The 72,089-nt window shown below is 39.1% G+C and overlaps 1 protein-coding gene across 1 annotated transcript; it reads left to right on the top strand.

Moving 5' to 3' along the window:
- The first annotated feature begins 38,863 nt into the window (after window positions 1–38,863).
- On the top strand, window positions 38,864–67,540 carry LOC149146312 (putative arabinose 5-phosphate isomerase). The gene is made up of 3 exons (XM_089448863.1): window positions 38,864–40,327; window positions 66,847–67,070; window positions 67,166–67,540. Exons 1-3 carry the CDS (start codon window positions 39,680–39,682, stop codon window positions 67,320–67,322), a joined length of 1,029 nt encoding a protein of 342 aa, XP_089304989.1. The 5' UTR covers window positions 38,864–39,679; the 3' UTR covers window positions 67,323–67,540.
- The last annotated feature ends 4,549 nt before the right edge of the window (window positions 67,541–72,089 follow it).

Genomic DNA, 72,089 nt, shown 5'->3' with positions numbered 1-72,089 from the left:
AAATTTCATACCTTGTCTCATTATATCTTCAGAGATATGATCCAAGGAAGTTAGGGTTTCTACAGTCTCCTAAATTACATCTCAAACAGGTGACCTTGGAAAAAGCATCATAACTTTCTCTCTGAGCATCATATTGAAATTTCGTAAGAAGTTACAAAAATAAGACGGAATTTAGTTTTCTTCATATCAGTTTGAGGTCCTAAGGTCGAAACAGTGACACGTGGAACTTCGTACAAGTTCGTTCTACTGAAATATTATATAATCAAGTCATCTTGGGATATTGGGCATAACTATTTCTTGGGGAATCCAATTTCGATCAGACTGGTGGCATTGGCAAGAAGACGCAAAGGGATACCATAGGTCGAAATTTCAGAATTTAGAGATTTGAAACTATAGAGTTACAATCGTTTCAAGATCGAGCTCCCAAAAGAAAGAAAAAGAGATATGAGGAAGTTTGATGGCAAGGATCTGTAACATGGATACTACAGATGGAGCAATATTTTGATCTACATGATGTGCAACTGTTACAAGATGTATGTATTACATATTTATATTTAGAACCAAATCAGTTTTTATGGTATAGAGGGCTTTGTTCTCGTAAAGCACTTTTCACCTGGTCAATTATCACAAAGGAAATGAGAGCACATTATGAGGAGACAAAGACCAACACCTTCTTTATCGAATTGATAAATCTCAAACCAAAGGGTTCAATGATAGAGCACATTAAGGAATTCCAAAAATTGAATATAAGGGTAAATGATATTCCAGAGAAGCAGAGGATTGATTTCTTCATAGAGACTTTAAAAGATAACATCCAGCATGAGGTTCGCCTTTGGGAACCTAAATCATTAGAGAAGGCATATGTGTTGGCAAGAAAAGTGGAAAGAAAAATTATGGAAACAAGTAACTCTACCACTCATAACTATAAAGATGGAAGTGTTGTTTCTCTTAGCCTTCCACAACCTACAAGGTTGACACCACAACAATTGGAAGAAAAAAGAGCAAAAGGGCTTTGTTACAATTGTGATAGCAAATACATTAAAGGTCATAAATGTACTGAGAAGAAATTATTTTACATAAATTGTGAAGAGGAGGAAGTAAAGGCTCAAGAAATGTCAAAAGAATAGGATATACACTGGGAACCAACCCTAGAGAAAGAAGAAATGAATACGACCATATCTTGTACTGCATTGGCAGGAATTACCACTCCTCAAACTCTCAAGATAGAAGGACATATCAAGAAGAAGAAGGTTCAAGCAATGAAATATCAGGAAGAAAAGGATCAAGAAACGTCAAAAGAAAATGATACTCACTAGGAACTAACCCCAGAGAAAGAAGAAATGAATCTGACCATATCTTGTAATGCATTGGCAGGAATTACCACTCCTCAAACTCTCAAGATAGAAGGACATATCAAGAAGAAAAAGGTTCAAGCAGTGAAATATCACATCAAGCATCAACAACAAGTTCTCCAAATTTTAAAGGATAACCTCACTTTTGCGTAGAATCGAATGAAATGATAGGCAGATCAACATCGCAATAAAAGAAGTTTTGATATAGGCGACTGGGTAATTTTACGAATACAACCATACAAACAAATGTCCCTAAAGAAAGCTAAGAAGGATCACCAAAGTACTATGGTCCTTACAAGGTGCTACAAAAGATTGGTACTATGGCATACAAATTGGAGCTTCCTGCATCTTCCCGAGTTCCCCCAGTTTTCCATGTTTCATGATTAAAGAAGGTTATAGATGACAAGCTCCCAGTTCAAACAATATGGTTGGAACTTGACGAGGAATAATAATAATAAATAAATAAATCATTCTTTTGGGCCTCAAAATTGCCCCAAAAATTCAGGACCCGAAAAAATGTAGAAAAATTGTTAAGATGGAGAATCGTGCTTTCAACTAGTGGAATAAGTGGGTGACCATCGATATCCACCTAGATCGTCAATGGTTGAGAATATGGTATAATTTCGACAAATTATAATGAATTTCGTGAGATTTGAATTGGAAGGAATCCAGTATGAGCTCAAAGGGTTAAAACTTGGACCTTGTTAAGTAATCAACTCTCATAGAATGGTAAAGCTCCTAAAAAAGGGTAGACTATATTCTATGGAATTTAAGTACTCAAAGGATTTTAAATTCACCTAAGAAAGCACTATAGTTTCTTCCAATAAAATCCCAAAGGTCTACCTCCGTCTAGAGATCATGAACATCAAAATGACTTAATACCTTGAATCACTCCCCCTAATTCCATTTTTGTCATCATTAATAGACTCACAAAATATGCACATTTTTGTGGAATTAAAAGTGCATACATAGCAAGCTAAGTAGTAGAAGTGTTTATGAGGGAAAACCATAGACTGCATGGTCTTCCTAAGGTAATGTTAAGTGACCAAGATCAAAATTTCATAGGTATTTTTTGAAAAAATTATGAAATGTATGTAGAACAACACTAGTAATAGGTTCAGCATATCTTCCACAAATAGATGGTCAAACTAAATGAGTAAATAAACATTTAGAGGGTTATCTATAATTTTATTTTTTAGATAAGCAATCTCAATGGATGATGTGGCTTCCTTTAGTATAATGGTGTTATAATACTATGTATCATACATCTAATGAAATGACCCCCATTTAAGGCTCTTTATGGATATCTAGCTCCAAGTATCTCATATTTTTTACCAAATGATTCCTAAGTACAAGCAATAGAGTCACATATGGAGAATAGTAAAGAAACTTTAACAATTCTAAACGAAAACCTTCAAATGGCGAAAACAGGATGAAGCAACAAGCATATCAACATCGAAGTGAAAGAAAATTTAAGGAGAGTGATTAGGTATTTTTGAGACTACAACCTTATAAGAAACTTATACTCAAGAAAAATAAGAGTGAGAAATTAGATCCAAAATTATGGGACGGACAAGTAGTGTATGAATTAGATTTTCATTATTCTCACATTCATAAGGTTTTTCAAATATCTAGCCTAAAAAAGATTATGGGGCAAACTATATTAATGCAAGCATGACTTCCAAAATTATATGAAGAAAGAAAGTTGATTCTTGAACTAAAAAAAAGTCATGGATCAATGTTCACTCTCTCTTCAAAATAAAACCATTATGAAGTACCTAATCAGGTGGAAGAGAATTCCTCTAGAAGAATCTACTTGGGAAAATGAAAAATTCATGAAGAAACACTCTCGACTACAAGATTTGAGGGTAAAGCTCTTTCAAAAGAGGGGGGAATATGTTATGGCCCTTAGGCCCTGATAAGCATTCGTTATTAGTTTGGTTTTTATATTAATTGTTATTTTTCTTAGGGTTATATTGTTCTTTTCTTTGATAATTGCATTTCATCATTTACATATAGAATTCAGCTCATGGCATCATAACATTATTCATGATATTTAAAAGATTTTTAGAAGAAATCACATTGAAGATTTTGGTCGATGCATTTCAAACCAACAAGTGTGGTTCATCTTATCCTGAAGATGAACCACACTTGTTGGTTCCAACCAAAATCTTCAATGTGATTTCTTCTGAAAATACCTTAAATATCAAGATATGGATCAAAAAAGCTTGAATTTGAATAACGTTATTCATATTTACAACATTATTCTGCAGCGGATGCAATTATATATATAGAATGACATCATCATCAATGCAACAGATGCAACTATATATATAGAATGACATCATCATCAATGCAGTAGAACATAAAGGAACAATAGAATAAAAGCATTCACATATAAAGACACTAAGATTGATCGGAGACCAGGGAAAAACCCACTATGGGGAAAAACCTTTCAAATTATCCTTCTTATTATAATGCCATTGAATGATTCAGCAAAAGAGAGTATAATGATCAAGCGAGTATAATGATCGATATCTTCAACCATAATCCTATCCAGAAAAGTCAACTAACTTAGATCATGATATGAACATAACAATTCCAATAATCAAAACCCCACAGCAGTAGGCGAGTTAGTAATCCCAATGCGGTGAAGTTCGTTAGAAAGGCAAGCTCCGTACTGAAGGTCATGAGTTCAAATCCCCCGAACTTACCCTAGAGATGTATAGAGGGGTGGGCGTAGCTCCTAGTGGTTATAGAGGTAGCAGTCAGAATCGACCCAATGTAACACGAGTGGCAAGGCTGCCCCTGTTGCCGATTCCACTGTAATAAAAAAAAAAACAATTCCAATAATCAAAACCTTGATTCAGAAGCATAGGATCAAATTTCATTGTTTGTGGTCAACTCTAGAAACCTGCGGTCAACGAGCTAAATCTATAACCTAGGTCCCAACCACACACAGAGAGTGATATGCATATGGTTGAAACCCTTCAACCGCATGCATGAGCATGCGTGCTTGTGGTTGTGACTGAAAACTACATGTGTCACACCTGGAGTCGGAAACCAAAACCCTGGCACATGTGTAAGCTTTAGACTCTACGATCTCATACCTATTCGAGCAGTGTTCCTTGAACCATCTCAGAATTGTGTGAGCTAAACCAAATAAAGAAGAATAGAAAACTTATTCATGATGATGTCCAAATGAGGGTCGCTTGACTTATGTTTATAGCGATCCATGGGTGTCCAAATTATCTTTTGGGTCGACCTGATCAAATATGCACATGTTGGGCTTAATTTAAAAATACGCTTTCCTTTGTCCAAATTGAGCACTTCAATAGTCAAAATTGGTTCTCTCAAAAAGTGAAATCTTACCCCATGGTTGAAGTTTGTCATTGAGCTGCCAAATTAACACTCCCTCTCAGCTAGGGAGAAATTCCAACCACATCATGTAATCATTGGAATAATATTCTCATCAAATCATATCCTCTCTCAAGTATCTTGTAATCAAATGTTGACACTACTAATCTTTGCTCATCTCTACTTATCCCAACTTATCTCTTGATTGTCTCTGCTTATACGTTTAACATTCTTGAATTTAAAAGAAGAATAATTTGACATCGAAGGGGATCACAAACTACCACCCTCTATCACGTCGGAGAGAACATCTCAATTCGAAACAATATCAGGGAGCACATCTCAACCCGGAATCACTACCAACAGGGAGCCTAATGCTACCATCTGGGAAACATCAAAGAGCTTATCATAAGGGAGCACATCTCTACCCGGAACCACAATGGGGAGCACATCTCAACCTGGAAACCAATGAAAATGAGGAAGGTCCTATGGGACACTCTCACCCCATGTCAAGCAATAGGTGAGATACCGTTTACCAAGAAAGGATCACAACCATCCCATAATGCAATAAATGGGAAAGATACCAATTTATAAATGAGGTAAGGATCACAACCATCCTATTGCATGTTGATCTTCCCAACAATGACACTCAATACTCATGTGGTAAAACACCTGCATCATAATGATCTTGGGTTGTACAGCACCAAGCACTCTCTCAACCTGTTGGCCAGACGGGGAGCGATATTCCCAACAAGCCCAACTTGTGGGTATAATGCCAACTGGGGTATACTTAGCACATACCAAGATAGGGGAGCTAACATCTCCAACCCTATGGACGACAGATAAAGGAGCAACATCTATGACCCTATTATCTAGAGATCCCTCAACCCCAAGATCCCTCTATCTCAATTCCTCACCTTGGGAGATCAAATTGGGGGGAAGAGTTGGCTCAGTTTTCTCGATCACTATTGTTCTCTATAAATAAAAAGCATAGCATCATGCTCATAGCTGATATCGGCTTGAAAAACTCACTAAAGAGTTAAATTTTCATGTCTCAATAGCAACAACCTCATGTTCATACAAGACATCAAATCAAATATTGTATTAGAACAAATTTATATCACAAAAAGGATACCTTATTCATCCTCCCTCTCATGGGTGTGGCAACCACAAGCATAATATTATCTCGTACAGCAACACCGATTGAGTATATCTCAATACTAGATATATATGAGATTCTCTACAAATTGGATCCCACTCATTATTATCGTAATGTATCATTGTCACATCAAGAACCTGTTTAAACAACTCATCAAAGAGCTTCTTCAACTTGCCTCATAGCTAGCCATGCCAGAAAAAATCGTACTCAAACTCAATCGTGCTTAAAACTATGGACTTCTCATCCAAAAATATCATGGAAGATCTCATACTAAGGCAGCACCCATATGTACTCATCTTATCAACAACAATCCCAAACAACCTCAGTACATCCATGCAGTCACATATCAGAAGAATATCTCAAACCAAAAATCAATCGTCCCATGCAAATATCTCAAAGGGTGATGGTGGAAACTCATATGTATGAAGCAGCTCAATCATGAATTAACTTAGATTCTATGCATATATATATATATATATATATAAGGAAAGGTGTTCACACAGATCATCAATGCTTATATCAACTATTGGTTACCAAGTCAGGTTCAACAATATCTCTACATAATTTCTTGAAATTCCATTCCATCGAAGTGTCCAAGGATTTGCATTTCCATTTTCCAAAAACCTCTTCAATATCTTCATGATATAGATTTTCTTTTCAAACTCCAGAAAGTAATTCATCATGCCATGATTCATAATTTCGAACTTCATAGGTCAACTCCCTCTTAGTTTGATCATCAGAAGCTCATTACCTATCAAGAATAGACCATCAATATATAAAACCAAAATCAAAGTCATACCTTGGACTACTTTTAAAGTAGAGGATTATATTGGCACATCTTCTTGGCTTCACCAGGTAACTGTCAATGCGGACATACGAAGCTCTGAAATTTGTCTTCAATCCATACAATGTTATCTGCAAACACTATACTGATCGAACCAATATGCTCGGCCTCACACATATCAACATTGTGCAATCAAATTAACTAAGTAAGCTTATAGATGCCAAATCAAAGCTAATATCAAAGTCATAAAAGTTTTTGTCAATGTCACTTTGACACACTCTTCAGGCCAAGTGTCAGGTAGAGCTCACATCCAAATACTATTTTCATGTCAACAACTATTATGTACCAAGAAATATCAAGCCAAATTTCATCAATCCATCTGCATGATCATAATATAAATCATTTATGTCACTAGATTCAAGTGCATATACCAAGGATAAGTATAAGTTTCATCCATTCATTATGAGATAACTACATACTAAATCACAACTATTTATATTACAACTAATGTGCCCAATCCAATTAAGTCAATACAGAATCAATGCCAACATTAATCACTAGAAGTCACTATGCCCACATAGCACTGTCATCAAGGAAAATCATCAGTTATCAAGTCAAAACCTTAATTTTTTATCACTGTGAATTAAAACGATCCATAAGCCAAAACATATTTATGAACCATTAAGCATCATGTCAAAGTTCTAAAGCATCATCAATCATCCAAGCCAATATGCTCACTAAGTCAAGCCAACAAGCCAAATCTTGTCAAGCCCTTGCAATTGTTATCAAATATTGTCATATACTAGCTTCAATGGTCAAATCTAAAAAATATAGCAATATGCATATTTTCGTCCCCTGCAAACATAAGTTTAGTCAATACGTTTACATTCTCTATAGTAAGTCAAACATTCAAACTACCCTGCTTATAGGACATTCTATTGTATGTTCAATGTCTATAGGACTGTCATATTCCAGGTGCACTTCTAATTTCATGCTTGAGGCTTCATATTTTGTGACCTACAAGCACAACCACACCCATAGACCTTCTTGTGTGTTTGGGGCTTAGACTAATGGAAACCCTCCCTTCTTAGACCAGAACTAGTTGCAAACTAACAACATCAAATATTTGTTTATTTATGTCAGAAAGCTTCAACAATAAGGAATATTCTATACATTTATTTCAAATTATAATATGTGTAGGGATCTTATGAAGATCTTCTCCCTCTGAATGGGAAGTCGCTTCATTCATCATCATTCAAAACATCAACTTGTCTATCATAATACTTTCATGCATCAGCAAAACTGTTAGATCATGAAATCCAACTATATTGGGTTCTAACACATATATTCATCATGGTCATAACATGTCAGCATCAGCTACTTCATCATCACATATGAACATGACATCAAATTTTCATTAATAGTTAGAGTCTATACCAATATATCAAAAATCAATGTTTCTAAGTAGTTTCACCATGACTCATTACCAAATGCACCATCTAATCATAAGTACCATGAATCAAACTTACTTTCATATGCATGCATGAGCCATTTGTGAAGGTGATATTCTCATCATACCTTAGAGCTTACCTTGTCATCCAACATAACATTGAAATAAAGCACCATACATACCTTGTAGTATTCAAATACATGTGCATCTTCTTATTTGACATAGGCAGCTACGACACTTTGTCAAATTTTCATCAGGTGTCTCTTTTCCTTTTCCAGTGCTAGCTCTTCTCTTCCTACAATATCCATGATCCTCAAGAAGGATCCACTTATCACAACTTATTAGGAGGTTAGAAGTATCCAAATACTCAAATATACATGCAAGAAGTATAAGTAATAATCAAAGCAATAAACTCAAATAGGAATAAAATCACAAAGAGGTAACATAAATCTAAAAGGTACTTATCTTAATGAGAGGTGATCTCTCCCTCTTGAACCAACCTTCAAGAGTCATGATTTTCCATTGACCATATAACATTGATGCCTTCAATTTATTCATCAATTTCAACAATAATCAAGCCTAGATAAATCTAAGGTTGCATCAAACCTGTCACAAGTGCTAGAATATCTTCATGTTGATCATGCTAGGGTTTCCAGAATGCATATCTCAAATCCTTATCATAATCCACAGTTTCTTCCAAACCCTATCCTCATAATATCCATCAAACCCTAATAACCAAATTGCCTAGGGTTTCATTCAAACCCTAGTATTATTTTAGGTCTCTACCATCTTCACTTGCTTCCATAAATTATGTCTTCTTAGGGGTGATATTAATTACTTTTCTTCAGCCTAGCTCTAAAACCATGTTAATTTTTCTTAGTTCTATCTTGAACTTTTATTTGATAATCGCATTTCATCATTTGCATATAGAATTCACCCCATAGCATCATAACATGATTCATATTTACAACATTAGTCAGCAGCATATGCAATTATATAGAAAGAACAACAACATCATCAATGCAGCAAAACATAAAGGAACAATAAAAGAAATCGTCCACACATAAAGACACTAGGATTAGTCAGAGACCAAGGTAAAATCCAATACAGGTTCTTCTTCTTATTAGATTGTCGTAGAATGATTCAACAAAAGAGAGTACAATGATCCATATCTTCAACCATAATCCTATCCAACAAAATCAACTAAATAACATCATGAGCTGAACTTAAAAATGCCAATAATCAAAATCTTGATTCAAAAGCATGCGATCAGCTGTCATTGTCTGCAGTCAACTATTGAACCTTGCAATCAACAAGAAAAATTTGCATTCAATTGATAAAACCAAACCTAGGTTCCAACCACACACACAGAGTGATGTGCATGTGGTTGAAACCATTCAACCGCATGCATGAGCCTGCATGCCTGCAGTTGTGACCAAAAACTTCCTCTATCATGCCTATGGATGAAAACCAAAACCCTTGCACACGTGTGAGCTTCAAAATCTCAAACCTATGCGAGCAAACTTCCTCAAACCATCTCAGACCTCTGCGAGCCAAAACCAAAGAAATAATAATAGAATAATTATTCATGATGATGTCCAAATTAGGGTGACTTAACTTGTATTTATATCCATCCATGGGTGTCTAATTTATCTTTTGAGTCGACCTGAGCAAATATGCACATGTGGGGCTTAATTCAAAAATACACTTTCCCTTATCCAAATGGAGCACTTCAATAGTCAAAAATAGTCCTCTCAAAAAGAGGAATCTCGTCCCATGGTGGGCATTTGTCATTAAGCTACCAAATTAACATTAATATGTCATCTAGAACCTTTCATCCCCCATTTCTATCTCTCTCTCTCTCTCTCTCTCTCTCTCTCTCTCTCTCTCTCTCTCTCTCTCTCTCTCTCTCTCTCTCTATATATATATATATATATATATATATATAGATATATATATATATCAAGCAGACTTATCCTTAGGATCATCAAATATTGTCGTGTACATTGTATTCATTGTAAAAGGAGGTTCCCCCCTCGAAGAGGAATGTAATTATTGGTTTCTTATCATTTTAAAGTGCAAGGTTCATAACATGATGTTGTCTAGTTCATTTGTAAGTATTTCACATGTGAAGGGCAATGGAAATTACTTCTTGGTACCACTTAAAGTTTTTGAACCATTTACAACACCAAAGGTTGGCCACCCTACCATTCTTTCTTTGGAAAATATTGCAGTGGAGACTTAGTCTTAGGATCATCAAATATTGTCTTGCACATTATATTCATTGTACAAATAGGTTCCTCCCTCAAAGAGGACTATAATTACTGGTTTTTATCATTTTATAGTGCAAGTTTCATAACACGATGTAGTGCCACCCTACCCTTCTTTCTCTGGAAAATATTCAAGTGGATGGAATTAAGTGTCCAAAAAGACAAACAACTAATGGAATAACTCTCGCACCAGATCCTTATCAAGCTCCTTGTCATGCATGCATTAGACAGGTGGGCCACACTTGGGGTGACCTTGTAGACCTTCCCCTAGCTCCATTAGAGCCAGAAGATAAGGGAGAGGGTGTGATGCAAGAGGAACCAATAGTTGCATCATAAACTAGGGAAGCTACAACTCAAATTCTAGAGGAGATTTTAGCTATAAGAAAAGTTATAGAGTAAATTGCAACTCAAATTATAGAGAAGGTTGTAGATATAACGCAAATTATAGATAAACTTGCAACAATGTGGGCCATAGCACCAGGGAAAAGGATAGAGCAACCTAGGGAGGAAGCATAACAACATTAAGAAGCATCTCATGATAGTGGCATATGGATCACTAGCAATCACCTCCAACCAGAAAAGTCTAGTGCGAAATAAAATAAGGGATTTGAGAGTTGTCTCACATAATGATTCCCAAGAATAAGAGAACAATTTTTTCAACCAAAGGGGAAACTACAACCAATATTGTAGAACCCACCATGTTAATGGAAGAAAGTGCAATCCTTATTTCAACACAAGAAGTGGCAAGGGAACAAGACAAGAAGGGTGAGGAAGAAGAGAGGAATACCTCTATTGTAACACAAGAACTAGCAGGGGAATAAGATAAGAAACTGAAGAAAATGCCCTTATTATAACACAAGAACCAACAAGGGAATAATGTAGAAATTTCTTGTAGATTCAAACTACATATTGTAATATGCTAAAACAATTGACATGAATCTACTCTAATCATTAGTGGAAACAATAAATGATCGATGAAATCACGAAGCATATAAGAGAAAGAGTTCAATCACACATAACATGATGATTTTCTAGGGAAATCCACAGCTAAAAACCCCTACTATCTGTATATTGCATTGATTAGAAAATATTAGAAGATTACAATGCTTTGCTCAAGATTATAGCTCAAAATAAACTCAATTAGTGCTCCTAATTGTAGGAGACACTCTACATGACTCTAGTTAGACCCTCAACTCAAATTAACTGAGCTAACTAAGTCAAATTAACTTAGTTAACTCTTATAAGTTATCATGAGATGTGGAGTTACAAATTTATTCCCAATTTAATTCTAGGAAAAAATTAAATTAAAATTTTTCTTGATGTTATTTTTAACATTTCTTGATGTTATTTTCAACACTCCCTCTCAAAAACAAAGGAATTCAACTCTATCCTGATCCGTTACCTTTGGAATGTTATGCACGCAACACATGTCACTATTTTTCTTACTACTACAACATCTGCAACCCAAAAAAAACATCCAAAAAAAAAACTGAATCAATTGTGTCTGCGACTGTCTACTGGGAAAATTGTGTTGTTGATGACTCTGCTACTGAGCCTCCTTCTCCGTTGTCAACACTGCTCTGCACTCCTCAGTATCTGACTAACACTGATCCTCCTACTACTAAATAATGTGGGTCCCTGTAGCAAGGTAATGATCCATGAGGCAAAAAAAACACCTCAATGGATCCTGCCCAAATTTCTATGCTCTTGTGACTATTGCTTCACATCACCCCACATCTCACCTAGAGGTATGGTTGCATGTGCTCCATCTTCCCACTTGTATCAAAATTTCCCCCTATTGGAGGCCTCTACTTGAGTGGATATATCCACTTAGTCTCTTCTCTGCCTCTCCAATTGTGGTTGCTCCATAACTTGCTGAGTCTACTTCTAAGGTTGCATCTGAGGCTGCATGTTTAGAGGTAATTCATGCTCCCTCTCAACTACCAAGTCTCCAACCTTTGCCTTTCTCCTCAAGGCTTTGCATTCATCTTGTACCTCAAGTACCTACAAGTTCTTGACTTGCACACTGATCTGTTTCACTTGTCTAGTTGCGATGTGTCTAAGGAAACCTTGTCCTTTGCTAAAAATCACATCGTAGCCATGGTCTTCTAATATGGCAACGAAAACAAGATTATTATCTAGTCCTAGAACATACATCACATCTGTGAATCTGAGAGGGGATCCAGACTCCCTCTGAAAAGTAACATTACTGATGACGATCATGCTATACCTCCCATTATCTCCAAACTCTATATTGTGCTTGAGGTCTTTCTCCTCCAAGTCACTGAAGAGATATCTATTCCCTGTCATATGGAATGAGGCACCGCTGTCGAGATACCACATGCTTCCTATTACAGTGCTTTCCATGCATGCAATGAGAGTGAAATCAAGTTCGAATTGTGAAGCTAGAGCTTCGCTTATTGCTGCTACTGCAAGCTCCTTCTTGCTTGCTTTCTTCTGTGGGTATTTCGCGGCATAATTCCCGAACTCGTGACTGTGAAAACACTTGATGTTCGAAAAATCCTTCTTCTTTCCGCCCTCCTTACCTTAGGACTTATTTCCCTTGGCTTTCTTTTCTTTACTGACTAATGAAAATTCCTCTTCCACTTCTTTGTATAAGGTCCCATCTTTGGTGTTCTGCTAAATATCTTCTTGTACCAAGTTGGACCACAACCACTACCACTCTGGTAGCTTCTCCCCCCCATTAACTGAGTTTGGGTAGTTGTTCCAGCTCTTTGGAAGGCCTAGAAGTGCTAGGCTCACCATATTGTCTTCAACAACTATAACACTGACACTTCTAAGCTCATCCTGATATTGGGTGAACTTGGTCAAGTACTTCGGTATTGATTCACCCTTCTCCATCTTGATATTTCTGAGCTTGTTCTTCAGTGCCAGCTTCCTGTGGTCACTATTGTTTTGAAACATGTCTATCAAGGCCTTCTACATTAAAAATGGAGTCTCCTTACCGTGGAGGTTCGAGACAATATTATCTCAAACTCATTCTAGGATAATCCTTCTCACCTTTGCCACACACTTTCTCCACCCTGCCAGATCCTGAGAATTAGCTGGCATAGGAATATATTTGTCTATGAATTCCTTAATCCGATTATCTTCCAACACTGCCTCCATCCTATCGTTACAAGCGATATAGCTCGAACTACCCTCAAGGGCATATTCAAGTCTCAATCTGTAGAATGACATCCTGTTGGCTCTGAAGTATGATACTACAAATTTGATTTCTCCTGCAAAAGACAAACTTGTATTCTCCTCTTCTATAGTGATTTCAGCTCTGATACCATGTAAAATTTTCTCTTATATTCAAACTGCATATTGTAGTATGCTAAAACAATTGACTTGAATCTACTCTACTCATCAGCGGAAACAATAAACAATCAATGAAATCACAAAGCATATAAGGAAAAGAATTCAATCACACATAACACAATGATTTTCTAGGGAAAGCCACAGCTAAAACCCGTGCTATCTGTATATGGAATTAATAAGAAAATATGAGAAGATTACAATGCTTTGCTCAAGCCCGAGCAACCTCTACACTATCTTTATCTATCTCACTGCTTCCCAGACAAGCTCAAGCCAATACTTAGCCAATTATGTTGTCTGCCAAGATCTTATTTCCTTGCATTGCTCCCTTGGGACTTAGCCCATATTTAATTGGGAGATCCCACAATTATGAATTGTGCAATCGTCATATTCCTTACTCTGATTGCATGCACCATCGGTTTAATTTAGATGATTTGACAACTGATAGTGCACTATCCTTGAACTCTAATCTCAACTGGGTCTTTCTCTAATCTGACATGCATGTGTTAATTATGAGTGAATCTTTAATTTACTAATCACTGCAGGTTACACCCCACTACTGCATGTTACACCCCACTACAGTAAGTTACACCCCACTACAGTAAGTTACACCCCACTACAATAAGTCACACCCCACTATAGTAAGTCACATCCCACTACAGTAAGTGACACCCCACTACAGTATGTTACACCCCACTACAGTAAGTTACACCCTGCTGTTGTTGGTTACACCACATTGTTGCTAGTTACACCCCACGGTTTCAGATATCCCACTAATTCCTCCATAAGTTGGAACTATTTTAACTCACTTTAACTCAGTTGGATTGAATTAAATAATTACAACTCAAAATAAACTCAACTAGTGCTCCTAATTGTAGGAGACACTCTACATGACTCTAGTTAGACCCTCAACTCGAATTAACTGAGCTAACTAAGTAAAATTAACTTAATTAACCCATACAAGTTGTCATGAGATGTGGAGTTACAATTTTATTCCTAATTTAATTCAAGGACAAAATTAAATTAGGATTTTTCTTGATGTTATTTTTAACATTTCTTGTTGCTATTTTCAACAAATAAGATATATAATGGAAAGAGTATGCCCTTTCTAAGACATAAGAACCAATAGGGGGTGCCCTTACTACAATGCCAAAATTAGTAGGAGAATAGGAAAATGTAGCAGAAGAACTGAGTACAACACATACCATGGAGACTGACATTGGTAAGCTTGTCAAGAGAAGATTCCTCAAGCACAAAAAGTAGCCACCCACATATAACCCTTATCTAAGGCCATTATATTTAGTCTTCATTCAGTGGACTAATGCATTAAGTAAAATTAACCATAGTTTGCATAGAATTTAGATACCTAGAGGCCAAGCTACAAGTTGGCTAGACATGGGAGGGCTTGGACTGCCTTACCCAAACAATTGGTCTCACTATTGGAAAATCTAAAAATATGGGATAAAAACAAAAATTGATAAATCAATCCCTAAAATAGAGGATATAAAGAAATGTGATAGAGGAACACAAATGGAGGATCATAAGAATAAGGAGAAGCTTTAACTATACATTGTGTCTATCATGCATAAGGGATAATGACTAAGGATAAGGTTGTTCAAAAAGATGAAATTTAACCTACAATCCAAGAGGAGGCCACATGGCTAGAATATAAAGGTGACACTTGGGAGGAAGCCCAAGTTGCAAATGTAAAGGTGTGGTTGCATCTTATGGGGAAGGGATAGTGTCCCTAGAGAAAAATCCTCAAGAGAGAGATAAGAATATCATTTGGAGATCCATAGGTTTAAATGGGACCAATGGAAATATTGGTTAAAGAAAGAGGCGGATAAGAACTCTGAATTACAAAACCAAGTGGAAATGCATGAAGAAGAAAAGAAACAAATCAGTCTATTTATGGAATTTATCCTCAATTGTAGAACAACCTCCCCTTTATAGGAAACGAATTTATTTGAGAGGCATAGATCATTTTAATTTAGTGCTATTGTTGAGAGGAGACCCCACAAGGTGAACTCTCCAACAACCTTTCTGGAATCCTACTATGAGTGAAACGATCGGGATAAAAACTTGTTATGAGAATTGTACGAACACAATATGCTATGGCACCATGATCCTGAGTGGAACCCCAACCATTTTCTGGGTGATGTTCAAATCAAATTTGTTACTTATTTCCTGAATAATCATGTCCAATGGAAAATTTCCATGTTAGCCACTCAGAAGAGTCAAGGTTTTAACCTATGGATTAGAGGTGAATTTTATCATCCAATAACTATCATATAATGGCATTACCAAATAGATAATTATCCCCCACATGCAAAATTCATAGGCTTTACAAGAAGAGAACCATTGACCAATGCATCGAGAAAATAAGAGATAAAGGCCTTAAAAGGATTTCATAACAGATGGGAGTAGGATATAAAACATATGAGGAGAAAGGGATGCACTTAATTTTATGAACCTACAAGTAGCCCTCCACAAGGTCAACAAGTATGTTCACTATGTAAGGATATGTATGAATATGTGGATTAGACATTGATTCTTTCTTCCTTTGATCTAGATCCCTTCATTATGGTACCAAAGTGATTACATCATAGAAACCAAAAGGGACGCTATTTGTTGACAAGGGTGAGTCCATATGAGGCTTCTACATAGTGTATGACTTTGGTCAAGCTCATGATAACATAAATAGCTTCCATTGATCCATATTTGTGAAGGGAATGAAATAAAATATAGATTTATAACCAAAACTAGAGATACTGTGAAACTTGACTTCTATTAATAAATCCAAAATGCTAAAATTGTAAAATTGCATAATGAAAACAAACTAGGTTGAATGGTTGTAGCTTATCTCTAAGAAGACATGTGACTATTATGCGCCTTCTTCAGAGTGAGTTACAATGAGGTTGATATGCCATTTTTAACATAAAAAGCAATGAAGAAACCATAAACATCCAAAAACCTAACCCTAGGAGGTGAAACACCAAAAATTTTACTAGCCCCACTCAGGTTCATTGATACATCAACTTATTGGTATCATAACTTTTGCATATAATATATGTTTGGCACACAAGGTAGCTCGTCGGAAAGGTATAGCTGATAATTAAAAATTGTGTACCAACTTACATTGAGCTTCTGGCAATAGCCTAGGTACCTAACATGTCAAGAAAAAACATCATTTAGAGCCTCAAAATGGCCTCGGAAGTTTAAGACCTAGAAAATTGTAGGAAAACTACCAAGATGGAAAACTATGCTTTGAACTAGTGGAGTAGGTGGATGGCCACTGATATCCACCTATATTAGTCCTCCCCCCTTAAGAAGCAATGGTCTCCATTGTGTTGAGGGCCCCCATCAAATGGGGAAAATTTTACTAAATTTGCCTCCTAATGAGCCACTTGGCTTGGTGAAGAAGTTGCCTGGCTTTCAGAATTAGGTAGAGTTGTATTTGTTATTGGAAAGTATCCTTTATCTTGGTTTTAATAATCTTATCCATTATATCCCATTCAATGCATTCATGCTTGAGCTCTATGGGGGTCAATTACTCTGTTTCCTCTTAGGTTTCCAACCAGAAGGGTCCTATGCTTTTGAATTGAGACAAGGAATGGGGGAATGTTCAATTCAAAAGCATTGTCACCCACTGGTTTTGTGATTTTGTACAACCTATATCATAGTGTTTTAAGCTTCCTATTAGGGCCCGTGAGGCACTCTTTCTATAAGTGTAATGACATCTTATCACTAACCTGAAACTTATGTGGGACCCTATGTTGGCCATGCACATATTGTAATTGCCATTGGATTTATGTAGGATATCATGGACCTATTGTTAGAGGTGTTGGATCCGCACAACAAAATTTTGTTTCCATATCTACCTCAGTCTAAACGTGGGAGGACTCATTTAGTTCATATGCAATGGTCATAGCTACATCAATTGGGGCCAATGGTTGGAATCCCAAGCACACCTGAAAAGGACTATGGCCAATAGAGTTGTGGAGGGCTTTTTTATAGCTATGTTGAAAATATGGAAAGTTTTCATCTCATGTACGTGTGTGCTTGGATTTGTACATGTGCAAGATATACACAATCATCTTGTTGACCACTTCTATTTTTCCATCTAATTGGGGATGAAATGCAGTCGATTTGGGCAACTTGCTATCCATGAGAAACCATAGGCTAGACCAAAATGTGTTGATGAACTGGTTGTCCCTATTTAAAATAATGATCCAAGGTATCTTGAAATGAACCCAAACACATTCACATAAGAGTTTACTTGTGGCTTCAGTTGTGATACTCTTCTTGCACAATGCCAAAATGGCCATCTTAGAGAACCAGTCGACCACCACAAACACATAATCATCACCATGCTTGGTGGATGACGAACTAGACATGTAATCCATGGGGATTGATTCCCAAGGCTTGTCTAGGGTAAGTAGAAGAACGTACAACCCTTGCTCTTTTTATGGTTTATTTAGCAATGGCACAAATGTTGCATGATCTGATATACCACTTGACATCCTATCAAAGCTTTGGCCAATAAAAATACTATTGAAGTATTGCTACTTTCTTCTCCAGACCAAAGTGCCCTACCATCTGACTATAATGTGCCTCCCATATCAGCTTAGCACGCTCACATAAAGGAACACAAAGGCGACCCCAATAGTACAGTAGTGTATCCTAGAGGTGGAAGTCAGGAACTTGCTTTCCTGCCATCAATATATTGTATGTGGCAATGAATTTTGAGCCATTATTGTATTACTATGGCCACCAAGAGGTCTCGTGCCCATAAGAGTTAATAATTGTGGTTAATGCCACAATTGGGGACTGATTGAGGTAGTTTTCAACATGATTGGTGATAACATTCTTGTATTTGAAGTTCAAATGGAATTGTTGCAGGTTTGTGGACCATTTCTTATGGTGGTTATTCTATAACTTCCCTTGTGTCTGCATAAACCGTAGAGGCTTGTGATTAGTGTAGATGATCATCTCCTTCCCTGGAATGTAATGCTTCCATTGTCGTTAGGTCTGCATTATGGAGTACATATCCTTATCATAGGTGGGGTACTTACAAACAATATTAGGGAGTGTTTCACTATGATAGGTCATCAGATGTCCTTGTTGAGAAAGGACTACACCAATAGCATAGTCAGAGGCATTTGTCTTAATCTCAAATGGTTGTTTTTTTAGGATTGGTGAAGAGCAAAGGCGGTGTTTCAAATAATCAAATGTCTTATGTTGTGACCCCCACCAAAATAAATTTGCTTTTGTTCCTCCCTTGGTCACTTGATTTAAGGGCCAAGCAATATAAGAGAACCCCAACACAAATCTTCGATAGAAGTTAGCAAGGCCCAAGAAGCTACAAAGCTCTGTTAGAGTCGTCAGGGCTAGCCAATCCCAAATGACTTGGATTCTTGGTTGGATCCACATGCACACCTTTCTCATCAATAATCTAGCCTAGGCATTGGACCTTGTTCATGTCGAAGGATCGTTTTTCCAAGTTAGCACATAACTTGTGCTGCCACAGAGCACGAAGGACCTATTGAATATGTTGCAAGTGTTCTTCCAAACACTTGTTGAATATGAGACTATCATACAGATATACAACTACAAAATTATTAGCTAAAGGCCACAAGATATCATTCATCATCCTCATGAAAGTTGTTGGGGAAGTCATCAAACTAGAGGGTATCACCAACCATTCAAAAATACCCTCCTTGGACTTGAAAGCAGTCTACCCATTACCATTCTTTGTTTGTGACTTAGATGGGTTTTATTGGGGTGCTCCACCCTGGCTTTGTCCTTTTTTCTATGATTTGGGGGTGCCCTTTCCCTACTTTTGTTGTGATGGATTCATACATCCAAAGTCTAGCTTCTTCTGTTTAGAATTTTTCTTGATTTTGAAGCGTATTGGTATGTTGCTCCAAGTGAGGAGATATCCAGGAACTCCATTTATGTCTAGATGTATCTTTTCAAATAGCCACGGTACTTATGAATCACTTATCGCTCAAAGTCTTTGATACCCATCTTAGTGCATAAGGTATGGAAGATATTTGTGAACTATGTTATTGTTTGGTCCCTCTCCTATCATAGTGTGCTTCATCTCATGTATCGACCTTCATAGCTTCCAACATGGTAATATTACTCCTTAATAGCATCCCTAAAAGAGTCCCAAGTGAGTGCGACTATAAATAATGTGGATTCCTCTCTGGCTCTTTGCTCACTGTAAGTCTCCCACCAATCTTGACATGAGGGTGACCTTAAGGAGTGCAAAGGTAATCTTTTCTCTATCAGAAAATTTGTGGACTGAAAAATACCCTTCTAGAAAATTTAACTATTTATCTAGAGCATCTGCATCTATTTGGACCTCAAATATAGGAATATCAAAATTAACTTGTACCTCGATGGGTGTCAAACCTCCAAAGTCGCAACATGATGAAAATGTGTCACCCATTAGCATCCATCGAAGGATCTGAGACAAATTACCCATCATCCCATTCTTTTGTCACATGAGGGTTTCCTCAAGCAACAATTTAATAGGATCTACTTCTCCCTTGTATTTCTTTTTTTCTACCATGGGAGTTCATCGGGGTCGGCATGGGGTGGTCTTGTAGGGATCGAGCAATTCAAGTCCCAACTCCTTATCCCCCAATCTCATGTTGGGTATATGTTATATCATTTCCATGACTAGCACCATGCAATGTTATGATGCGTCGAGTCAGGGGGGTCGTAAGGGGGGTGGTAGCTCCCTTGCACAGTGTCCAGGCTAGTGCCCCGAGATTTTTTTTTATTATGCAGACCAAGGATGGTGAGAAGACCTACCCATGGTTTTGGGCATGATGGTTTTTTCCATGGTATTTTGTAGATTCGGTCAAGGGAATTGTGGTTATGCTTTAATCCAGGGTTAATGGATTGGGGTTTATGAATGCTTCAACATGTATATAATATATTGTAACACTGAAAGGAATCTAATGAAAAATCAATCTGGTTTTCCTGGTTTTGGGTTCCACGAGAAAATATCTATGTATATTTTTATGTTCTCACTATTGTATATTTTTGTTTTCTTTTAAGAATTCATTTGCAGGTAATTTCTATACAGGGTTAAAACCTACATGTTAAAATTGGAAACTAGGGCCAAACTCCATGTGGCTCAGCTTATTTATGGTAATTGATATTTGTATTGGATCCCTCTCATCGAGAGGTGTAGGATTGATCTAAAGATCATCCGATTCCGATAAGTATTTATGGAGATATGAATTAATTTTGATTATGGAATTATTATCAAGCCGACCAGCAACTTGAGTAGGCTCAAAAGCCCAATAGTCGTGTCTATTCATCATCTACGTTTTAGTATAAATATAGAGGACTTGAAATCATTTGTAACACACATCCTCTTCATGTGTTCTCCTCCTCTCCACGTCTTGGGTTTTTGGAGAAGGAGGGACACCTAAAATATACACTGGATGATGCCCTAAATGCAGTCATTAATGGAGCCCTAAATTATAGTCATGAAGGAGAGGATCCTAGCCGCAGTTGAGTGAGATCTTGCTGCAGTAAAGGAAAGATTCAAGACACAGATTGAATGCCCTAATCCGTTGTCCTAGAAGGCTTCATACGCAGTCCTAAAGGAGAGACCTAACCACCGCATTTAAGGGTGCCCTAGGCCACAACCAACAAAGGTTTTTATGCAGCAAAGGAGGCACGTATACACAGTCCATGGAGACCTTATACGCTGGGATTTATACGTTGTTCATGGAGACCTTATACGCTGGGATTTATACGTTGTTCATGGAGACCTAAATGCAGTCACTTATACGTTGTTCAAGATGATGTCAACAACCCTAAACGCAGTCACTTATACGTTGTTCAAGATGATGTCAACAGCCCTAAACGCAGTCACTTATACACTATTCAAGATGATGTCAACAACCCTAAATGCAGTCATATGGAGGAACATATATGTTGTCCAAGCAGGGCAATGGTTGTTGTAGGTGACATCGTGACATATTCAAGGACTATTTGGGCATGATAGGATTGTGTGCAAGGAAGTTGATGACAACATATTTGTGTAGAGGATTCTGGAACTATAGCCTAGCTGCTTTGCTAGGCTGCAAGCCATAGCAAGCAGCTAAGGCTGATATGTATATGAACTAAAGCATGATGTATGGGCAACATAATGATATCATGACCAACATGATGTATGGGCGGCATTATGAGCAGCATGATGTTATGAGATCATGGGCAGCATAATGATATCATGAGCAGCACAATGAATGGGCAGCATTGTGAGCAGCATGATGATATGAGATCATGGGCAGCATAATGATATCATGAGCAGCATGATGTATGGGAAGCATTATGAGCAGCATGATGATATGAGCATGGGCAGCATAATGATGCATGATGATATGAGCATGGGTATAGGCAGCTTGAATATGAATAATACCATGGAAGATGCAACCTGATGAGCAGCATGAAGATGAGAGCAACTCAATCATCAATGTTCAACACATGTGACAGTACAGCATGGTGTCACATGGTTATGTGTTGCAAATGAACGAGAGGCAGCACTATGATAGGTGAAGGAGTCTCCTTAGAGAATCAGTTGAAGCTATATGTCTTCAACTAATCTCATGCAGATATCAAAAGTCAAAGTGTTGACTTCTATTGTAAATGTACTATCTCTCTCTCTCTCTCTCTCTCTCTCTCTCTCTCTCTCTCTCTCTCTTTCTCTGTTGAGCTTTGAAGAATATAAAAGAAGAATTGATCAAGGGTTTGCCCACATTGTGGGGTTTGTCCCTGGCTAGCGCCACATGTGTCCTCTTGTCTTGGCTTGTCTTCTGCAATTTATATTTATGTTCTATCTGTAGTTTACCTTAATGCTGATGTCATCGCTAATCTAGAAAATATAATGAGCTAACTATGAAAATTGAAATAAATTTATCTAGCATAGAACATACCTTAAATTAACATGGTATCAGAGCTGAGGTGAAGACAATGCCCAAGCAAGAGTGAAAGTGAAATCACCGAAGACAGTTGGGACAAGACAAAAGGATCAATGGGTTCCTTATAATTCACCCAGGGTGAAGTCGAAGCAGAGAATATTATCAGAATGTCACAGCAAAAGGTTCTGATGGCCTACCTAAATATCACTTCATTGGGAAGTTCAGATCTAAGGGTGGAAGGAAAGACAGATGCCTTGGTTACAATAAGTTCGACCATTATGCAAAGGAGTGTCTGAATGGCAGAGACACTTCTCTTGATGAAGACAAACAAATCATTCAAAGGTCAAGGAAATGACAGATAATACAGTTCATCAAGGAGAAATTATTGACTCTTCAAAGCAAGGAACCCCAGGCACCTCATCGAATAGATAATCATGGGATTATACTTGGAGCCGATACCACCTATCCCGAAAAGGGTGTAGGGAATGTTACCCCTAAATTGAATGAGGGTAACTCGATTCATTTACATTAACACTTTTATGTACCTGATCGCACGAAGAACCTGGTGTCCATTTCAGCAATGGAAGTCAAAGGTTCAAGGTGGCACTCATCGATGGAAAGGTACGTGTTTGAAAATATATTTTTCAAAGATTTTTTTTTTTGAGTTCAAGGTTGTATCAAGTTGCAGGAAGTCCACTGGGGACCATGTCCATTAACACAGCACCGAAGGTCTGTGAGTCAGATGGTGACAGGGATGCCTGAATTCAAAAAGAGCATGAAGGTACATGTCTGAGATGTACCGAAGGAAAATCTTATAAGGGGACCATTCCCCTCATGCCACAGGTCCACAAGTTGGAACAACTTGAGGAGTTTAAGATTCATGATCGGGAATCTCACATATGTAGGTGGTAGAAAGCCCTCTATGGCTTGAAGCAAAACACTCCGGGCATAGTATGAGAGGATCAACAGTTGTCTGATGAAGCTGAGATTCACTAGGAGTGAAATCGATCCAAACCATCCGAAGGTTTTGGATGACAGACCTCTCATACCGGCACCTATGTCTGACAGGTGCAGACCCTCTCATTTGTAGAAGATAGAGGGAGTTGGATTCCAAATGTGGAAAGATAAACTGCAAGACTATGACTACCTCGAGGATCTTAGCTTTCAGAAGTTATATGGTAGTGATGTCGGACCAGATTTGGGAAATGCCTCTGAGTTTCGTAAACTCATTCGCATTGATGTTCTTGGTGAACCTTCGTCTGGACATATGTTTTGCAGTTAGTATGGGGAGCTCATATTTGGTTGAGCTTCACTAGATTGGTGCCTAGAATCTTCTGAGATATCTTCAAGGCACAATCTCTCATGGATTGAGATACGTTGCCAAAATATTTCAAATGCTGAGTGGGCAAGCAGTGTGGAGGATCACTAGAGCACTTCTTAGTGCTGGTTCTCCTTGGGATCTGCGTCAATATCCTGGATGAGCAGGAAGCAGAAGTCGGTGGCTTTGAGCACCACCGAGGTAGAGTATATTGCTGCTAGCATGACTACCTGAGAGGCAGTCTAGTTACGAAAGGTCTTCAGTGAGCTGTTTGGATACCACTATGTAGCAGGATGATTAATTCTCCTATGAGGTCTGGATGATGTGTTCTCCATGTTACTTATGTAGCAGGATGATTAGTTCTCCTGTGAGGTCTGGATGATGTGTTCTCCATGACGATTATGTATCAAGATGATTAGCTCTCCTATGAGGCCTGGATGATGTGTTCTCCATGGAGATTGTGTAGCAGGATGATAACTTCTCCTATGAGGACAAGATTGATTAAGTTCTCCTGTCGAGGCATCCTACCTATGCAGTTTGGGACTCATGGGAAGTACCTCTCATCTGATCAATGAGTAGGGAAATGAGGATATGAACCATATTAGTACCGATGGACGCATCGTTGTATCTATCGTACTCCCTATGCTAGGATGACCTTCATTGATCCAGGATCAATGGTACTGGTCTCGGACTAGTGGTAGGAGTTGTACCCATTATGACACTGACTTCAGGTCGGTTGAGGACTGGTTTGGGACCAGTGGTACACACTCTGAGACTAACTTTGAGTCAGTGGAGGATGGTATGATACATCCTCGTGACCTTCATTGATCTGGGATCAATGATACTAGTCTAAGACCAGTTGTAGGAGTTGTACGTACTATGACACTAACTTCGGGTCGGTTGAGACTGGTCTGGGACCAGTGGTACATACTTTGAGACTGACTTTGGGTCAATGGAGGACTGGTCTGGGACCAGTAAGAGTGGTACATACTATGACACTGACTTCGGGTCGGTTGAGACTAGTCTGGGACCAGTGGTACACACTCTGAGACTGATGATACTGGTCTGGGACCAATGGTAGGAGTGGTACCCACTATGACGCTGACTTTGGGTCGATTGAGACTGGTCTAGGATCAGTGGTACACACTCTGAGACTGACTTCGGATCAATGGAGAATGGTATGAGACATTCTCAATCAATTCTTCTTCTTCATGGTTCAACAGAGCTAAGTAGAGCAGAGCTAATAGAGCTGAGCAGAGCAGAGCAGAGCCAGGAGAGCTGCGCAGAGTAGAGCCAGCAGAGCTGAGCAAAGCAGAGCAGAGCCAGTAGAGCTAAGTAGAGCCAGCAGAGCTTAGCAGAGCAGTGCACGGCACTAATGGCAGAGACAGTACAGTAAGACATATGGATCAGCGGATGGAGTTCTCCCTAGTTGAGAGGGAGTGTTAAAATTGGAAACTAGGGCCAAACTCCATGTGGGTCAGCTTATTTATGGCAACTGATATTTTTATTGGATCCCTCTCATTGAGACATGTAGGATTGATCTAAAGATCATCCGATTCCGATAAGTATTTATGGAGATATGAATTAATTTTGATTATGGAATTATTATCAAGCCGACCAACAACTTGAGTAGGCTCAGAAGCCCAATAGTCGTGTCTATTCATCATCTACGTTTTAGTATAAATATAGAGGACTTGAAATCATTTGTAACACACATCCTCTTCATGTGTTCTCCTCCTCTCCACGTCTTGGGTTTTTGGAGAAGGAGGGACACCTTAAATATACGCTAGATGATGCCCTAAACGCAGTCATTAATGGAGCCCTAAATTACAGTCATGAAGGAGGGGATCCTAGCCGTAGATGAGTGAGATCTTGCCGCGGTAAAGGAAAGATTCAAGACATAGATTGAATGCCCTAATCCGCTGTCCTAGAAGGCTTCATATGCAATCCTAAAGGAGAGACCTAACCACCGCATTTAAGGGTTCCCTAGGCCACAACCAACAAAGGTTTTTATGCAACAAAGGAGGCATGTATACACAGTCCATGGAGACCTTATACGCTGGGATTTATATGCTGTCCATGGGGACCTTATATGCTGGGATTTATACGTTTTTCATGGAGACATAAACGCAGTCACTTATATGTTGTTCAAGATGATGTCAATAGCCCTAAACACAGTCACTTATACGTTGTTCAAGATGATGTCAACAGCCCTAAACGCAGTCACTTATATGTTGTTCAAGATGATGTCAACAACCCTAAACGCAGTCATATGGAGGAACATATACGTTGTCCAAGCAGGTCAATGGTTGTTGTGGGTGACATCATGACATATTCAAGGACTATTTGGGCATGATAGGATTGTGTGCAAGGAAGCTGATGACAACATATTTGTGTAGAGGATTTTGGAACTATAGCCTAGCTGCTTTGCTAGGCTGCAAGCCATAGCAAGTAGCTAAGGCTGATATGTATATGAACTAAAGCATGATGTATGGGTAACATAATGATATCATGAGCAGCATGATGTATGGGCAGCATTATGAGCAGCATGATGATATGAGATCATGGGCAACATAATGATATCATGAGCAACATGATGAATGGGCAGAATTATGAGTAGCATGATGTATGGGCAGCATTATGAGCAGCATGATGATATGAGATCATGGGCAACATAATGATATCATGAGCAGCATGATGTATGGGCAATATTATGAGCAGCATGATGATATGAGCATGGGCAGCATAATCATGCATGATGATATGAGCATGGGCATGGGCAGCTTGAAGATGAATAAGACCATGGAAGATGTAGCATGATGAGCAGCATGAAGATGAGAGCAGCTCAGTCATCAATGTTCAACACATGTGACAGTACAGCATGGTGTCACATGGTTATGTGTTGCAAATGAATGGGAGGCAACACTATGATAGGTGAAGGAGTCTCCTTAGAGAATCAGTTGAAGCTATATGTCTTCAACTGATCTCATGTAGATATCAAAAGTCAAAGTGTTGACTTCTATTATAAATGTACTCTCTCTCTCTCTCTCTCTCTCTCTCTCTGTGCTGAACTTTGAAGAATATAAAATAAGAATTGATCAAGGGTTTGCCCACATTATGGGGTTTGTCCCTGGCTGGCACCACATCTTGTGTCCTCTTGTCTTGGCTTGTATTCTGCGATTTATATTTATGTTCTATTTGCAGTTTACCTTAATGCTGATGTGATTGCTAATCTGGAAAAGATAATGAGCTAACTGTGAAAATTGAAATAAATTGCTCTAGCATAGAACATACCTTAAATTAACACTACACCTCATTGGGGACATGAACAAAAAAAATCAGATAAAGAGCAGGTTACTCTAACACCATTGACCCATATTTGTGAATGGAATGAAATAAAATATAGATCTATAACCAAACCACAAATATATAGTGAAACTTGACTTCTATTAATAAATGGGAAATGCTAAAATTATAAAATGCAGAATTAAAACAAACTAGCTTGAATGGCGGTAGTATCTCTGAGAAGAGATGTGACAGATATGCACCTTCACCAAAGGGAGTTACAATGAGGCTGAAAGGCCCTTTTTAATATTAGAAGCAATGAGGAAACCATAAACACCGAAAACTTAACCTTAGGAGGTGAAACACCAAAATGCTTATGGGCCCCACTAGGGTTAGTTGGTACATCAACTTCCTGTGATCATAAATTTTGCATACAATATATGTTTGGCATGCTCGATAGCTTGTTGGAAAGGTCTAACTGATAATTACACATTTCATACCAACCTAGGTTGTCCATGTCAAATGTCATCTTTTCCACACGTATTTACCACCATTTTTACGACTTTTGTTCATCATAGTGTTATCCTAAAGCCTACCTTTACCTGTAATGACACATTTTTCCCACAGTACATTTTCTTGTCAATTATGTCATTTTAAGATATTACACTAATGTGTTCAGGGAAGAACTAGCCTTTTCATGTTTGTCAATGAAAGGACTTGTGAGATTTGCTCTATACATTTTACTAAAAGTACCATTGCATGTGTTGACATTGCTACAAGAGCTATCATGGGAGTTGTCATAGTTATTGTAACACCTCTCAATGTTATGTTGTTGTGACCTCTCGATGTTACATTGTTGTAACACCTAACAGAGAATTATTTTTGACATTGGTTGCAATTGTTGTAGCATTTGAAATGTTCTTGATTTTGAGAGGACTATAGTGAGTGAGGATGACAATAGACAAACAAGCAAGCAAGTTTGTCGAGACTATCCTCTTTTTTTATTTTTAACAAAATAATGATTGTGCAAAATATGTGTCTAGCATAACATAAGTACAAAACAGATGCAGTTTCATGGTCCATGAGAGGATTGTCTAGCCTTAGGAGGCTTATTCTTCATATTTTGATCCTTCTTACATAATAGCATTTTTTCCTACTTATGTAAACTCTAATAAAGGATGCTGCCAAAAAGTCTAATTTTTCCTCCATTAAATCCTAACTATAAATTAGTCATCTATTACAATAACTTTAGTGTCATTAGCTACCTAATTTAGATCAGGTATAGTAGGGGTCATTTAGTTAGAAAAGGATAGTTAAGGTGAGGTACCATGATCATGGTAAGTTGAAAGAAAGGTTGTAATCTCCTCCCCAAGTCAACAGACATCCATACAAAGCCAATTTATTTGGTTTATATTCACATTCAATTTGTTAATTAAAAAATTGAGCTTGTTTGAGAGTTATGTGATCAACTTGATGAGTGTGCAGTTATCCATGGCTACTTTTGTTTCTTTTGCGTCCGGAGCTACTATGATATTTTTCAATTCTTGGTTAAAAGTGATGCTACTATTATAAACAAAGATCCTCCTCAGTGGGCATATTGTACATCACAGTTGATGATTGGGACCAAGCTGCCAAAAATATTGATATGTTGACTCTTTGTCACCTCACCACCACTCGCCATCAAAATGGTAGTATACCCACTAATTACAAACAAGGAATTTCATTATGCTTCCAATCTTACTGACAATACCCCCCAGAAAACAAACCCATATAAATAGAGAGAAACATGGAAATTCCCATGATGAATAAAAATTAGATAGTTCTAGAGTAAGACTATAGGAAGCCTTAACATTCCACTGCGAAAATCACATAGATACCCTAAGAGACACCAACAAAGAGTGCCAAATCTCCTTAAAGAAAATCAAGTGAGAGAATACCAAATAAATCAAAATGAAAGACAAGAGACCTAAGAGCATAATATCTTGGCGAATTGTTTGGGTGAACACAAACTGTGTTACCCTTGCTACCAATTGACCAAAGCCAATTGTCTTGCACTGTGGTCCATTTATGCCACCAGACAAACCACCAATAGTACTCAACAATCCTAAGTAGAACATGAAATAATAGCAAACGACCCAAGATTAGAGGAGAATAAACCTGAGCGAAACATGGACAGAAAACCAGTATGCCCAAAACCATGTGCAAAATCCATGCACAAAACCATAGGTAGGTCTGCCACTTAATATAGGGTCCAAAAAGAAATTCTCGGGGCATTGCCCCAGACCCCGTGTGGGCTACAACCCCCCACCCTCCTACTGCACCCGACGCAACATACAGGGGGGGCTACCGCCCTCCTATGACCTCCCCACACGTGGGGTAGTCGTGGAAAGAATATAACACTCACCCAACATTCTTCCACTTGTTGTTTTCTTTCCACAGGGGGGCACATGAGAGCTTAGTCATTGATACAACCCTGCAACACACATTGTTTCTCTACACCAAGAGAACTTGTCAGTGCTCACAAATTGTCAATGCATCTGCAGTATTCTTGAAAGTGTCTACTATAGGAATTTACAGGGTAAGTTCCTCAGACAGAACACCAAAGGACACCGCTCACAAACAGATCACAGATCAATACACCAGTATTTTGACGTGGTTAAAACCCTCAAAGAGGGAAACAGTCCACGGCTTGAGCCAACGCGACCACTTCAGACAATTTATTAATAAAAGAATGAAAATTTACATAAGCTTCTCTCATGGACGGTTAACCTACAAATGACCCTCCATTCTCTTTAAATAGAGATCATGGACCAATTGGGTGTTAAGCCATGGATCAAGTGTCGGTAATACCGAGGAGAGAATGAACCGTCGGATCACTACATATCGTGACCGTCAGATTGTAAGTTACAAAATGTACATAGTAAAGAAACACACTTTACCTAACTCTATACTAGACCAAGTTATACTTAACTATTTCCTATGTGTCGGAATATCCTAACATCCCCCCTTAAGAACAACTTGGGATAGGATTGAAGGATTTACAAATATGACACAATAGGAGAAGGAAGGAGGCACTATAGCCTATCCCCCCCTAGTGACAACTTCCTGAACTCCAACCATAAATCAAAGTTTAGTAAACTTCGCCTCTATGAGAGCCTTTGTAAAGATGTCTGCAACTTGATCATCTGTTGAACAATATTGCACTTCAAGAACATGGTCGTGAATGAGCTTTCTGATGAAGTGCATGTGCAGTTCAATGTGTTTGCTACGCTGATGTTGGACTGGATCTTTGCATAGTTGAATGACATTTTGATTATCACACCAAGGTGTAGTCGGATGATGCTGCTGAAAGCCAAACTATGACAGGATCTGACGAAGCCACAAGGCTTCCTTACTAGCTTCTACGGCACCATGATACTCTGCTTCTACTGAAGAAAGAGAAATGCAACCTTGTTTCTTGCAAGCCCATGTAATAGGTCCTGAACCAAGAGTGAACACATAACCTGTAGTAGACTTCCGATCATCAGGGTCACCAGCCCAATCGGAATCAGTGAAACCAACCAATAGAGGAGATGCTTCGGCACTGTAATGAATCCCAAACTAAACTGTACCTCCAACATAACGAAGTATTCTTTTAGCTGCTTTCCAATGACTTTCACGTGGGTTTTGCATAAACCGAGCAACAAGGCCAACAGCAAAGGAAAGGTCAGGACGAGTATGGGTTAGATACAAAAGTTTTCCTACAAGTTGACGGTATAAGGTAGCATCAACTTCAGGAGAAGTACAAGTGATTGAAAGTTTGACTCCAGACTGAAAGGGAGAAGGGGCTGGCTTACAGTCTTCCATGTGAAAATGGCGTAGAATATCACAGGCATACTTGGACTAGGAAAGGGAAATACCTTCCTTGGATTGCAAGACTTGAAAACCAAGAAAATAATGTAAGTGTCCTAAGTCTGTCATTTCAAACTTCCTTTTAAGGCTAGACTTCACATGGTTTATAAGGTTGGGATCACTACCAGTCAGGATAAGATCATCAACATAAAGAACAAGAATGATAAGGGACTTTCCCACTTTCTTGGTGTAGACAGTATTGTCATAATGACACCTAGAAAAGCCATTTTCTAAAAGAAAGTTATCCATTTTGGCATACCAAGCTCGAGGACCTTGCTTGAGACCATAAAGGGATTTCTTAAGCCGACATACAAGGCTAGAGTCTGTTTGTATAAAGCCAATAGGTTGTTCCATACAGATTTCTTCATGCAAGTCCCCATGCAAGAAGGCAGATTTAACATCCATCTGATGGACTTCCCATTTGAAAGAGGCAACAAGGGAAAGAACAAGGCGGATAGAGTTCATTTTGGCAACAGGGGAGAAGGTTTCAGTGTAGTCAATGCCTTCAACTTGTGAAAAACCCTTAGCAACAAGACGATCTTTATGTTTATCAACTTTCCCATTAGGTCCATACTTGGTTATGTAAACCCATTTGCATCTAACAAGTTTTCGTCCCTTTGGTAGAGGAACAAGATCCCATGTATCATTTTCCAATAATGAATGATATTCTTCATTCATAGTTGCTTCCCAATCTGGATGGCCTGAAGCTTCTGCAAAGGTGTCTGGATCATAATTCACTGAAGCTTGAGCTAGTAAAGAAGAGGCTCTATCAAACTGAGAACGTGTACGTCGCTGAACTGTAGGATCACCGGCAAGATCACCTGCTGCATCCCGAGTAGCACGGACCCATTTTGGAAGCTTAGGAGCTGAAGGAGGATCCTGAGAAGGTGGGGGAGGATTTTCATCCTCGTTTTCATCATCTGAAGAAGAAATATTTTCAAAAGTAGAAGAGATAGGGTGAGGTGGCACATCCGCCGAACTAGGCTCATAGGCCGATATATTTTCAGCAAACTTTACATCTCTTCTAATGATAACATTTTTGGACTTAAGTGGAATAAGTCTATATCCTTTGACATCTTCAGAATATCCAACAAAAATACATTTTTCACTCTTAGGTTCTAAAGCTTTATGTTTCTCATCTGGAATATGGGCCCATGCTTCACTTCCAAAAACACGAAAGTGACTTACATCTGGTTTAATTGAGCTCCATGCTTCTTCTGGAGTGATATTCTTTAAAACCTTAGCAGGAGTGCGATTTATTATGTAATTTGCACAGTTAATTGCTTCTGCCCAATAATTAAGACTAAGTCCTTTAGATTGAAGCATACAATTAGCCATTTCCTTTAAGGTGCGATTCTTCCTTTCAGCTACACCATTTTGTTGTGGAGTATATGGAACATGTTGCATTTGAATTCCATTCTCAGTGCAAAAATTGATGAATTTGTTGTTAACATATTCTCCGCCATTATCAAATCTTAGCTTAAGAATTTGATGTCCAGATTGTTTTTCAACAAAGGCCTTAAAGGCCAAGAACATGTTAAATACTTCACTCTTGAGTTTTAAGAAGTATACCCAAGTGCGTCTGGAGAAATAATTAATGAAAGTTAAGAAATACTTGTAGCCAGAAAATGAAACAACTGGAAGTGGACCACATAAATCACTATGCACAAGCTGTAAAGGGGCTGAGGCGTGCCAAGAGGCACGTTTTTCAAAACTGTCCCGATGATGTTTTCCGAGTACACATCCGGAACAAACACCATCTCTGCAAGATACCATTGGAAGACCTGTCACCATATTTTCTTTACATAGATTCTGAAGAGAGCGATAGTTTAAGTGACCAAATCGCTCATGCCAAAGTTTGCTCACTTCATCGTTATGAGCAACAAATGCCGAGGGAAGATTTGATGACCCAAAGTTGTGAAACTTATGCAACCTTGTAGAATCATCAGCAATGCCAGTAGCTAAAATCTGTCTAGGATCTCTTAGGTCCTTAATTACAACATCGTGAGGTGAAAATTCAATGATTTTACCTTCACCTGAATGATTTATCTGATATATAGATAGAAGGTTGCAGGATAAGGTTGGAACACATAATACATCATTAAATTGACCATTGTCTATATGAACAGTTCCAGTCCCTACAACACTAAGAGATCTATCATCACCAACATATATATTTTTGGTGTTACAATCATTTAAAGAAGAAAACATGGCTTTGTTTTTGGCCATGTGATAAGAAGCTCCAGAATCAATGAGCCACTCATGAGAATGAGAAGAAGAAGATACATTTAGTGCATAGCCAGACCGAGATGCTTGACAACCACATGCAGAAAGTGCCATTCCTGAAGATGAAGTTGAAGTTGAAGAGTGCTCCAAATGGATATTATGCTTCTTCATTGTTGCTTCCAAGGCTTCCATCTTCTTAAAGCATTTGGATTCTAAGTGGCCATATTGATTACAAAAGTTGCAATGTCTATCAGTCTTCTTCCCTTTGTTTTTATTTGTCTTATCATTTTGTTCAAATGATTTTTCATTTTGAGACTGAAATTGCTTAGGACCCTTGTTTGGTTTAGGACCATTCCTTTTAGGATACAACTTCTTAGGATTCTTTGAATTTGGTTGCTGCTGGGTGGCTAACGCTTTCTTAGAAGAGTTTCCAAGATGAAGAAGACCAAGGTGTAAGAGTTTTTCTTGTTCTCTTATTAAAGAATCACAAAAGGAATCAAAGGAAGGGGAAATGTAGGCTTGTCCTTGAGAAATGAAGGCTTCTCTTGTAGAATGGAAGGTGGAAACAAACACAGAATAGGTTGGTCCCAACTTAGTAAGAATGGAGTAGATAAGGCTACTATCTTCTTTCTTAACCTTAACACCTTCCAAGAGAAGTCTAAGGGTCTTGAACTTGGACAAAAAATCTTCAATGCAAGAAAAATTATTGGGGTCCAATGTAAGCAACTCATTTTCGAGTTGATGGGCTTTAAGTTCATTTTTAATTCCAAAAACTTTAGTGATCTGTTTCATTGCTTCCTCAGGAGTATCAAGTTTTGCAATATGGAATCTAAGATCGGGAGAAATAGACATCCCTATCAACCCACGTGCTTGATCTTCCCTATTTTCCCATTTAGCTACCTTATCTTCATCTTTCGGTTTGGTTTCTTGGACTGAGGCTATTCTGTAGAGACCTTTACTTCTAAGTAAATCCACAATGTAGGACCATCATTGAAAGTAGTTGGTGCTGTCAAGAATAACTTGGCATGGACTTTCCATTTTAACAGAAACTGAAGCAATAGATGCTGAAACTAAGTGTTCCAATGGAAAGATCTCGAAAAATTAGCCTGGTTAAAAAAAAAACGGCTTCCGGATGAAGAAGTTATGGCTTTTTGAAGAAAATTTGATGAAGATGCCGACGAAGTGCGGGAATGTGCGGAAATGAAAAATCCGCCCCCACAAAAAGGAGACTTGAACTCAAGACCTCTACTCTCATAAATTAGCTTTGGACCAAGTGAGCTAAACAAAAATTTTGAGAGAGGGGGGGGGGGTTCTTTTTAGTCACTGAAACTTTGGGTTGCGTGCTTACTTTGAGAAAACTCTTTTTCCCTACAAAACAAAAAACACAAAACCCAACACGGACATACAAAAAATGAACCTTACGGCTCAAAGTTAGCTTTAGTCGGAAACTAAATATTTTCCTCAATGTTTCTGATTTTCCGAGATCACACTAAGGCGCAGCGGAAAAGAGCATACGCATGAGAAAAATCCTTCCTTTCTGTTTCTCATTTGCCCAGATTGCATAGAGTCGCGAGGCAAAGAGCATACGCAGAAATGAAAGGTACAGATCCGGAAATTAAAAAAAAAACAAAAAGCTAAATAAACCGAAACTGAAATAAACATAGAGAAAATAACTGTAAACTGCAAATAAACACTGTATATCTCCAGATCTTAAAAATGACGTAGCTAGGGCTACTGGAAACCTTTTCGCGTGAAACAAAAGGGGTTCCTCACTGGAACAGATGCTCCCAACACAATAGAGCAGTCCTCTTGGTCCGAAAGTAGTAAAAAACAGTAGATCTAGGAAACGACAGTTGGATGCAGTTCTACCGGCTTCAGATTTGGATCACCAACAGACGCGGCCCTCAAATAGCTCTGATACCATGTAGGAATTTACAGGGTAAGTTCCTCAGACCGAACACCAAAGGACACTGCTCACAAATAGATCACAGATCAATACACCAGTATTTTGAAGTGGTTAAAACCCTCAAAGAGGGAAACAGTCCACAGCCTGAGCCAACGCGGCCACTTCAGGCAATTTATTAATAAAAGAATGAAAATTTACATAAGCTTCTCTCATGGACGGTTAACCTACAAATGACCCTCCATGCTCTTTAAATAGAGATCATGGACCAATCGGGTGTTAAGCCACGGATCAAGTGTCAGTAATACTGAGGAGAGAATAAACCGTCGAATCACTACATATCGTGACCGTCGGATTGTAAGTTACAAAATGTACATAGTAAAGAAACACACTTTACCTAACTCTATACTAGACCAAGTTATACTTCACTATTTCCTATGTGTCGGAATATCCTAACATCTACCTTTACCAACAACACTTTTTTTCCTCAACCATATCCCTCACAAAGTGACACTGAACATCAATGTGCTTTGTCTTTGAATGATAAGCAGGTTTCTTTGTCAAGAAAATTGCACTTTGGCTATCACAGCCTATCCTTATAGCTCGTTGTACTAACCCCACACTTGAACACAATCTCTGCAACCAAATTGCTTCCTTGCTTGCATGAGTGGTTTCCATGTATTTTGCCTCTGTAGTTGAAAGGGCCACTACAGATTATCTCTTACTCATCCAACTGACTGCATCTCCAAATAGGTTGAACACATACCCACTTGTAGATCTTCTCTGATCTAGATCTCTAGCCCAGTCTACATCCAAAAATCCATGGATGCCAAAAACTCTTTCCAATCCTGGTTTTCCTTTGTATCACAAACCATAATCACTAGTGCCACATAAATACCTAAAAACCCACTTCACTGTTCTCTAATGCTCCTTCCCTAGTTTTGACATAAATATGCTCAATACTCCCACTACATGTGCAATGTTTGGTCTAGTACAGATCATTGCATACATCAGGCTATCGACTGCACTTGCATATGGAACACGAGACATGTCCTCTTCCTCTTCTTGTGTCTTGGGAAACTATTCAACATATAACTTTACACCTACAGGAATAGGAACCTTCACCGGTTTACTATCCTGCATATTAAACCTCTACAATATTGTCTCGACATAATTCCTCTATTTTAACTAGAGCTTCTTCTTTTCTCGATTTCATTTAATTTCCATGCCCAAAATATAGTTCACAACACTAAGATCTTTCATGTCAAATTTGGAGGACAATTGTGTTTTCATTTCTTGGATAATTTCTTTGTTATTTCCAATCAGCAACATATCAACCACATACAAGACCAAATAAATAACATGGTCACCAATTAATTTAAAATACACACAGTGGTCTGCTTTGCTTCTGGTGAAGCCAAGTCCCCGTATAAATGTTTCAAATTTCTGATACCACATCCTTAATGAATGTTTTAACCCATACAAAGACTTTTTTAACTTGCATACCAATGCTTTCTTGCCCTTCACCACAAAGCCTTTAGGTTGCTTCATGTAGATCTCTTCTTCCAGATCCCCATGAAGAAATGTTGTCTTCACATCCATTTATTCTACCTCAAAATCAAAAGTAGCAGCAACAGATAAAAGTAATCTAATAGAAGCTACCTTGGAAACAGGAGAAAAAATATCACCAAAATCGATTCCTAGCACCTCAGAATAACCTTTTTCTACAAATGAGTTATGATAGATTTTCCCATATATATATATGTGATTTTTAATAAAATTAAAAATATATGTGAAATTTTGGTCTTGTAGTACACTGTAAAATTGCTTTTGCTTGGCTGAGCTAGTCTTCCTCATGTAAGGAAATAGGTTAACAACCCAAGACGTAGAGGTCTCCTCAGGAGTGAAATCCTGCTCCCTTATGGACCACCAACATGTAATTCTAGGTGGCATGGTTTTCCTTGAATAAACAATGATGAGTTAGCCTGCATTATTAACGAGTGATAGCTGTGCAAATTTTTCCACTATTAAAAAAAATAAATATATGAAATTTATATAAATATAAATAATATTATTAAGAATTAATATAAATCTATTTTAATGAGAAGAATAATTTTTTTAGAAATTTAAACTATTACATTAAAAAAATTTACATCTTAAAAAATTTAATTTTTCTATACGTTGAGTTAAAAAAATCTATGCTCATCCTTAAAGCATATTTTTGAAACGAGTGTGACTTTTTGCAAGTTTTTTCGGTCTACTTTCTCTAAAATCCCGCGAAAATTTATTGAAATCATAAACTTGATGGGTAACCCTTGTACAATCGAAATACCTTTAATTTTTTTTCAAAATACTAAATCTATATATACAATAAAAAACCAATATAAATAACACAAATTAATTTTTTCAGCAAATACCAACAAAATTCAAAAAAACATATTAAAAACAACTCTTTTTAATTTTTTATAATTTCCATTACGAAATTAACCAAAACCATACCTAAACAAACTTTAAAGCACGGGATTTTAGTCGTCAAAGAATCTACTCCTGCAACTTACCATTGAAATAGCATTTCGATAATCTTTTCCTGTTTTTATTAGGTAGAACTTGCACATTCTTTGTGTTCCGTTGGCTTTTTGGTTTTAAATGAGTGCGGCTGACCCACCGCAATGCTTTTAATTGCATCTTTCCTGGAAAGACGGGATGAACAGCGCCCATCCCAGTTTCCGTTCATTTGTTTTTAAGAATTGGATGAACAGTTAAAGTTGGTATTGATTTGAGTGTGTGAATATTTTTTTAAGAAATTTTGTAATAGTAATGTTTGAATTTTTTTTGGGTGAAAATAGATTTAGTACTATCAATTTTTTTTTGTTAGTGAAACATTTAAATTTTAAAATTTAATAATTATAATTTGAATTATAAAGATTTTTATTTATTAAAATATTGTTAAAATTTTCATAACTTGAATTTACAAAAATTTTAGCTAATGAGGCTTTAAATTGACCGTGAATGGACGCACGGTTAAGGGATTAGTTGCGATAGGTCACTGGTTCAAATCCCTCGTGGGTGATTACATGGTTAAGGGATTCGTTGCGATAGGTCACTGGTTCAAATCCCCTCGTTGCGATAGGTCACTGGTTCAAATCCCCCGTGGGTGCTTACCTACGGGAAAAAAAGAAAGAAAAAAAGATTTTACAAAAATCCTATTTATCAAAATATTTCCAAAATTTACATAATTTTCAAAATAATAAAACAGCCTAGTGCATCTTTTTATGTTGATTGTTTATTGTTCTCATTGAAAAGTTCTTGTTGAAAATGGAGTCGCTGAGAAATTGACAGTTAAAAGTCGCTGGAATCAGGGAAAAAAATTTCAAAAAATCTTGTAGATGTTGTGTGTGAATCATGTTTTTGATAGTGGAAATAGATTCAGCACCATCAAAAATTTATTAAAACACCTAAAATTACTAAATTTAATAGCTTTTAGTTGAATTTACAAAAATATCTGCCAAATTTTTTCAAAATATGATCCGAATTTAGATAAGTTTCACCACAAGCAAGCAAAGAAGGATACAGCATTGAAAATTCCCATGGGGCGTCCCAGCTTTTTAAGGTCGTTTCAAAATTGACTCATGCTAACACCGATTCACTTTACAGATCACTTTACCGACATCGCGCTGGGCCAGATCTATCTCATATATTTGTTTTGCATTCAATGTCAATAGCCGACCTATTCATGTTGCCTACAACGTTCCATTAAATTCAAATTAACAACCCATTTGACTGTATCTCTGTTCAATCTCCTCATTCCAATTCAATCCTAACAGAAAACCCAGTTGCAGCACACCCAAATTGGTAGATCGTGCAATCCATGTACTCCGACGGTGCCCTTAATAGGCTTCATTGCAGTACAAGGAGACCCTAATTTCCCATCCTATTTCACCATTTTAATGAAAAACACAGAAAACAAGGTTTCACAACAGCAGGCAAATCCTCGTGACTTAATCTGAGAGAGGGCATAACGCTGCTACCTAGTACCCAGGGCATCTGTATTTCACTTTGACGATTCAAACTCTGTTCCCAGTCATTATGAAGACTCGTTAGCTTTGTCATTGATGCTCTAGCGTTTTGACGACCAAGTAGGACAGCGATTTTTGTTATTGACCTCGTCAGAAGGGGTGCAGTCCGGGAAATCATGAATACGAAACAATGTTGAGCTGTCTTCTACCAAGAAAAGCCTCATTTCATGGATGTGAGCAGGAAGACCCTTCCCTTAGTCCTCGATCAAACATTCTCAGGAAATTTCCTCTCCGCAGCAGGTGGGAAGGACGCACAAGCAGGAAGGATGCGGTAGGAGTGGTACTTATAGACATTGCACGCTTAAACTATAGGGCGCTCTGATGTCTTGAAGATCGCTAACAATGGGGACCTTACCTGAGCCAATGGACATCATCCCAAAGGACAATGGAATTACTCCTACAGTTGGCATCCCCCAAATGCAAAAATTATTTGACGAACAAAGGAACCACCTTAATTATTTCTTCTCGAATGTTGAATATGCCCAAGTACAGGCCTTCACCCAAGTTCTCATGGATGCCAATGGAGTCATATTCTTCACAGGAGTGGGCAAAAGTGGGTTTGTTGCACAGAAAATAACACAGACATTTGTCTCAACAGGCACAAAGGCTATTTTCCTGTCACCGACAGATGCCCTCCATGGTGACATTGGCATAGTTGGGCCCAATGATGTGTTTGTTCTGTTCAGTAAGAGTGGTACTACTGAAGAACTTCTGAGGCTTGTTCCATGTGCCAGAGCCAAGGGTGCATACTTGGTAGCTGTCACTTCACTCAGAAATTCTCAGCTGAGTAATCTGTGTGATATGCATGTGCATTTGCCATTGGAGAGAGAGCTCTGCCCATTTGATCTAGCCCCTGTTACTTCCACAACCATACAGATGCTCTTTGGGGACACTGTGGCCATAGCTCTGATGCAGGCTAAGAATTTGACTAGGGAACAGTATGCCCTAAATCATCCTGCTGGTCGGATCGGGAAAAGGCTAATCTTCAGGGTATGCAACTTCTTGTTTTTTCTTTTGTTCTTATGCTAGATAGTGGTTTTCCTTCATATGCCTAATGCAACAACAGACCAATATAAATTGCTGTTTTCCTTCATATCCCAAACGCAACAACACTACAATATAAATAAGTTTGAATTTTCATTTTGAACTGGCAAAACTCAGGGGCAATGTAAATCCATGCTTATTAGTCATTCGTGATAATATGGCACATGAAGGCTCGACTTCCAAGGAATGTGCCTCACCAGAAAACGCACCTCCCATGAAGGCACACCAATGAAGATTTTTTTAATAGTTTACTTATCAAGACTGCACCATTAACCGAGGGCTGCGTGCAAGTTGTTGGGTAGTTAGATTTATGAATTATTTAATTTTGACTCTGTCAACAAAAAGGGATTTTTGTAAAATTATAAAAGGCCTTTGGCCATATGAATAAATCGCCACAATCTAGTCAAGTTCTTTTTGTTCGTGGGGTTTTCTTCATATTCTATTTTGTTTCCAGGTGTGGACCTCTTGAACCTCACCAAGATCTGATGTGTTCTTTCTTCATCACGTGTTTTCATTGTGACTTGGTAGTTTCACCCTGGCCATTACAAATTTCTAATAGTTATGATCTACACATTAACATTTTGCTAATGGCTGTCTTAGTCTTCCAAGGGAGGTACTTAAGAATCTCAAAAAAGACTAATAAAGCAGCCCAAAATGGCTAGGGGAGGTACTTAAACCATAAAAGCTCATCAGTCTTCCTCTGTGTGCCCTTAAGAATCTTTAGAGGTCAGGCACTACCCATACAGGTCTCAATATGAACAGAGACGATGAACAAATTGAGGGAAACCCTTCATGTTGGCAGTTTTAGTACACAACATGAATTTTGGTTCCAATTCTCAATGACTCTTTAGCTATTAACTTTCAATTAACATGCAAGTACCTATCTAGCTAGTTGAGCATATGTAATGCATTTGTTCCAACTTACTCTATTTATTCTTTTATACATAGACATACATATACGGATGCATAAGGTGATAGATTTTACACCTGTGACCTCTCCAAGGTCCATATTTCCTGATTTTAGTTAAAATTGTGTGATATAAATGGTCGGTACAGTTTTTGATATGCTATTTTGGATTTGGTTAGGTCATTTGATCTAAAAGTCATCTTTACCTTTTATTTTTTAACTATTTGTAATACCTATCAATTGTCCTTTAAACCATGCATAATCGGGGGTCTCTTATTGTAAGTATGGTTCAAGTTGGTGTTTTTCTGATATGGTGAAAACAATAAGAGATCTTAATGACTCAAAACAATTGGGCAACTGTAAATGGTTGGGCAAATTTTTCTCCGGCATCTATGGTTATGCACTTGTCAACTGCGGTTATGCACTTGTCAACTGCACCCCTGTGCGTGTATGTTAAGGATCAACATATATTCTTTTGATGGTTGGGCAAATATTTCCAATCTATACAGTACACTACACATGCAAATGATGCATGTTATAACAAATTTTAACAAAAACTTCGGTGATTGCAAATTATTTAAAAAAAGCTTAAAACTTGTCCAATTGGTGATTGATAGCAGACGTAATATTCTTTGTATTTTCATGTCACTTGAATGCTCTCTCTTTTGAGAGGGATTCCACAGGATGAGAGACAAGTGTAGGGCCCTATTGCACCAAATCATAATCAAAGTCTATCCCAGTGAATAATTTTGATCTGCATTTTTATATCATCTTCATGAGAGTCACAACTATGTAACTCTTTTTAATTTGGGAGCAAGCTTACTAAATTTTACATTTCTTATTTATTCACTCCCTGCAATGCGCTTTACTCAGATTAATGATGAGACCCATCTGAAATATATATTTAGACTGTTAGTCCATTTACCTATAAAATGAAAATTATACATATGGAAGGTGATTGCTCAATTGAAACAGAAACTTGCCTAATTTGATTCCTTTTAGATTTAGTAATAACTTTTTGACTTGATCTTGACTTGCTGTTCAAGATTAAGTCAGTTGGTTTTGAAGTAGAGCTATCAAAATCTGAATATTTTTAGTCGATGCATTTCTGCAGTTGTTCCCAGCTTTACTTCCAAATTCAAATATTTCTGTTTGATATATTCTTCCGCATCTAGTTAAAGGTGAACATGTTTATACAGTTGATTGGAGCCCAGTCATACTATGCACTCTGGGATAATAAATCAGGCTTGGTCTCCTTTGGAAATTGGAATGAACCTTATGGTGTCAAGTTCTGCAAGGTTATTCCAGCAGAATACATCATAGACCCTAATGTCCTAGTGGATTATCCCTACTAAGGAGAGCCTGGGCCTCTTTCAGCTTAAAGAGATCAGTCTTGATACTATTTCGTTTTTTACATTTACCATTCATTTAAACCTAAATTAGTATTGGAACTTGGCAAGGAATGGGCTATGGCTGCACCCTGTTACCCACAATTTTGTGGGTGATATCCCTAGGAGATTTTTTTTTCTCTAAGATGGTCCTCACCCTGCAGACAACAGCCCCTTGCAGCCATCAACTAGCTCGTTGTGCCATTTCTCTGTCACCTGAGCCAGCCATGCGGTCCTTCACCCATCTGCCATGATTTGAAGGTGGGCCTCCCGAACCTAAATGTATGCCTGTCATTTGGTAATTGAGTATTGTAGTTTGCATATCATGGACACTTCTAGGCATGGGTTAATGGGGGGCTTTGGTAGAAAGAATGGGCTAGGTCTGTGCTCTTGTTCCCTAGACCCCTTTTGGATATTAACCTTGGATTCCAGTCCTATGGGATCTCTTTTATTGACCATTTGGCTTTAGGGATGGTATTTCACAGAAACCCTGATTTTGGCTGCATGGTCCTACTCCCTTATCCACATATATTAACCCCCTTTCCACTCATTATCACCCCATTCATCATTTCTCCTACCTGGGTCCACTTTCCTCCACTGGGCCCACATAGGGTTAGCTTTCCCCTTCCCCTTGCCTACACCTTGGGTTAGGCCTGGAATGATTCCCCAGCGGTTGATGCAACTAAAAAGAAAGATAAAAGCATAGTTGGCCACATTCAACAGGAAAATGTACCATAAAATGGAAAAAATGGCCGGGACAAACACATTTAACACATGGGCAAAACCCAATACTTGAGCACTACCCCATCATCATGGCCATCACCCTGGTTCTTACAGGTTCTATGAGCCACCATCATATAGGAACCCATGATTGTCCCAAGCCTTGGTGGGCAATGAACCACCCTACCTTAGAAAGGAGTATTCACTGCTATATCTCACACATCATGCTCTTACCCCTTGAGCCTTGAGTAGTTAATCAAAGAAAAATCATAAAAAGGCAAAGGGCATATAAGGAATGGTGGAAAAATTAGGGCCGGGGCACCTCATATTCCACTATTGCTCCCTCCTATACATTATAGACCCAAGTGTAGGCTTCCCTTTTATTAGCTACCCTTGTACCCCAACTCGTGGCATAGAGTTGCCTGTTCTCATCCCTTACTTCATTCACCTCCCTATCACATACCACCACCTTTTAAAGGATGTCCCTTGAACATATTATTCCTTTTAGAAGTAGAAACCACCTAATAGGATACTTGGTTAACCCCATTTGGAGTTTGGGAGACATTGGCACATTTCGAAGCCCATTATGGAAGGGCATGACATTGTGAAGTCCCCACCTGTGGTCCATGGTTGTTAAGCTCATTTACTCGATTTCTCTAATGACTTGTTGTACTGGAAGACTAGGGGACGAATCGGATCTTATGCAGGATTGTAGATGGTCTCCATCTTGGGTTTGGTCTCCCTATACAAGGTCCTAACCGTCCAGAGGGCTACATTGGCATGTGTAGGGTGTGTGTTGAGAGCCATGGGCCTCCATAACAATAGACAACACTCCATGGATCCCCGAGGATGTTCAGAGATTGCTCGAGAATCACCTATTGGATGAGGAAGATGCCCCTGGTTCACCTTTGCCTAACCGTCCCACAGATTTACCATTCACTTGGTAGTTGACCCAGGATTTGTAGGATGATGTGGCATCACCTACACCATCATCAGAGCCCTTATAGATGATTTGCAAGCATCTTCCACTCATTTGGAGACCCATGAGGTTATTATTGTGCTCCCACACCCACTGGGAGCACCATAGGTTTATTGTTTGGAGAACAAGGGGCCAACCCCTTGTCCATCACTTTTGAGGGTCCTATTCTTCATTATGGCACCTAAGGAATTTCACACTTTTTCTTGGAGGATGAATTGGAGCTTTATGGATGAATTTTGATGTTTGGATTTGGTTTATCTTATCTTGGAGCTTCTCTATTATCAAATTGTGGATGGTTGGATATGTTCTATTACATGTAAGTACATGCTTTTAATGCTATTCTTATTTTAATTTGTCATTTACATTAGATTGAGAATTTCACTATTTTTAGGGCTAATTGCTGCATCTCTCAATGTATGGGCCATGTAATTTTTAATGAAATTTCCTAGGGATAATTCTATCAATGAATTCATCTTGATAAGCCATCACCTTTTGCAAGTCGAAGTATAAAGCTGTAAGGTTGCTTCCCTTTGCCCTAGAAGGCAAGCGAGGTAGTCTTAAGGCCTCCTTGACTAAGAAACAAGGTCCTCATTCATATTTATCCTAGACTCCATTCTCCCAAGACTAAGGCACTGATCTACCAAGAGGTGGTCACTCAAAAAATCAACTCTTTTTCACCTTGTTCTAGGTCTAGCCATGTTGGATCACCTAGGGCATCATTTTCTCGAGAAAGTAGCCCTCCAAAAAGTTCGATCTCCCAGCCTCTCGTGCGCTGGTGTGTCCTCAAGGCTTCCTCCAATTTTGAAGCCATTTCGACAGTGGAGTTGTGAGATAACCCAAGCCCTATCTTCGAGATCAAACTTTGCCATGGTATCCCAAAGGCCAGTTCCTCGTAGGATCAATTTGACACCTTTAAGTAAAAATTCTTGCTTTGATCCTTCCCCCCTCCTTGTTTGGGTTAAGAACATCATTTGTTGCTAAATTCTTGCCCCTTAATCTAGGCTGGGTCCACTTGGTCTTGTGTCCAAGTGGGTCCCACCTGGGTTCACATTCCTCCACTGGGTCCACATAGGGTTAGCTTTTCCCCTTGTCCACACCTTGGATTAGGGCTGGAATGATGCCCTAGAGGTTGATGCAGCTAAAAATAAATATAAAAGCATAATTGGCCACATTCAACAGGAAAATGTACTATAAAATGGAAAAGATGGCCAGGACAAACACATTTAACACGTGGGCAAAAGCCAATACATGAGCTCTACCCCATCATCATGGCCATCACCCTGGTTCTTATAGGTTCTATGAGCCTCCATCATATAGAAACCCATGATTGTCCCAAGCCTTGGTGGGCAATGAACCACCCTCCTTTAAAAAGGAGTATTCACTGCTATATTTCACACATCATGCTCTTACCCCTTGAGCCCCGAGCAGTTAATCAAAGAAAAATCATAAAAAGGTAAAGGGCATATAAGGAAGGGTGGAAAAATTAGGGCCGGGGCACCTCATGTACCACTATTGCTCCCTTCTATACATTATAGACCCAACTGTGGGCTTCCCTTTTATTAGCTACCCTTGTACCCCAACTTGTGGCCTAGGGTTGCCCCTTCTCATCCCCTACTTCATTCACCTCTCTATCACATACCACCACCTTTTAAAGGATGTACCTTGAACATATTATCCCCTTTAGAAGTAGAAACCACCTAATAGGATACTTGGTTAACCCCATTTGGAGTTTAGGAGACATTGGCACATCTCGAAGCCCATTATGGAAGGGCATGACATTATGAAGTCCCCACCTGTGGTCCATGGTTGGTAAGCTCATTTACTCGATTTCTCTAATGACTTGTTGTATTGGAAGGCTAGGGGACACATTGGATCTTATGCAGGATTGTAGATGGTCTCCATCTTGGGTTTGGTCTCTCTATACGGGGTCTTAACCCTCCATGGGGTTACATTGGCACGTGTAGGGTGTGTGTTGAGAGCCATGGGTCTCCACAACAATAGACAACACTCCATGTATTCCCGAGGATGTTCAGAGATTGCTCGAGATTCACCTATTGGACAAGGAAGATACACCTGGTTCACCTTTGCCCAACCGCCCCACTGATTTACCATGCACTTGGCAGCTGACCCAGGATTTGTAGGATGATGTGGCATCACCTACACCATCATTAGAGCCCTTATAGATGATTTGCAAGCATCTTCGACTCATTTGGAGACCAATGAGGCTATTATTGTGCCCCCACACTCACTGGGAGCACCATAGGTTTATTGTTTGGAGAACAAGGGGCCAATCCCTTGTCTATCACTTTTGAGGGTCCTATTCTTCATTATGGCACCTATGGAATTTCACACTTTTTCTTGGAGGATGAATTGGAGCTTTATGGATGAATTATGATGTTTGGATTTGGTTTATCTTATCTTGGAGCTTCTCTATTATCAAATTGTGGATGGTTGGATATGTTCTATTACATGTAAGTACATGCTTTTAATGCTATTCTTATTTTAATTTGTCATATACATTAGATTTGGAATTTCACTATTTTTAGGGCTAACTGCTGCATGCATTTACTACTTAAATTGTGGAATTTTGTCTCTATATAGTATCTCTCAATGTATGGGCCATGTAATTTTGAATGAAATTTCCTAGGGATAATTCTATCAATGAATTCATCTTGATAAGCCATCACCTTTTGCAAGTCGAAGTATAACGTTGTAAGGTTGCTTCCCTTTGCCCTAGAAGGCAAGTGAGGTAGTCTTAAGGCCTCAACTTATAAACAAGGTCCTTATTCACGTTTATCCTAGACTCCATTCTCCCAAGACTAAGGCATTGTTCTACCAAGAGGTGTTCACCCAAAAAATCAACTCTTTTTCACCTTCTTTTAGGTCTAGCCACATTGGGTCACCTTGGGCATCATTTTCCTGACAAAGTAGCCCTCCAAAAAGTTCGATCTCCTAGCCTCTCCTGCGCTGGTGTGTCCTCAAGGCCTCCTCCAATTTTGAAGCCATTTTGACGGTGGAGTTGTGAGATAACCCAGTAACTAGCTTCGAGATCAAACTTTTCCCTGGTATCCCTAAGGCTAGTGCCTCATAGGATCAATTTGACACCTTTAAGTAAAAATTCTTGCTTTGATCCTTTCCCCCTCCTTGTCTGGGTTAAGAACATCATTTGTTGCTAAATTCTTGCCCCTTAACCTAGGCTGGGTCCACTTGGTCCCGTGTGGTCCCACTCCTTTGAAAAGAAAATTCTTCAAGAACCATCTGGGATACCAATTTCAATAAGGATTTTAGGGATTGGGAAACTCTTTCACAAGTCATATTCCATAAACCTAACCCTCAAATCCCCACATCCTTCTCCTAGAAGACATTGTACCTTGCTTAGAAAGCAAGCAAGCTCCATTCTTGACCCTCTTCTGGAAAGGGATTGTTTGGATCACTTTATATCCATTTGTTGATTTATCCTTCATTTGTGACTCCATATATACCAGGTCTCATCCCATCGGTGAAAGTCCATAAATAGTAGGGAGCCTTAGTTAAGGTGACAGTGGGCTAGGTCTCCATTTATTGCTCTTGGTCTAGCATTTGACCCTTTAAGGATCCCCTTTAGGTCCCTTGCTAGTTTGAGCGGTAACATTTTGGCGCTGTTGCAGGGGAGGAAGAAGGTTTACCTCTGTTAAAATTGGAAACTAGGGCCAAACTCCATGTGGGTCATCTTATTAATGGAAGCTGATATTTTTCTTGGATCCCTTTTATCGAGAGGTGTAGGATTGATCTAAAGATCATCCGATTCCGATAAGTATTCATGGAGATATGAATTTATTTGTGTTATGGGACAATTCATCAAGGTCGGCCGCAACCAAATAAACCCCACTTGTGCTCAACGTTTTAGTATAAATAGAGGTGGCCTTCAAGTCATTTCAACACACTTGGGATCTCTTCCTCTCTACTTGTCTTTGGGTTTTAGTAGGAGGAAAGATCCTAAGGGATAACGCTACCCTAATCCAGAGGGCAGAAGCTGGAATTGCCGGGAACAACTAGAATTGCCAGGAACTGCCGGGAAAGCTGATGCAGAGGGCAGAAGCGGAACTGTTGGGAATAGCCGAAACTGCCGAGAACTGCCGGAACAGCCGGGAAAGCTGACGTAGAGGGCAGAAGTCGAAACGCCGGAACTGCTGGGAAAGCTGACGCAGAGGGCAGAAGCCGGAACTGCCGAAACTGTCGGGAACTGCCAGAACAGCTGGGAAAGCTGACGCAGAGGGCAGAAGCCGGAACTGCGAGAACAGCGGGGAAAGCTGATGCAGAGGGCAGAAGCCGGAACAGCCGGGACAACCGGAACTGCCGGGAACAGCCGGAACTGCCAGGAACAGCCGGAACTGTCGGGAATTGTTGGGAACAGCCGGAACTGCCGGGAATAGCCGGAACTGCGGGAACTGTTGGGAACAGCCGGAACTGCCGGGAATAGTCGGAACTGCGGGAACTGTCGGGAACTGCCAGAATAGCTGGAGCATCTGTCTCCGAAGGAGAGTAGCATGCAAGGGACAACTAACTAATATTGGGACAATTGTATGGTACTTAGAAACAAATACACCAACATTGCAATGTTACAGCTAGCATGCAAGGGACAACTAACTAATATTGGGACAGTTGTATGGTACTTAGCAGCGAATACACCAAGCATGCAATGTTACAGCTAGCATGCAAGGGACAACTAGCATGCAACAAGCATGCTAAGGACAACAAGCATGCTAGGGACAACAAGCAAGCAAGGTGCAACCAACACATAGGTCAGTATGGCAACATGATGCAGCAATGGCACATAATGCAGTACAGTGATGGGTACAGTCGTGATTACTGAAGCGTGATGAGATGCAGCATAGTGATGATGGGTGTAGCATGATGATGAAATGCAGTACAACGATAGGTGAAGGAGTCACCTTGGAGAATCAGTTGAAGCAGCATGTCTTCAACTGATCTCATGTATCATCTTCTTAGGGATGATCTTTGCTCTTATCTAGATAAGTCAAAGTGTTGATTTCTGTTGTAAACGTACTATCTCTCTCTCTCTCTCTCTGTTGAACTATTGAAGAACATACAAGAATAATTGATCAAGGGTTTCCCCACATTGGGGTTTGTCCCTGGCTAGCGCCACATCTTGTGTCCTCTTGTCTTGGCTTGTCTTCTACAATTTATGTTTATGTTCTATCTGCAGTTTACTTTAATGCTGATGTGATTGCTAATTTGGAAAGGATATTGGGCTAACTGTGAAATTTGAAATAAATTGCTCTAAGCATAGAACATACCTAAAATTAACATGGTATCAGAGCTAAGGTGAAGGCAATGCCCAAGCAAGAGTGAGAGCAATCACCGAAGACAGTTGGGAAAGGAAAGAAGGATCAATGGATTCCTCATCCCTCTTCAAATTCATCAAGGGTGAAGTCGAAGCAGAAGTTTCTGATGGCCTACCTAAAGATCACTTCAATGGGAAGTCGGATCTAAGGGTGGAAGGAAAGGCAGATGCCTTGGTTGTAATAAGTTCGGCCATTATGTGAAGGAGTGTCTGAGGTAGGGACACATCACTTGATGATGATAATAATCATTCCAGGGACATCTTCAATGATCAGAGGAATGACAGGTAATGTAGGTCATCAAGAAAACGACCGACTCTTTAGAGAAAGCAAGGAACCCCATGTATGAAGAATCAAATGTTGTTTCCAATAAGATAAAGAAGCGTTATCTTGTATTGGCCCTCTCCTTCAGATTCTTTGGAAATCTGGATTATTGATCATAGTGCTTCAAGGCACCTCATCGGTTAGAAGGGTGCTCTCTCGAATTTGGTAGAGACGGAAACAATCGTGGGATTATACTTGGAGTCGATGCCGCCTATCTTGGAAAGGGTGTAGGGAATGTTACCCCTCAATTGAATGAGGGTAACTCTATTCATTTACAAGAATCTCTTTTATGTACCTAATCGCAAGAAGAACCTGGTGTCCATCTCGAAAATGGAAGTCAAAGGCTTCAAGGTGGCATTCATCGATGGAAAGGTACGTGTTAAAAAATAGAATTTTCAAAGATGCTTTTTCTCATGGGTTTAGGGTTGGCAATTTGTATCAAGTTGCAGGATGGTCCATTAGGGATCATGTCAATTGACATATCGCATCTATAACACCGGAGGTCTACCTATGGGGCCCTACCCGATGTGAGTCAGATGGTGATAGGGATGCCTGAATTCAAGAAGAGCATGAAGGTACATGTCTGAGATGTATTGAAGGAAAATCTTATAAGGGGACCATTCCCCTCATGCAGCAGGTCCACAGGTTTGGAACAACCCGAGGAGTTTGAGATTCATGATCGGGAATCTCATGTATACAGGTGGAAGAAAGCCCTCTATGGCTTGAAGCAAAACACCCCGGGCATAGTATGAGAGGATTGATAGCTGTCTGATGAAGCTGAGATTCACTAGGAGTGAAATCGATCCAAACCATTACTCGAAGGTTGTGGATGATAGATCTCTCATACCAACACCTTATGAGGACGACCTATTTCTGCCAGGTGCAAACCCTCTCATTTGCAGAAGTAAGAGGGAGTTTGATTCTGGATGTGGAATGATAAACTGCAAGCCTGTGACTACCTCGAGGATCTTAACTTTCAGAAGTTATATGGTAGTGATGTCGGACCAGATTTGGGAAATGCCTCTGAGTTTCATAAACTCATTTGCGTTGATGTTCTTGGTGAACTTCCATCTGGACATATGTTTTGCAGTTAGCATGGTGAGCTCATATTTGGTTGAGCCTCACTGGATTGGTGCCAAGAATCTTCTGAGATATCTTCGGGGTACAATCTCTCATGGATTGAGATACACTGTCGGAAATATGAATCTGCATGATTATTTGAATGATGACTGGCCAGGTAGTGTGGAGGATCACTAGAGCACTTCTCAGTGCTGGTTCTCTTTGGATTTTGCTTCGATATCATGGATGAGCAGGAAGTAGAAGTCGGTTGCTATAAGCACTGCCGAGACCGAATACATAGCTACGAGTATGATCTCGTGTGAAGCTGCATGGTTGCAGAAGCTCTTAAGAGAGCTGTTTGTACACATGATGAATACCACTGTGATTCTCTGTGACAACCAGAGGGAGGATTCGATTATTGTGGAATCCCGTATTCGATGATTGCTCCAGCAGATAGACATCAGACACTGCCTTATTTGGGTTATGGTAAGTCGATGAGCGAGGAGGCTCCATCGCATTGAGACCGATGTACAGGTCGCAGACATTTTGTCAAAGCCCCCGAGAAAGGTCAAATCTATGACTTTCCTGAACGACTTGGAGTCATTGAGAGACCTTCTTATAAGGGTCCTGCATGTTGCATGCATTGAGCTCTGGGAGCTCTGGGGGGCTTGGGGTACTTACTGGAGCAACATACGACCACAGGGCGACTCACCCTCCCTTGGTGGTGCGCTATGTACAGGATGACAGGTTCAACCTTCCCTTGTGATACCCCGTGGCGACTGTGGAACAGGATGATTAGTTCTCCTGTGGCAACTGTGGAACATGATGATTTGTTCTCCTGTGGGCCGGGATGATTAGTTCTCCCGTGGCAATTGTGAAATAGGATGATTAGTTCTCCTGTGGGCCGGGATGATTAGTTCTCCCGTGGTGACTGTGGGGCAGGATGATTCATTCTCCTGTGGACAGGATGATTAGTTCTCCTGTTGAGGCATCCTACCCATGCAGTCTGGGACTCATGGGAAGTACCTCTCATCTGATCAATGAGCAGGGAAATGGGGTTAGGGACCATAGTAGTACTATTGATGGACGCATCGATGTATCTACCGTACTCCCTATGCTAGGATGACCTCCATTGATCTGGGATCAATGAAACTGATCTGGGATCAGTATGAGTGGTTTGAGACACTCTCTTGTGATATTGATCTGGGATCAATAAAACTGACTTCAGGCCAGTAAGAGTGATGTGACACACTCTCTTTAGATGAAATTGACTTTGGGTCAGTAGAGAATGGTATGAGACATTCTTGATCAATTCTTCTTCTTCATGGTTCAGCAGAGCAGAGCAGTGCAGGGCACTGATGGCAGAGATAGTACAGTCAGACATATGGATTAGCGGATGGAGTTCTCCCTAGTTGAGAGGGAGTGTTAAAATTGGCAACTAGGGCCAAACTCCATGTGGCTCATCTTATTAATGGATGCTGATATTTTTCTTGGATCCCTCTCATCGAGAGGTGTAGGATTGATCTAAAGATCATCCGATTCTGATAAGTATTCATGGAGATATGAATTTATTTGTGTTATGGGACAATTTGTCAAGGTCAGCCAGCAACCAAATAAACCCCACTTGTGTTCAACGTTTTAGTATAAATAGAGGTGGCCTTCAAGTCATTTCAACACACTTGGGACCTCTTCCTCTCTACTTGTCGTTGGGTTTTAGTAGGAGGATAGATCCTAAGGGATAACGCTGCCCTAATCCAGAGGGCAGAAGCCGGAACTGCCGGGAACAACCAGAATTGATGGGAACTGCCGGAAAGCTGACGTAGAGGGTAGAAGCCAGAACTGCTGGGAATAGCTGGAATTGCCGAGAACTGCTGAACAGTCGGGAAAGCTGACGCAGAGGGCAGAAGTCGGAACAGCCAGAACTGCCGGAACAGTCGGGAAAGATGACGCAGAGGGTAGAAGTCGGAACTACCGAGAACTGCCAGAACAACCGGGAAAGCTGATGTAGAGGGCAGAAGTCGGAACAGCTGGAACAACCGGAACTACCAGGAATAGTCGGGAATTGCCGGGAACAACTAGAACTGCTGGAACTGCCGGGAATAATTGGAATTGCTGGAACTGTCGAGAACTGCCAGGAACAACCGGAACTGCTGGAACTATCGGAACTGTCGAGAACTGCCGGAACAGCTCGAGCATCTGTCTCCGAAGGAGAGCAGCATGCAAGGGACAACTAACTAACATTGGGACAATTGTATGGTACTTAGCAGCAAATACACCAAGCATGCAATGTTACAGCTAGCATGCAATAGCAAGCATGCTAAGGACAACAAGCATGGTAGGGACAACAAGCAAGCAAGGGACAACAAGCAAGCAAGGTGCAGCCAACACATAGGTCAGTATGGCAACATGGTGCAGCAATGGCACATAATGCAATACAGTGATGAGTACAGTCATGATTACTGAAGCGTGATGAGATGTAGCATAGTGATGATGGGTGCATCATGGTGCAGTGTGGTGAGGTGCAACATGATGACAAAATGCAGCACAACGATAGGTGAAGGAGTCACCTTGGAGAATCAGTTGAAGCAGCATGTCTTCAACTGATCTTATGTATCATCTTCTTAGAGATGATCTATGCTCTTATCTAGATAAGTCAAAGTGTTGATTTCTGTTGTAAATGTACTCTCTCTCTCTCTCTCTCTCTGCTGAACTATTGAAGAACATATAAGAAGAATTGATCAAGGGCTTCCCCACATTGGGGTTTGTCCCTGGCTAGCGCCACATATTGTGTCCTCTTGTCTTGGCTTGTCTTCTGCGATTTATGTTTATGTTCTATCTGCAGTTTACTTTAATGCTGATGTGATTGCTAATCTGGAAAAGATATTGTGCTAACTGTGAAAATTGAAATAAATTGCTCTAAGCATAGAACAGACCTAAAATTAACAACCTCAGTGAATCATTGAAGAATTGATTCATTGACAACATCTATAAAGCATTCCTCTGGCGACTCCACTCATTGTCCAAACCCCTAGTTTACTTGAAGGTGACAACATTCCTCCTTTAACTAGGGCTGTTGCAAAAAGGGGAGAGCGAACTCCATCACCTATTGGAACCGCCCTCTTCCTTGAATTTGAGAAAGTTAGTGATCCATCTCCAAAGATGCCATCTAATTCTAACACTGACCCAAAACAAGATCAACCCAAGATGACCAAGAGTGAAAGACACTTGGTTAGTGTCTTTGCCCCTTTAAAATTGAGTGATGATCCCAAATCACTACTTGAAAAATATAACCGATGGTTACCCAAGTTCAAAGGGGATGCTACTTGGACTGCCCATGGTTTTATTGAGGAATTCTATTGGCAAATGTCCCCTAGAATGATCTTTGATGAAGATAGGCTCATGATGCTTTTTTCTCTATCACTTGAGGGACAAGCAAGAGATTGGTACCTTAGCCTCCCCTCGACATGCATAGAAGACTCCAATGACTTTGAAGACCTATTCATGAAGATGTGGTCATGCAATGCCCAAGGGACCTTCAATATCAAAAAATTCTACCAAATAACGAAGGGAAGGGAAGATGGACGAGAATTAATTCAAAAATTTGATAGGGTAGTCAAAGATATACCTGATCATTTGAAGCCATTCGAAGCCAATATTCTTGATAAGTTCATAAAATTAGTGGGTAGCCACTTCACCTATGTGTTAAGGGATAAGAAACCTTCCACTTTGGCTGAAGCTAAAGAGATAGCAATGGAAGTTGAAGAAAACATACGAATCTCAAAGGTTGATATCAATGACCACCCTAGAGCTAGAGCTGAGGTCAAGAAGGAGAAGTCCAAAGATCAACATGAGGAAACTCTCCTTGCCATCCTCAAGAGGATGGAGAAGTTCACCGAAGAAGCCAATGCATGTGACAGGGTTATCATGAACAAAATCACCGCCTTGGAAAGGGCCCAAAAATCTAGTTATATCCCGAAAGGAAAGCCTTTTCCCAAAAAGCAAAGTGAAGAAGATAGACCAAACTCTTCTCAATTCCCAAACACGTTGGCTCCAACTAATGCTGTTGAGCCAGACTCTTCATCTGAGGATGAGGAAAGTGAAGGGGAAGAGAGTGAGGATGAACAAACTGATGAGCAGGCCAACCTTGTGGAATCTGATATCTTCAACATTTTGCTAAGGGGGTCGTATACACATCCTCCCATTTGTGAGGTCACCCTTAAAGAGGGAAAGGAAGAATCCATTCTTAACTTTGATAGCAAGGGAAGGTTCAAAGGGGTCCAATACTCATGAAAAGAAAATAACGAAGACCTTGCAACTCCTAAGGAACCATCTAAAGGAGATTAGTCGCCTAAGCAAGCTCCTCCCAAAGAATCTCCCCCTGAAATTCCTCCCAAGAAGGATCCCCCAACAAAAGCCAATTCGAAAAAGGATCCTCCAAGGAAATAAAACATCAAGAAGAACGAAAAGGGGAAAGAGGTTAAACTTGACGTCGACATAGGAGTTGTCGTATGAAGAATGACTATACCCGTTCCTTTGAAAGAGATTTCTAAACTTCCTGAGCAACAACAACAAATCAAGAAGTCCCTGGGAATTCAGGAAGAAGAACTACTTGAAGAATTGCAAAACATCCATATTCTTGACCGAAACCCTGGTAATGAACCTTTTTTGCTCACTTTGGCTATCAATGACCTCTTCTTACACAATTTTATGTTAATGCAAATATCATGCCTTTAACAATTATGAAGCAATTGGGTCTTAACATCACTCGACCGTACAAAAAAGTGTGTGGTTTTAACTCCAAACATGTGGAAGTGGAAGGTCTCATCAAGGACCTTAAGATTTCTTTGGCTAGGAACCCCGATATATCCCTCATGGATGTTATTGTCACTGATATTCCTGATGCGTGGGGGATACTATTATCTAGGAAATGGGGGGCTACTGTTTGGGGTCACGTTTAAATGGACTGATCATATGCCACCATTCCGCAATTTGATGGCACCCCTTTTATCCTTTATAGGGAACCTACCTACTTAGCTCATGTGATCAAGCTTGGACCATACTTCGAAACATGTGAAATAAAGAAACCTTCTCCTATTCTCCTAGCTCAAGAAGTTTGTATCCTCAAGCGACCAATCTCTAAAGCAAGCAAAAGGTGGAAGCCTAAAAAAGAGTATAAGGCTGGGGACTTAGTCTTGGTTGATAGAGACCCAATACCTGTTAGGATTCATGGAAAGGTTGGGGAGGATTATTATTACATTGCCAAACTCAACGATGAACTTTGGCCTGAGCCGGTCAAATTAAGTCGTATCACCTCTTTCCTTGAGACTTGATATTGTATCATATGCATGGTAGAGTAGGATGCATTGCATGTTGATTTTTGCATTAGAACTAACGTCATATGATATTTGCATGGTAGAATAGATGCATCTTTGCATATTTTATTTTTCTGTTGATTTTATGGCCTAACATTTAGCATGTGTGATCATGAGACGCTGCGAAAGCATGCTGCCCCCTGTTTTTCATCTATTATATGTGCAAGTAACATGTCTACGTCAATGTTTTAAAACTCCGGCTCTGACTCGGCCGGCTCGATTTCAATGACTCGGTCGTTGTAAAAATTACATTAAATTTTTTTATTTATAAAAAAACATAATTTTAAAGATTTTTATTCATGTTTCCAAACACATAGCATTAGAATATAGATAGAAGACAACATATGATCAAAGTAGCCCATGAATATATCCATTATATCAAAATGGCCCCCAATGCACTGTTCAATACATACATGATGATGATATAGAGATCAAAACAAAAACACATAACCAAGGAGGCTAGAAATGGCCTCTACAACAAAAGTAAACTGTGACTAGTACTACGGGCTAGTGGCTACTGCTAGAGGAGCCAAGATCATCTGGATCAACCACTGGTAGCATATATACATGCTTCATAGTTTGTAACTCATTTTTAATCTTGTACCCTCATCAATCATCTTAGACCATCTCACCAAGATGGATGTTAATAGATGTATTCATGGGAAGAACTACAAAAGCAATTTGTATGTGACACAGATCAAGATATAGGATCCCTAAAACTAAAACGTCTGCATCGCAGTCATGACAGACCATCTACACCCCAAAGAATATTTTGTGGCTATTCTCTAGTTTTAAGATCCCTTGGGGCAACTTCAAGTTTGTTCCCATCAACTTTGTAATATGTATAAAGATAAACTGCCATCTTCCAAGAGTGAATTGCACCTATAAACATTCTAACTAGGATCACATGTCTGATCAACATTTCAATTTCATGTGCCCTCTTTAATACATGGCTCTCAGATAGTATCATTGTTTACTTAGAAATTCACATTTTTCCTTGAGGAATTTTATACAATGAAGGCAACAGATGTCTTGCTCCATTCTTACAGGAGATTTCATGTTCTTGGCAAAAAGTTCACAACATTAGACCCTATCAAATTGCCACCGCCAGACTCATCACTTTCTATTTCAAGCACTAAACGATTCATGCCACAGGAAGCTGTGTGAACAAGTAAACAACCTATGAAAACAGTCAGCTAATGTGGAATTCATGTTTCCACCAGCTTTTAACACAAATCTCTTCACCAAAAAGCAAGTAAAAAAAATCGCTGTTTTTTTGAGTTTTCAGGCCACTGTTAGCGAACCGGCCAAGTAGGCTCGGACTTGGCGGAGCCAGCCGAATTGCTAGACAATAACTCCACTACTTTTCTTAACCAGGCAGGAGCAGAGTATGCTTTGCAAATGACTTTGTTTTTCCAGATTTGCCAGCTGCTGATTGAGGTTGGCGTGATCCTGTGCTTGCTCCTGAAATGCTCTGGTGACAAACATTTTTGTATGCCAATATAACTCAACTTTGATAGAACTTTGTGTCCGTGGAGCAATATGGCTTAAGTCTAGCACAAAGTTCATCACCTGCTAATTAACTGCATAATCATCCCAGGAAACATGAGTGGCTAAGAGGGTCTGCCTTGGGGGAGAGCAGACCAGTCCAAAACAGTAAATTATACAAATTATAAGGAGGGTTTGTGAAAAAGGGAAGCAAACCCTCCATCCTTTGAGAATCACTGTAGCATAGAAAACTTGAAATATAACAAAAACAAAAGGGTGCTGGAATGTAATTCATAACTAAAACCTGGAGTTAAGGAGGGGAGGGATCCACAGGGCTGTCTTGAACCTCATAAAGCTTGATGGGGTTGTTCTGGGAACTACCAGGAGCTTGAGAGACAATAAATCCACTACTTTTCTTAACCAGGCAGGAGGAGAGGATGCTTTGCAAATGACTTTGTTTTTCCAGATTTGCCAGTTGCTGATTAAGGTTGGCATGATCCTGTGCTTGCTCCTGAAATGCTCTGGTGACAAACATTTCTGTATGCCAATGTAACTCAACTGTGATAGAACTTTGTGTCCGTGGAGCAATATGGCTTAACTCTAGCACAAAGTTCATCTCCTGCTAGTTAACTGCATAATTATCCCAGGAAACCCGCTCTGTCTCAACCTGCTTCTCAATTGAACAAAGTTTCCTTACGACTGCTGGCAGAACAGGTTGCTGAAAGGTTGTTGCAGCAGTGGAAGCCTCCATCTCTGCTTTCATATGCTTCATTGGGGCATTACAGCAAGAACTGGTTTAGGGTGCCATGGTGCAAAGGGTGAAGGTAGAATGAGATGAGAGAAAACCAGAGTGAGAGTAGAGCTAAAAAGACCAGAAAAGATAACCAGAATGGCGACAAAAGGAGCAGTAGTAATAGCTATCAGGATTCAGAACTGTGCATGGCTGTTAGAGTGGAAGAATAGGGTTCAGAGTCCAGACCCTTCGGAGTCACATCAGCTGTTTCCCACACGATCAACAGTTGGTCTGAAGTCCCCCCTGTGAGGAGTGTGACCTGCTATCCACACTAAATGCCTGTCTGTTATCTCCATTATTAGTTGTTCAGTTGCGAACATGTGGAGGTCTGAGTGGTAGGGGTGTCGTCCAGACATGCCCATTCGATGCATAATCCATTTGTTGTCTGATACAGAGGTATGTGAAGTGTCAATTAGATATATGGTAATGAATGTAAAAATATCAGAAGAAACACCATGGTTTTAAACACAATGGTTAAGAGCGTCGAGCTGCCTTTTAAGGTGCTTATTACATATTTTTTAAGGCATTGATAAATAGCGTGACAGACAATGTTTACATACCGATCTAAGAGTTTAAACAAGAGGCCGGTCTCAAGAGCAAGGTTGAAGGATCACAAAGGTGAAAGACTGAATTGACAAAGCAAAACGGTGAAGCCTTCGAGAATTCATCTTATTCTTATTAGAGAATGTAAGCTTTGGAGAAACCTCAATGTTGCAAAAATAATAAACCACACACCAGAAAATATGAACCTTCATCATGTTGTTGATTTTATTAGAGGATAGACATTTGCAAACGTACTAATGGAGTTACCTTAAGCATGCCTAGGTTAAACCACCACAAACCAAATCCGTGCTTGTGCTAAATGTGAAAAATATGGGCGAGATCATGTACTCTAGGAATAATAACTCATTAATATTAATTCAAGCTCTTTGAGTTGATTAGTTTAGGGTAGGTTTAAAATTTAAATCATAAAACGTACAAACCCTTGTTATGCTAAAAACGAATGAATAAACTCTTGAAGCAGCTATTAGCCTACTCTTGACACACCTATTAGCCTATGTGATTCAAGCAAATAAAGATAAAACAAGAAGTAAACTCTTGGGTCAGATAATCTAGACTGAGATCTTGCAATTAAAACCCTAGATTGTAAACGAGTAGATTCAATACATAAATGAATGTAACAATGGGAACGCGATTTGTATCCATGATCTAGATCTATTAATCAGAGGAGTTGGACCCTAGATCACAAACCAAAGAAATGGGACAAAGGAAGGGATTTAAAAGAAATGGGTTATAATATTTTAATTTTTTGGGTGGTTGGAAACAAGATAGACCGGTGCCTCATCCATTGGGCATGAAGTCTTGTTCTTCCCCTGTAAAGGCTTCCTAGCAAATGTGTAGAAGTTTTTTCCCACATAGAGTTGAGAGGAAAGCATCAACCTAAGATCAAAGATTAGTAACTCCTAAAGAGGGTTAAATCCTTTTGAAGTTAAAAACCTAAGTTGAAACAAAGGGATTCCTGGACAATTTTGAAGTAATGAGACAAAATCTGCAACGACATTCTTCTCAAATGCAATAAATTTTTTATCTGAAGAATATTTAAAGATGCCGAAAGATAGAAAATAAAATATTACCTCTTAGGTGTCTTCACCATTTGCCAAACACATATATTGCTTCAAGACACCAACATCTATTCAATTTCCCTTTAGAAACTATGAAAAAATTGCACAATGAAAGAAAAATATAAAAAATGGATAGTCTTCTATTTATTCTCCAACAAATTGAAATGGAGAAGACTCCCTCCTTATATAGCATGGAGTTCTTGATTTTCTAAAAGTGGGCTCAAAAACCATGGACCTGTTGGAAAAGTAACTAGGTTTGGTCTTCATAAATGTCTTTGTATTCATGTCATTATGATGTAAAGAAGAAAGAAAATTATTTATTTGGTTTGAAGCATGGGTTTCATGATTGGGTCATTGGTCAAATAGGTCAAGGCATCCATTGCATGCCTCTGGGATTTTGTTACAAGTCAAAATAAATCATAGTCAACCTCTAGCTACAAGTCAATCAAAGGAAAACCTATGAATGCACAACAAAATGGCCTATGAAAGCACAACATGTCAGCCTATAATCCTGTTCAAGTCAGCCTCTTAAACTAGCTGGAAAAGGAATATATATAAGAAGGAACTCGGATAAGTTCTAAGCAATCTTAAGCTCGAAGAAAAATATAACAAGAAGATAGAACAAAATGGAAGATAAGGACGAATACACAAAGTCTGCTCCTAACCGAATCATAAATAAGTTTGCCCAGATCAAAAGGAATAGGAATATTACAGAGGTTTGAAAACAGTAGTTGCAGAGGTCCAAAAGCTAGTCATCATAGTGATCCAAAGTTACAAAAGTATCTCAGGAACCTGAAAATTACAGTGAGAAACAGAGGTTCGAAAAAGTTGCAGGCAGGTACAGTGGCATTGATTTTGCAAAGGGTCCGAAAGTTGCAGAGGTATAATAATAATCACAGTGATCCAAAAATTACAATGGTATTTCAAGAGGTTTGATCTATACAGTAAGGAGGTGGCATCCCTTTGTTGACTTAAGAGGACTTCCTTTGGAGAGTTGACTTGTAGCTAGCAGGTTTGGTCATTGGGTCTTGAAGTTGTTTCATTTTTTATCTAAATTCTATAACAAGGACATTGATTGGGTTTTCCCCAAGAAGCAGGGTTTTGCCCTGGCGCGGAGCCTAGATTTGGTGTCTTTGTCTCTTGTATTTACTTTGCTGGTAATTGCTTGATGAAAGAGAACTAAAATAATAAATAAGAAGAAAACTAACTTCACAAGGAATTATCAAATAAGGAAAAGCTACAATTGCCCTGATTTTCCAACAAGACCTTCATACCAGGGGCTGTCTGTAACACCCCACCCCACATTTACCCACTTTTACATGCTTACCAGGGAAAATGTGAGTTGAGAGTTACTATGCATGACCCAGCTTCCAAGATGTAGTTAAATAAATGGGGTCCACTTGTCCAAAGTTGATTGCAAACACCCAAAGACACATGATCACACTGTTATCAACCTAACTTTCCTCAATGATCATTTTCCCTGAGCTTAGACCACTCCTTGACCTAGATTACTTCTTAGTCGCAGTGATACATGTCGGTTAGTGCGGCTAGAGGCCTCTTGCTGCACGGATAACCCATCCTCAGTGCGACTATGGCTGAGATCTCCTAGTTCTGAAAGTGCGGCCACAAACCTTGTTCCAAAAATTTAGGGCCAACATTCAAGCCAACTCAAACTTTTCTAGAACTTGGTCAACAATATGTATAAGTCTTCATGCTCTGTTCTTAGGCTTTGTTGTGGCTCATGCTTGCCCAACACATATTATTCATTTATACAAACACTTTGTGACTATGGTACCTGTAGGTCATGAATGCATAGTTTGTTCACTGTTTTCATTAGTTTCATCAGATGTTCATCAAGAAGGCTTGCTGCCCTCTCATACTAGCTGCAATAAAACACAAATTAGCTCATGCATCCATATAAATTATCCAAGAGCCTGTCAAACCATGAAACAAATCAATAACAAGAGCACTTCATATAACAAGAAATACACTATGCATGTAACATACACTTAACCAGTAATGGAGCCATGACAAACCAGTCACATAATCAACACATTAAACCAAAACTTGTGCTCATTAATCTTCATTAAAGAATAACACATATTAACATATGCATAGTACCAACCAAGTCAGGGACTTCCATGTTCCACCTGACCATAGATTGGGCTAAACCAATCCTTTCTTTCAGCCCAATCACCCCCGTGCCATATTCCAAGCTTGAATTTGGGATTACATGGGATAAACCAAAACATAACCAAACAGGGAATCCAAAGGAAAACTACCTCCACCCTCAAGCCACAATGATTTCACCTAACACCAGGTCCAGAAATCACCAAAACCAATACAAGCTTGGATGCCTCAAAATTTCTTCACCATACCCAAAGGATTTTTCTTGTCTCCACCCACCTGTCAAGGGCTCACTTGGAGAAAACCATCTCCACCCTCAACCTTGGGATTTTCCTGAGACCACCTCAACTAGGATCCAAAATCTATTGGCATCCAAAGCTCAACCAAATAGGGAACCCACTACACCATGGCTATCTAGGAAATGGCATAAGGCAAGGTTGTACATGACTGCTAATGCAAGAAAATATCCATGCCAATGACAACAAAAATGACCAGCAAAACAATGCATGAACCATGCATTCGAATCTCAACAAGATAATCAAACATGCACACTATAACTTTCAAAAAGCCTCATGCTGGCTGCTCTTTTCTTTGTTCTTTTCTGCTCTTGCCAGCAGTTGTTCAAACCGTCTTCTTGGCTGCCACCCAAATTCCTCTTGCGCTGATTGCTTTCCTTGCTTGTGTCCAAGTGTTGTGGCTTCTAGCTCTTTTTCCCCCAAAAAATGCTAGAACATTCTCTCTCCAATTTTTCTTTTTTCTTCATTTTTCCTTGCATGCATATTCTTTTACTATTTTTATCCTTTTCTTGTCACTTCCTCTTCCCCACCCGCTGAAGTGGAATTTATTTCTTTTTCTTTTATTTCTTTTGCATTTTTCCCTCGTCCTTGTTGCCCTGTAATAATTAATTTTCCATATATTGCCTTTTGCCTCTTGCCAATGCCAATTTCCATAGCCAATAAATAATTAACCTCAAGTGGATCGCAATGTAATGTTTTTCCCATGATTCAACTTGGAATACGTGTCCCATGACCTTGGTTTGAGTTTTGCTTTTATAATGTCCATACGTTATTTATTTACATGGAAATTTAACCCAGGGATGTTGCATTGTCAAATCATTAGCCATTTACAAAAAGGAATAATTCATCTTTAAAATTGTCAATGAGGAGGTTATTTTACAATAAAGTATTTCAAAAATTCCCTTAAAAATTGGGTGCATTACAAATCAATGGTTCATAAGGTGTGCCCCTTCAAATTATTGTTTTCATTGGCCATATGTACAAAGTGGATGTCGGGAACATTCTTTCTCAATGTTGGCGCTGATGTGTGCAGGTGGATGGTTGTTGTGGTTGTCTCTTTTGAAATGAACATTGAAATATTCAATTCGAGTGGTGATTATCCCCTTTGTGAGCAATTAGGTGATGTAAACTTTGTTCCTCTCAACTAGTGCAACACGACTCTTATAAGACCCACGAGTACCTGCGGGTCCTGACGGGTTCTATAGCGAGACGGGTCACTCGTGTAGGACCTGCGTTATCTACCTGTATTCGTCCAAACCCGCATAGAACCCGTCTACTCGTATTGAACCCGTGAAGACCCGCATGTGATCCACGTAAGACCCGTGGACCAACTCATAATTCATAATTTTGTTTGTTTGTTTGTTTGTTTTGGAGATCATATTTTTTTTTTTGGCAGAGTCTTATAGGGGTCGCTGAGTCAATAGCCAGATGAGTCTTATACGAGTATGAGTCGTGCAACATTGCTCTCAACATATATAAGTAAAAATTAATTTATTAATTTGCCTAAGTTTACTTACGAAAGGCAATCACGAATACCTATACATGACATCTACTCTTAGGACAAAGTATGTTTCCCAAGGGACTAAGCTAAGGCATATAAGTAATGATTTGTGGTAGGGAATGAAAAGGGGACCCTTCATGCCCTCATGTTCAAGTCATAAAGGTGTTGGTCTTCTGTCATTTTCCTTGTCCAACTTTCAAGAGCTAGGAATTTTTGTTCATCTTTGTATATGCCTTTAAGAGGGAGCTTTGTGATTCAATTACCATTCTTTGGCTTCCTTTTCATTACCCTTTTCTTATTCATTTAGTGTTCTATTCATTTAACACATCCAATTTCTTTAATTTTCTTTTTTTCTTTTTCAGACAAGCTAGGGATTAGGGGGGTAATCTTAGATGAGGTGGCTTTACATTCTTTCACTTCATTCATTTAAATCTTTGCCTGCCTCTCCACCCCTTTAGATATTCTATATATAACCGCAGACATTTTCTTTTATATTTCAATTAGGCTTTTTAGCTTTCAAACTTTTATTCTTATATGGACTTTTTGAATGATGACCTTGAAGAGTCAAGCATAAAGGGGGACAGCTCATTTTTCATGAATGGAATGGAGGTGAAGGGAATAGGGTGGAAAGTGTTATGTATGAATGGGATATGAACCGCTACCTCAGTAAGTAAGCTAGTAGCACACCTTGACCATGGGAAATGACACATATCTAAATATAAACTATTTTGAACCACAGCTGAGTAATATGAGACAAATAAATAAATTATACATTATGAATGGCTGGTAAGTTCTACTTTAGTAAACATCACTATCACTACCAAGTCACAATACCATCCAATTCATATGTGTACATCATCAGCAATTTGCATGGAAACATGATTGCATTTGCCATATGGAAGTGAGGAAAACATCTGATGTATCTTTGTTGAGCTGGCACATGTATGTGAATGAGAGTCTGAATAAATAATCTGGATGAATGAACAGCAACTGTGGGGAAGGAGCTCCTGCAAGCAGCAACATCACCCTTAATAAGAGCGTGTCTCTAAGGGTGTTACCCTGAAGGTGCAACAACTAGCTTGAAAGTGGATCCTTTCTGGACCCTTTCCTCTTGCATTTGTAGTAAAGTACGTGAATGAGAAGCTGAATGAGTATTATGGATGAATGCACAGCAACTGTGGGTTAGGAGCTCCTGCAAGCAGCAACATTAGAGTGTCTCTATCTGTGTTTCTCTGAAGGGGCAACAAGTAGCTTGAAAGTGGATCTTCTTAGATCCTTTCCTCTTGCACTTTAGTAAATTTCCAACTAACTTAGGACTGTTATAATGTGCTGTTTGTTGCTATCATAAACTCTAACACTTTGTTGGAATAACTCTCTTAGAAGTCCATTTGACCCATATGCCCAATCTAGGAAATATGCAACAGTCCTCCCCTTTCAACCATCCAAAAAAAACACAAAAAATAAACTTTTATTTTCTGTTTTACAATCTGGAAATTTATAGCAGAAAATTATTATTTCAGATTGCCATTTAAGTCTAATAAGCCCTCATTAACCCATTTCTGTTTATAAATCTGGAATTTCCAGCTTCATATGTGAGTCTGTGACTTCAAATTTGTCCTTTGCTTAAAGAAAGCTTGCTGTTATTCATCTTTATATAGGTCGAAATTTACATGTTTAAATCTGGGAATTTATGTGCCACAACTCAAACCCTAAAACCAGAGTTACCCTAAGTCCTCAAGAACCCTCCTCAATCATCATTCATTTGGATTTAGGTTGCCTTAGGTATTGGCTTCTTGGGCTAGACACTCTGGAATCCACCCCCCCGTGAGCTAGAGGAGAGCTAGCTTAAAAAGAGAGATAGAAGTTAGAATTATCGAGGTGATAGTGGGCAGCCTATCTATCTCAGTCACCCTTGGAGTTTCACATGCGTGGTTGAGTTGTTAACATTGAGTGAGAACCTAGGAGGTAACAGGAGAAACCTCATTGTAGGAGCAACAAAAGTGGAAGAACTTTCCAAGAGAAATTATGGTATTCATCATTAAGTGGAAGAACCTACCATTGGGAGATTCAAATTAGAAACATGATTTCTTCATATATAGCCATCCACAACCAATCAAGCTTTGAGGGTAATGCTTGCTTGTTTGAAGGGGTAGGGCATGTTAAGCCTCTAGGTCTTGGGCCATCACAATTCTTATTGTTATATCATTATTGTCATTAATGGTCAGCTCATTATTTGTAATTACATCCTTTGTTTGCTATATATATATACATCAAGGAGATTGTATTGACTGATCTTATCTTGTGCATTTAATATCTTGTAATAGAAGATTGCCCCTGGAAGAGGCTTTTTATTTGTCTACTCTTTCACTTGATTTTAGGCATGGCCTGGAAGAGGCTTTTTATTCATCCACTCTTTCACTTGATTTTAGGCATGGTTTCATTGAATTGTTTTTTATGATTATTTGGCTATTTGGTCCATGGAAAATACTGTTTCCCATTGCATGCTTGTACTAATAGTCTAATATTGCTGATTTCATCCTATTACAGGTGCAGGATGTGATGAAGAGGCAGGATGAATTACCTCTATGTAAGGAAAATGACCTAATAATGGATCAACTTGTGGAGCTGACTAGTAAAGGATGTGGTTGTCTGCTAGTTGTTGACGAAGAATGTCATCTCATTGGAACTTTTACTGATGGTGATTTGCGTCGAACCCTCAAATCTATTAGGGAAGGGGTATTCAAGCTCACTGTTGGAGAGATGTGCAATAGGTGGGTAGTAGGTACATTATTTTGGTTTTTGATTAAATCTTGATGCTGTAGATTGAATATGAGAGTAATGTGCTTGTCTTTCTTTTGCTTCTCAGGAACCCTAGAACTATTGGGTCCAATGCAATGGCAATAGAGGCCATGCAAAAGATGGAGTCTCCACCATCACCTGTGCAATTTTTGCCTGTTGTCAATTCTGACAATGTTGTCAAAGGAATTGTCACCTTGCATGGATTAGTCTCAGCAGGCCTATAAAGTTGCTAACAGAAAATAAGTAGTTTGCAAATGGCTATTTTTAATTCTTGGACAGTTCTTATGTATGCCTTCGTAGACTTAGCTGTCAAATCGCTACGTGGAGGTGGGTCCCTTGTCCCACAAACAAGGGGGTCTCATACACCAATTTGGTGTCTGGCTTGACTGTGACCTTAAAATTGGATAATGATAATAATAATATAGCATCATTTTAATGTTAACATGGTGAGAGTAAGTTATTCATTCTTTGTTTCAATGGATTATGCATTTCACCATTCATCTTGATTCTTGACTCATATGTAATTCCATGTCTTAATTTATATGCAGTTCTTCTTTTTGAAGTAGTGGTTTCTTGACTCATATGTAATTCCATGTCTTAATTTATATGCAGCTCTTCTTTTTGAAGTAGTGGTTTCTTGACTCATATGTAATTCCATGTCTTAATTTATATGCAGCTCTTCTTTTTGAAGTAGTGGTTTCTGGAGAGGCAAGGTGGATAGAATTTATCAAATTTGAGTTCAAAATTTATTGAATGGCAACATGTTCTCGTTTTGTTTGATCCTTTTTGGTGCTAGTTTATATTGGATATTTGGATCATAATTCCTCTCATCACCAAGTTGAAGTTCAGGGATATTACAGTTAATTTTTTCATATTCGGTGTGAAGTCCAAGGTTTAAACTATGATAATAACAATATGTTCTCTAGCTGTGATTACATCTTGCCTACTAGAAGTTCAACATCATAACTCTCTTGGCCGTGATTATTTACATTTGAACCAACCCTCGAAACATGAAAAATATACTATATATATTTTCACATGTTCCTTCAAAAGAGATTCGGAGAATGGTGTTCATTTTTGAGAACTCATTTGAGTTTGTTGATTGAAAGACCTGCATGTACTGTGAAACCAATCTTCTCTTCAACTGCGTGTTTCTTCCAATGCAGTGAAAGTGCAATTTTCAGCAATCTTGTATCAGCGATTTCTACATTGAAACTCTTCAATCATATTGATATGTGGCCTATTCTTGAACAATGTCTTGGAATCTGCAACGGATCTATTATTGAACAATGTGTAATGAATGAAAAGGTTCTAGTGAAGGATCAAGATTTTCTTGGGGGCACATGGGGTTCAAAAGTGTGGACTAGACATGCAACGATTGACTTAAAGTTCATATTGAAGGTAAACCTCCAGTGCTTAAAGCCCTCTTTCTAACAGATCCATCTGAACAGAATTTTCTTCAGTGTCTTTTCTTTTACAGATCTCTGGTGCAGATCTACCAAGCTGCTTGGTGCAGACCTGCCAAGTGTTGAAATTTCTCAGCACATGGTAATAGCATAGTCTTATTTCTAAATTTTAGCCTTCCTATTTACAAAACAAAACACTGAAGTTAGCTATCAAAACTACAATTTGATTTTTACTAGGAATTGAAAAACATCAAGTTGAAGAAAGTAGCAATATTCAGGTCTTAAACTTAAATCACATATTGTTTGTTTACTCTTGAAAACAGGAATTACAGTGAAAGCTTCAAACTCTACCCATCACCCTTTGTTGAAATTTCAACGCTGGTTGGTGCAGACCTGCTAAGTGTGGAAATTTCTCAGCACATAGTAACAGCCTAGTCTCATTTCTAGCCATCCTATTTACAAAACAAAACACTTAAGTCATCTATCAAAACTGCAATCTGTTTTTTACTAGGAATTGAAACACATCAAGTTGAAGAAAGTAGCAATATGCAGATCTTAAACTTCAATCACAATATTGTTTATTTACTCTTGAAAACAGGAATTACACTGAAAGCTTCAAACTTTACCCGTCACCCTTTGTGTCCTATGAAACACTAAATGTACAAAACCTATACCCTTACCTTCACGTTTATAGACTATAAGGTACAATGATTGTGGACACATCCACAACACCACCTTCACTAGAAGTATTAAACCATCAACCTCAAGCACAGTGTTGCAGGAACTGTCCCCCTGACACGCACCAGAGCCTGGAACCACAAACAAAGTGTGCTTGGAACCACACTTACAAAAATCAAAACCACGCTTTGGGCGGGATTTGCATGGTTCTTGGAATTTTGGAACCGCTATGTGAGAAACCGTGCTTCCCGGACACTCCCAAGATGCTATTTTAAATTTTGATAACAATGGTATGTTCTATGCTTAGCACATTTACTTCAATGTTCCTTTAGCAACGCAATGAAAATTTTCAATATCAATCACATTAACAGTAAAAGTAGATAGAACATGAAACAAAAATGCAGAAGACAAGAGGACACCAGATTTGGCAGATGCTAGGGAAAAACCCCAATGTGGCGAAAACCCTTTGATCAGTTCTTATTATTATATCAAATGTTCAACAGAGAGAGAGAGTACAAAAGTCAAATTGACTTGCCAAATTCAAAGTCAAAATTGCCCTGCCAATTCTGCAGTCAAACTTCATCCCTAACCAAAAGTCAAAGATGGCCAACACAATATTCAAACTTCTCCTTTGAAGCTTGGTCAAAGGTAGTCAAACTCAACCTCCAACAAAGGTCAAAGTCAGCCCAAAACAATCATAAATCTGTCGTCAAAACTTGGTCAACCTACAGTGAAACAGGGCTGTGGTCAACACAGGTCAAAGTCCTCCTTTTGCTTCGGTTCCTGTGCCTAAAGATGTGGAATGATGAGTCAAAAATCCACCTTGAAAATCGAATTCAAAGGATGCCCAAAAAGTCAAAGTCAACGCTAGTCAAACTACATAAATTTATGAGATTTTCGGCCTTGTAATTCTGTCTTGTAATTTGACCTCCTTGTGTCACACGTGGGAGAGAGAGAGAATGCCCAATGTTATACGAACCAATGAAAGGAGAGAGAATGTGTCAGTGATGATGATGCCAAATGAGGTGAAAAGACACTTGTATTTATACAAGTCGTTGAGGGTGAAGAGTTATGTCCATTGGGCTTCATGAGCCTACATGATGATGTGGCTGACCCGAACAATTTGCATGTGCGGGCATAAATTCAAAATCACACTTCCGCTTGTCCAAATTAGATGATCTTTATATCAATTTTGGACCTCTCGAAAAGAGGAATTTAATGCAATTATTATCTCCATCAAATGAGCTGCGCCAAGGTGGAATTTGGCTCTAGTTTCCAATTTTAACCCGCCCTCTCAACAAGGGAGAATTCCACTTGCCAATACATCCATCATCATCAATCATCATGCCATCCTTGTCGTCATGTACCATCTCTGCTATGCTCTGCTAAATATGAATAATGAAGAAGAATAGATTGAGAGTGAGTCATAAGACCTTACCACTCTCCACTGACAAAAGTCAGTGCAAAGGTAGAACCTCAACTAGTCTTGATCACAGATCAAGTTGTTGAACACCATGCATCCTAGACATAAGGAGTACGACAGTACATGATGTGTCCATCGCTAGTGCTATGGTCCCTATCCACTTTTCCCTACTCAAATGAGAGGTACTTCCCATGAGTCCCAGACTACATGGGCAGGATGTATGCTGGGGCATCAACATGAGAAGGTGAACTACTCATCCTGCTCATATGCCATAGGAGAAGGTGAACCACTCATCCTATGCATATATCAATCATAGGGGAAGGTGAACCACTCACCCTACACACATGTCAACCATCATGGGGTATCACAAGGGCATGCGAACCAGTCACCCTATACACAACGGACCAATAGGGGAAGGTGAACCACTCACCCTATGGTCGCTTATGTTAGAGTCGGTCTTTTCAGCCCTCCGTCAGAGATCAAAATCTCTTTTGTTGCATTTCATTTTAGGGGTCTCATTCATGTTCAGTCATTTGCATTCCATTAGGAGCATCGATCTTCTGACGGAAGGGTCTTGTCACTCATCTCCCTCATGTCGTGTATCTGCTGGTCCATGTCTACTCATCAAAGTCAATTTTAAAGTCATGTACAGTCTTGTTTGGTCTCGTGGTCAGCAAAGAGTCATTTTAGTCATTAGGTCTAGGGTTTCGTCTTCAAAGTGTTTAGTAATGTCCGCAGGCACATGAGGGAGGCTCACAATAAGTTTTCATCGCAATCTTTGATCATGACTTTTCTTCAAAATTCTGTTTTGAAGAAAAATCGTCAAATTTCGTCTTTTGTAATAAATACCATGTGATTTTCAAAGTTGTTTTAGTTGTGAAGTCCTTCAGGCGCAGTCTTGGTCGCCTTTGCCAAACACCATGCCATCCATCCCTGCAGAACAGATAAAGAGATTCATCATCAGCTCAAAAATCAAAAGGAAACAAGAAAATCAGAGTTTATATTAAAAGTGCCAAAGTCTTCAAACAGTGGGTTTTTCACATCTAAAATCAAGTTCCATGATATATAAGGCATTTCTGGTGTTTAAAAAAATCCATTCACACGCCAAAGACATTAGAGAACCAAAGACAAGTGGTGGAGGAGCGAAGGCATTGTTTAAGGCTGAATTGTGTGTTGAAATCAGCTGCGCAGTGAGTTGGCTCAGTAGCGCGGCGCACATACCTTGCGCGGCGCATTGGGCCAATTTTCACTGTGTAGAATTGCACTGCCGCGGCGCATCCAAGAGGCACAGCGCACTGGGTTTGTGCGCGGCGCACAGACCCTCCAAAGCAGATTCTCACCATTTCTTCATCAAATTTGCAAAACGACTCAATTATTCTTGCTCCAAGTAGTTTGTGAGCTCTTGTCATTGATGTTGCGTGTTGTTTGGAGGGAGGAATTTGGAAGTTTAGAGGTTGAAAATATAAACCCTACCTTCTTGTCAA

Source organism: Pinus tabuliformis, chromosome X (genome assembly GCF_031772625.1).
Source record: "Pinus tabuliformis cultivar Carrire ecotype Pingquan chromosome X, CPIR1, whole genome shotgun sequence".
Classification (NCBI taxonomy): Eukaryota; Viridiplantae; Streptophyta; class Pinopsida; order Pinales; family Pinaceae; genus Pinus; species Pinus tabuliformis.
The sequence above is the reverse complement of the archived record's forward strand: the minus strand, read 5'-3'. Positions and strand labels throughout refer to the sequence as shown.

What these genes read in the sequence shown, in the direction of transcription:
- LOC149146312 (XM_089448863.1), top strand. Translation starts at nt 39,680, where the DNA reads ATGGGGACCTTACCTGAGCCAATGGACATCATCCCAAAGGACAATGGA. An exon ending in GGAAAAGGCTAATCTTCAGG is followed by an intron (nt 40,328 to 66,846) that starts GTATGCAACTTC and finishes ATCCTATTACAG; the next exon opens with GTGCAGGATGTGATGAAGAG. An exon ending in GTTGGAGAGATGTGCAATAG is followed by an intron (nt 67,071 to 67,165) that starts GTGGGTAGTAGG and finishes TTTGCTTCTCAG; the next exon opens with GAACCCTAGAACTATTGGGT.